The sequence below is a fragment of the Emydura macquarii genome, unplaced genomic scaffold, assembly GCF_026122565.2.
Source record: "Emydura macquarii macquarii isolate MOO-44397 ecotype Brisbane River unplaced genomic scaffold, CSIRO-AGI_Emac_v2 contig_1363, whole genome shotgun sequence".
Lineage (NCBI taxonomy): Eukaryota > Metazoa > Chordata > Testudines > Chelidae > Emydura > Emydura macquarii.
This window is the reverse complement of record NW_027131500.1, coordinates 17224135-17289624: the sequence shown is the minus strand read 5'-3', so window position 1 is coordinate 17289624 and position 65490 is coordinate 17224135. Positions and strand designations below refer to the sequence as shown.

The 65490-nt window shown below is 40.4% G+C and overlaps 1 long non-coding RNA gene across 1 annotated transcript; it reads right to left on the bottom strand.

The window, feature by feature from the left end:
* Positions 1-24891: 24891 nt before the first annotated feature.
* LOC137155602 (uncharacterized) lies at positions 24892-58407 on the bottom strand. Its single transcript, XR_010920568.1, has 3 exons — positions 58011-58407; positions 48590-48747; positions 24892-25134 (listed from the first exon to the last, which is right to left on the bottom strand). It is a non-coding gene; the product is annotated as an uncharacterized lncRNA (long non-coding RNA).
* Positions 58408-65490: the final 7083 nt, after the last annotated feature.

Here is a 65490-nt window from a genome sequence, read left to right as displayed (position 1 = left end):
ATAAGGAAATGATCACTTCCTGCAAGGTATTCAGCCCCCTTAACTACTAGTGAAGTCAATTTCACAAAGTTGTCCTGTTTTTCATGTCTAGTTACCCCAGTGGGAAGTGATGCTAAGCAGGACCGGGCCCCTGATTAGGAATTTAATACAGAACTTTTGTGCAATCCCCCCCACACAACCCCATCTCAAGCCAGTTTTGTTTGACAGTTTCCCAGCATTAGTCAAACACTATTTATAGCATTACTGAAAGCGAGACAGTAAAACACTTCCTTGTCATTGTTAGCTGTAGAATCTCAAAACCAAAAATAACCCAGAGAAATGCAGATCCCTAGAAACAGAAAAAAAGTTGCTAGACCAGAGACTGTCATTTTTCTTCACTTTAAAGTACCCTTGTTAGCCCAAGGGTATTTTCAGTAAGCAACTGCTAAATTAGATTACCCACTTGAGTGCATAATTACAGCAAAAGTAACATTTCAGTTTAAACACAACATTTTTCATTATTCAGGATAGTCCTGGAAAGGCAATAAATATACATTTACAGCTTCCAATAAAGAGAGACATACTCAGTCACTGACTAGACTATAGTATGTACAGGTAAATTATTGTTGGTATCAAACAACATAGTGCTCAATTTCATTTGCTATTAGAGATTACATCCTCAAGTAATCATCCAAAATACCACCGTAAAGTTATTGTGAACTACAGGGACAGAGCCTTGACTACTACAAAGGAGCATCTGTAGATAGAATGAAGGGTGGAGGATGCAAGGGTGCACTTCAAAGCTCTCCTTTGCTCTCCCCTCCTTGATCTTGAGGCTGTTCTGTGTAAGGTTGATCCCAGGCATAATTTATGGCATCCTGAAGGCTACTCAATGCCAAAACAGTAGCTGGGGATTGGTGGGATACAGGAAAGTTTAGGCCATGTTCCCTTATGGTCAAGCCACAGGTGTGATGGAGAGCACAGGACTTTCTATGCCTGCTGTTTGGCCCCAGAGTAATCCTCTACTATATGTGATCTTCCCCTGGAGAGTTACACAAGCACTATGTCCAGTGAAGTAGCCTTGTGGTTCAAGAGGAACCAGACTAGGATTTAAATCTGGGTTCAGTTCTTGGCTCTGCCATCATCTTCCTATGACCCTGAATGTGCTATTTGGGGGGGGGGGGGGGGGGAACTGGTAGGGGACTGATGAAAAAGCATGTGATGTGAAGGACTAGGTCTTGTTCCTTTGAAGTCAATGGGAAAAGAAGCAGAACATCATTTAGCATAAAGTTTTACTGTTCTTTTTCCAAGAAAGTAAAAAGTTTTTAGTAAAGATGTCCATATTAACGTTTCAGTCAAGGAGGATAGATGTTTTGTCTTATAATCAGTATAACTACAGCAGTATAATTACACTGGCATAGTTATGCAGGTAAAATTTCCCCCTGTAAACAAGCCCTTAATCAATTCAGTTTGTCAAAATACAAAGCCATTTCTCAAAATAACCTCCCTTGGTTTTTTTTATCTGTTCTTAGCATCCCTAATTATTTCCTGTTTCTGTCCCACTGCAGAATATTCATACTCCCAAACATTATTCCCTCCATTGATCTTTCCCCTGTTTTTGTTTCTTGCCCTCACTGCAGTAAAATTTCATGAGACATATGCAAAGCTCAGATGCATGAGCTTTTCTGACAAGGCTGCCCCAAAAATGTGTCATTTGAGATGGTGTGCATTGCAATGGGCGTACCTGACCTGAGACAAACTCGGTTCATTGTAGGATCTCAGGCCACCAAATCAAAGAAAATAAGTACTAGAAAGAAACAGAGGAGATTTAGTATTTAAATTTCAGATTAATGAGGTACCCAACCATTCAAACCTACTCCCCTCCATAGGCTTCAGAGCCTAAGCTGCAACTTCAAAGCCCTGTCTACCCATCTGTTTTTAAGAGTACTAACGCAAGTCCGGCTAGCTCAAGTATGTCAGTCTGGGTTGGGAGGCTCGCTCTATAGACGTACATCGTACCCCTATAGTAACTCTCTAATTGCTTGTATAGCGCTGAAAACTGAAGGGCCTCCAGGAAACATAAGGGTGATAGTATTTTCTCTCCACCAATGGCCAGTAGCAGATACTTCAGAGAAGGTGCAAAACAAATCCAAAAAATCCAGTGCTAGGCAGTTATGGAATAATCTACCCAAACAGGAAAGTTTCTTCCTGGTGCCTGCCACATGCCCTGCTCCCCAATCCCTCCCACTAACTTAAATCATGAGAGTTTTTGGAGGAGCATTTACAGTAGCATCCGAACCTAGGTTTTTATGGGTTTAATTTGTTTTTAAACCTTATTATTATAGTTAAGGATGTTTTCTTTATCATTCAGTGTTCAGTGCTTTTTTAAATACAGCTCAATACATGGGGTAGTGAATTCCAGAGGATATCACTGAGTCCAAGATAAAAGGAGATAATTGTGCAAAATGTGAAAATGTATCATTTTTAAATGGGTTACTTTGCAATTTTATTTAGCGTCCCCTTTGTTCTTGTATTATGAGACACGGTGAATAAAAATCACAATCTATCTTCTTTATCCTATTCATTATTTATTACTATTACCATGATCATCTTTATTTTTCTCCTCTCGAAACAGACTTGTCTTTTCATTTTTAAATATGAATTAATCAATCTTCATTACATCCTGTGGAAAGTGAAGCATTTTACCTCGTTTACAAGAGGGTTAAACACAGAGGTTAAGTGACTTGCACAAGGCTACATCACAGAGTTAGTGGCAGAACAAAGGAATCCTGACTCTGTGACTTCTGTTCTGATAACTTTTCAACAGTCTCTCTCCTGGGAAAAGTACAAATTTAAATTAGGGGGAAAGTAATTATCTATTCAGTAACTTGTAAAACAGTTGCCATGTCATGATCTAATTGCTATGTTAAAAAGTGGTTCATAGTGCTGCTTCTAAAGAGAGTATAATTCAGGGCATGATGGTGATTGAAACTATATGTTCATATTTCCATTACTACTATGAGTATATTATAATTTTATAACAAAATTAATACATTTTAGACACCAGTTCTGAATTCTTTACCACTCAGTCCCTCCCCTGATTTCACTAGTTGTTTTGTCTATAAAAGCACATAATAGGACCCTTAATTTGTAGTTTCCTGTTTGCACATAGAACACCATGCACCTTCACATATATGGCCAGATTTCTATAAAACTGTCAAGTTTGCCACATACACAAATGGCCAGCTAGATAAATCAGTTGGGTGTGCAGTTACATGACTACACACAACTGCAACTGTATGTTCACACACTTTTATAAACAATCTGGTCCATAGCACTGGAAAATTAAACAGTTTAATCACAACTAGTACAATTTATCAAAATAATTCCAAGAGCCAAATAAAAAACCCACAAATAAACAATCCAATAACATCAGAGGGGAAAAAACACAAAACAAAAAGTTCTTGAGCCTTCACCTGCAGGATGCTATAGTCAATTGATGTACCCTAGTGAAAATTGTGTGGAAGAAAATTCCGGCATTCTAAGCCATCGGGATATGCATTTAGGGACAGACCATGAAAAGCTGTTACCTGTGCATGGTAGAGCTGTAAACAAAGGACTAGATTCACAAGGAGAACTTAAGTGTTTCGGTGCTGAGCATTGCAGAGCCTCACTTTTAAGCACCCTGCTGCCTAGTAGAATTCACAAGCCCAAGTTAGGCAACTAGGCTCCCTACACAATGCATGGGGAGTTAGGCACCTAAAAAAGGGATTGTTGGCAAAAGCCAACAAACTGAGCAGGGAAATGTTTACATTAGCCAGTAGGAAATGCTTATGAGAGCAGTATGACCTAACCCCCATCCCTCTGTGGCAGTTAGATGCCTAACTCCAGGTTGGAGGGAGATCCCTGTCGCCACTCGAGATTCACAGCTGTGAACCCTCTTCTGGAGTTAGGTCCCTAAGCCAGGCCAGCACTTTCAAAAGTAAAAAAGTCACTGGGGTCATGCTGCCCTTATACCCAAAAGCCCAGTGGTTAGAACACTCACCCAATGTACGGGAAAATGCAGGTTCACATCTGATTCAGAGTGGGAACCTTAACCCAAGTCTCCCAGTGGAGAGCATGCTATGCTGGGTCTCAATATCTCCTTTTGAAGCTAATCAACTTTGTACAAAATACTTAAAATAAGTCATTGAACCAGAGAGACCCACTCTGTAGCCCAGCAGTTATGGCACTCACCTGGCAGAGTGGGGTTCAAGTCTCTACTCTGAATCAGACAGCAGGAGAATTTGAAACTGGATCTCCCACCTCCTGGGTGCATGCACTAAACACTGGGCTATTGGGAGTGTTGGCACCTAGTTCTCCTAGCTCTTTCTTGGGGCGTGTAGATGTGCTTCAGATATACTTTCTGAATAGGGCCCCACAGGTGAGATAGGCAGAGGAATGCCTAGTTTGTGTATGCTGCTGGCACGTAGGTATGGGTTTGGCACCATGCTCCTTGGTAGTGTCATGACTTAGGTGGCTTTGTGCATGCCCACTAGCAGAAAGACAGGGGACTTTAATGGCAGAACTATTAGAGTCTAGGGACTTTGGGCACCTGCAGGGCTAGATGGCAGCCGAGAGGTAATTTTGTGCATAGCAGCAATGCCTAAATGTTGGACTTAGGAACCCAAGGCCCACTTGTGAAACTAGCCTGAAGAGTCTCTCCCTTGGGCAGCCTCCATAAGAGCCTGTCACAGCTGCAGTGCTCTCTGCTCAGGGGAGCTGTACAATCCAAAGGGGGCAAGGAAGAAGGGGTGGTTGTCACTGCTGGGAGCAGGCTGTACCAACTGTGCAGTCCCATTGCTCACCAGGCCACTCAGGAAGGAATCATGCCAGAACATCCTGGGGTATGCTGCTCCATAGTGCCTCTCTGATTGAGCAAGGGCTGCATGCCACAATTTAGCCTTTAATATACTTGCAGTATCTTGGCATCATTCTGCTTTTCCCGTTCCCATTGCGAGTAATGTAGCTCTGCCCACAGAAGAAAATTAAAATACATTAAAAGAGCTTAGTTACCCTACAGGACTGCTTGCTTTCACCCATCCCATATACACACTGTGTCTCTGATCCTGCCTCCATTTTAATAGATATATATTAAAAAACAAAAAAAAACTGTCCGGAAGACATTAGTTAAGCCTTCAATAGTCTAGACAGACTGCTGTGCAAACTGAATGAAATGTGAATATAAAGTTACAAAATAAGTAATTTTGTAAGTACATTGGGCCCTAAAAGTCATCCATTTACACAATTATCATGTTACATACCCTAAGCAATGTAATGTTCAGTCACCTTTTATATCCTAAACTCCCCATTTTAAACTCTTTCTACACTAAACAGTATTTTTTTTATTAAGCAAACATGGCTGACCACACATTTAACCTAAAAAAAAAAAAAAAAAAAAGGATAAAATCTTCAAACTACTGAATGGGCCCAGCTGATTACTAATTGATGAATGTGCCACATAGGGCAGCAGTTCACCTGAGAGACTGTTGATATTATTAACTATGAGAAATATGAACTCCAATGTACCAGCACGATTGACTAATAGTCTTGCTATTTAGTGAAGTGCTCTGCATTAGCATTTATAAAGTGCAAGATGCTTTTCGGGTAATGAAAATTGCAAAGAAGCAAACTTACACAACATTCCAACTAGTTTTTAAGACTATTCAGGATGACAAAAGATGTGCTTGTGAAACAAAACGTAAGGAAAACTTAGAAGGTCTGGTGAAGGAAGAGTGGATGGACACTAATAATGTGGTGTTTTTTTTCCAAAATAAAATAAAAATACACTCCCTAAACATTTTAAGTAGAATGTTTCAGGGTAAAATTTTCAAAAACACCAGTGACTTAGGAGTGTATAACCCATTTTCAAAAAAAAAAAAAAAAAAAAAAAAAATCAATGAAAATTTTGGCTCCTAAGTCATTGGAGTTTTTGAAAAAATTATCCTTAGTCATTCAATGGTACATTTTGCTCCTCTCTGTGCCACAAAGTGAAGGTGAGCAAATGCAAAGAATTCCTAGTCAAGTGTTTTAATGTGTCATTTTCTCCGAATGGAAACTCAGCTTTTACTTTAATTCTCTCATGCTTCATGTTTCTACACAGAATATGATGATGATATAGCATTTAATAATTCGTTGGTATTTGCACCAGGCACTGATCATTAAAAAAAACAAAAAGACTCACTAACACTGGGTACAAGGGAATTCAGCTGTGTAAGTCTCATTAACTTTAATGGAACCTGACTGCATAATTCCCTGTACAGTGTGCTACAAACTTATCCTAGTTCTAGCCTCTCAATTGACCTCAGCATTGTCTTTCTATGACCTGGATATGATCATTTTCTGATAACCATTGTCTCTGCACTGTCTTGCATTAAGCACTTTGAAGTCTACTCACTATGTACTTTTTTTTTTTTTTTTTAACTAAGTGAATTACAAATCGGTACTCAGTTAAAGCCAAGTCTGACTATTTCATAGGCTTTGAACATCTGAATCAAATTAATGCCATATTTAACTACATCTGACTGCAATACTGATAATAGAAAGCATTACAGTGCCACAGGGCATCCTGCAGTCTTGAGATATACAGTTTAGTTCATGTCCTTCTTTCTCCAAATTGACAAGTCCTCAGTTTCAACCCATAGACTAAACTCCTCATAAATGAGAACTCTGTTCAGGAGAAAGTCGGCTGCTTCCCACAAGGGGGGAAGCCTGCATCAGTTGTTATAGGGCACAATTTTTGTCCAAGCTTTTCAAGATCAGTCATTAATACAGGCTAGATGGGAATGTAAACATCTGGTTCTGTGAGTACCTCTCACACTTAAGTTGTATGCATCTAAGAAGAATTCTTGCCTGCCAGTAGATATTCATCCACAGAAATTTCAACCAGATTCATTAGGTCCAGAAATTGCCTGGGTTCTTGTTGCAGAATGGCAGAATAAAAATGGTTTCTGAAAATACTTCATTTATCTAGAATTATTTTCCCCCCACCTATAGTCGACTGCAATAGAGTGGGGGGAGGAAGGGTAGCTTATTAAAAGTATTGGAACGGATTCTCTACAGCTTTGTCATTTACACCTGTGATAAATGGGTGTAATATTGCCATCAATGTGGTAGGGCTTTACACCCATTTTGCACAAGGTGATCTTGTGATTAACAGTATTGCCAACCTCAAGCACTCAGAAATCAAGAGTCAAGTCCCCCCAAAAATCATAGAATGGCTTTAAAAACCACCAGGTTATTTAAAATGGTAAATTTGGAGGGGGAAGTTATTTGCCTTAGGTTTGTGCCTTTAGGGTACATTTAGGCCACATTTTCCAGTTTCTCTTTGCAGCCAGAGAGGCTAGAAATGGACTTTTGTTTTTTAATGAAAGCTGCGATAGTCATGCAATCCCCTGACTTCAGGAGCTGGAGCTTTAAGAAAAATTCCAAATGTACAGTCATATTAGTTATGCTGAAATTAATCCTCCTTGACTCCCTAAAATAGGAAGTTGGGTACAGTGAGAGTGGGATCTGGGGAGGACATGGATAGACCCACAATTTTATCTGGAATTTCAGTTTTTGTTACTAAAAAATGCATCTTTCTAGCAGGTTTGACTGGGAGGATGGGAGGGGGAAGAGAATCTTTGAAATGTGAAGCAAGTGTAATGGATACAGAAAACTCTCTCTGAGTTTACAGAGAGTTTGGAACAATGGCCTTGAGGTGTGAATAAGGGTGTCTACATTTGAGCTGGGAGGTGTGATTCCCAGTGTGTGTTGATATACACGTCCTAAATGTGCTCAAGCTTGTGCACCGAAAATATTATTGAAGCTGGGGTAGCATCTCAGGCTAGCTGAGCAAGTACTTACCAACCCAGACTCTTGCTATTTCTAGGATGTACCTCCCCAGACCTACACTGCTATTTTTAGCATATGAGTTTGAGCAGAACTAGTGTGGGTATGTCTACAGAAGCTGGGAATCACACCTCCCAGCTCAAATGTAGATGTACCCTTTTGCTAACTCAGACGCCAACAAGGTCAACATTGTTAATTATTTTACTACTTCTCAAAGCATGTCTGAAAGGAGAGAATGGATCATGTAACTAAGGGCTGGTCTACACGGTGGCAGTAGAAGGGAGATACGCAAGCTAAATTACGTAGCTTGCATATCTCCCATTGACATACCACGGTGTCTTCACGTCGATATTGCCTTCTGCCGTTTGGAGACGTGGACTTATCGAGTCAACCAGAGAGTGCTCCCTGATCGACTGAGCTGATCTACACAGGCCAGCTCAACTGATGCCACTGCATCGATGCCTGCCACCACTGCAGTGTAAACATACCCTTAGATCTACCTCAGTGTTTGGCATGAAGTGTTAGTTGGAGCAAGAAGGGGTACAGATTTTATAAATGAAGATGTGTAGCCTTTAACACATGACAGGGTTGGAACAAGGGCAGTTTTGGGGAAAAATACTGCCCAAGAGAATTCTTCACGGAAAAACAAAATTCCTTTCAATCAGCCATTTTTAAGTGTCTATCTTCAACACACTGTATTCCATGGATGTGGAGAGGGAGAGTCATAAGATCAGTCAGAACATAGCAGTTGAGCAAAAGGATAGAGATATTGTAACCAGTTCCCAAGGTAACTGCATCTTTGACCCCTTTGCAGTCTTCTTGAAGGCACTCCACTTAGGTGATGGCTAGGGGCCTGACACCTCTCTCAGAGCGGGAGCCTATGATCCACTCTGTCCAGATGGAAGATTTATGCTGCAGACGCCTACAGTTCACTGTGACTATCTCATGTCTGACTTTAGTTCAGCAACTTTCATCCTGTGCTCTCAGGGCAAAGTAGTATTTATTCAGAACAAAAGCATTACAGAGAAAAATATATCTTAAAGAAACAAGTTTCTATGCATGCCTGGTCTACAAGGGATCACTATCTTCCACATGGAGACCCTGGCAGATTTCAAAGTACTTCATGCCCTTTCCATAGTGTCTGTCACTCTTGGTCACAAGTTCATATGTCATTTCTTGGAAAGAGTGTGTGACCCTTTTCCCAGAACAAGGTGATCTCTTTATACACTTCGTTTAGACTTCCTGGAAAACAAAGAACTAAGTCAAATCCATATATGCTATTTCTCCCAAGGAGTGAACCTTCCACAGACTTGTTGCTAAGGGATAATTAATGCAACTCGCTAATGCAGGCAACTTTAGTACCTACAATGAGCTAATAATCATTAATTATAATTATTGATTATTAATACAATCATTAGCCAGCCCATAAGATACATATAACACTTATAAAGTTGATATAATAGCATCACATTGTCACACCAATAAAATTCCACTTTAGCAACAGAACAGTAAATAAAAGTTCTTATGGGAAGCATTTCAGTTTACCTTTCATCTCTGATGTTTGGAGACTATCATTTGGCATGTAAAGACTGTGATACAGACCAACTATGAAAGACAACCAGAAACCTGTATCCATTTTTAAAAGTCCTATCTAAGCCCTAAAAAATAGCTAAGTGATGCTCATCTGCAACTCAGATTGATTTCATTGTGGTGACAAAGATAGTTCATCATGGAGGAGCAACCGAAGTTTCGGCAGGAGCAGCTACTGTAGGAGAGAGAATCCTGAAGAGTAAAGGAAGAAATTAAAATACATACAAAAAGGACCCCACGTGTAGGTATATAGATAGAGGATAGGTTGAACAAAGAGGAACAAGGACTTTTGCACCATGAGAGGGTGAGAAGGATACATAATGAATTCCCCCTTCTACACCTGTACTGGTGCAGTCTACTGTTGTTCTGTTGCTCCCATTGGATAAAGGGAGGAATGGACCCTGCTTATACATGTCCTTTGTTTTTGTCGTTCTATTCCTGTCTTGATATTGGGTCACTTTCCCTGCTGCCCCCAGCTCACACTGGGAGCAGCAGGGAGTAAGACATTGTCATGAAACCAGTTGCAGCTCACTGGATTCTCAGCCATGCTACAATTTAGAGAAACCTGAGTACTGCTCTGAACTGTGCCAGCTGATTATAGGACTGCCCTAAACCAACTCCTGGGCTGAGAATCTGGCTCTTCGAGATCTTAAGCTTATGCCAACAGGGGATGTTGGAGTGGGCCTCTTGCTACCTAACTTCTACCAGGGGTAGATGGTCAAAGACAAGAGAGCCAGAACTGGCTCCCTGTGCCTGTCACTGTTCACCGCCTCTGAGCTCAGGTCTTGGTCAAGTTACGTTTTTTATCTCATGTGTCACCAACCCTGATGACTTAAAGCAGATGCATACTGTTTCTTTACCTTTTATTCCTTATATCATTACCAAAAGAATCACACTGCATTTTCAAAGATCTGTCTTTGGTCTCTCTCACTCACTCACTCACTCACTCACTCACTCACTCACTCACTCACACACACACTTTTGAAATACAGCACCAACCTTCCACCTCTTCTTCCCTTTTCTATCCAGAAGGACTTTATAGCTATTTATAACTGTCAATTCCTTAAAAAGTGGTTTTCTAAAGGAAGTACCTACATCTTCACAGTGCAGTCGAGTTGTATTTCATTAGCACTGATTTTTTTAAATGGCTACTTTGCTTTAAAACTCATCTTAATAATTACATGTTACTTCACTTTCACATCACTTTCTCTTTCTTGGACTACAGGAAGAAACAGACATTTTAACCATGCATAACAAATTTATTACAGTAAGTTGCCTCCATCTGACTCAAAAATTTATGAAACATAAGGACTGAACTGAAAGGCTGCCTGACTGTTTAGGTTTAGAGCTGGATTTTGGATGGGGTGATTCAAACATGCAGTCTATTAGAATGATCTGTAAGCATCTGTGTATTAAGTCTTCCTTAGAACAAAGTATTCTCTTCGAATTCTCATTTTAAATATTAGCTTCTGTGTATTACGGTTTTCTGGTTGTCTTTTGGAATTTTAAAGAGTTGGGAGGGTATTACTTTCTAAAATCTATTAATTCCCTGAAATCTCCAACCATCAGTCCCTATTTGCCTAATGCAGTCAGTTACCATTACAAATATTAAAGGCAACGGTGATGATCAAAATATCTGGACATTCAAAAATTGTACTTTTACATCAAGCTTCAGGTCTGTGTAAACAAAATAGGTCAATCTCCCCTCATTAATGAGCCTGAGGAACATTAGTACTAGAAAATGTCGCAAGTCCTGCGAGGAGCCTTCATGGCTCATTGGATTCTCGTAAGTCATTTTATCTTCAGGGGAGTGTATAAGACAACTCTAGCAAGACAAGGTTCGGCTAAAAAATTTGCATAAAATGAAATGAACTATTTAAAATTAAATTGTTTAGTTGACTTAATGGTTGCCAAAAATCCCACTAGGATAACATGAGCCATCTCTTCTATTGCCTTTTGAAAGTCACTCATGCCTGCAGCTGAAACAAGGTGGGTGAGGTAATATCTTTTATTGGATCAACTTCTGTTGGTGAGAGACAGACAGACTTGAAGAAGAGCTCTGTTTAGCTCGAAAGTTTGATTCTCTCCCCAGCATAAATTGGTCCAGTTAGAGATTACCTCACCCACCTTGTCTCGCTAATATCATGGGACCAACACAGCTACAACACTACTGCATGCAGCTATATAGTCAGTGAGGCATGCACAAGATGGGTTTTGCAGCTTATTAGAGCAACTTTACATCTCTTCAGAATTAAATACTAGTCTTGCCACATTCAGCCAGTTTGTATCTTCCCATAAATGCAACTGCCTGGTGCTACTTACTAAACAGTTCTTGAATGGCACATTCTCAGTTGGGTACATTTCAAAAAGAGAAAGCTCATTGCTGAGAGTTAGATTAATACAACTAATGTTTAGAAACTGGCTGAAATAAAAAGAAATCAGGGATTTCAGCTCTTTGAACATTAATATTTCAGATAAACGTACCTCCACAACAGGGAAAAGGCTGTTGACGCAGTATGGGGATTTGTGTGTCAAATTGTGATGTCCATCTTTGGTGAAGCCCATTTTGTTTCAGGCTCTCAGCTTTGTACTGTAACCTTCATTTTTGAGTGTGTCCTTTGTGTTGTATGCAACATCCTTTGTGGATTCTTTAGATCATTCATTTTGTATCAGGGACTTGACACCTTATAGAAACATTATATCTGAGAAGCTGATAGAGCCATCAGTGATGAAAGACTCCCCTACCAGAATAATGAATTTTCTATGGCTAGGGCTGTTAAGAACATAAGAATGACCATACTGGGTCAGAGCAATGGTCCATCTAGCCCAGTATCCTGTCTTCCAACAGTGGCCAGTGCCAGGTGCTTCAGAGGGAATGAACAGAACAGGCAAACATCCAGTGATCTATCTCCTGTTGTCCACTCTCAGCTTCTGGCAATCAGAGATTAGGGACACTCTGAGCATTGGGTTGCATCCCTGACCATCTTGGTTAATAGCCACTGATGGAGCTGTCCTCCATGAACTTACCTAGTTCTTTTTTTTAACTTTGTTATACTTTTGGCCTTCACAACATCCTCTGGAAAAGAGTTCCACAGGTTGACTGTGCGTCGTGTGAAGTAGTTCTTCCATGGGTGACCCCTGGTTCTTGTGATATGTGAAGCAGTAAATGACACTTCCTCATTCACTTTCTCCACAGCAATCACAATTTTATAGACCTCTACCATATCCCCTCTTAGTCATCTCTTTTTCAAGATGAGAAGTCCCAGTCTTTACTCTCTTCTCATATTGAAGCTGCCCATTCACTTTGAATAACTCTTTACACAGAAGTAGATTCAGAAAGGGGGACTAGAGCCTGAACTTCCCCAGCTGAAGCACATGGGTTTAAAGGGCCAAATACTTTTTAAAAAAGAGAGGTACTTCTCTCAGCAAAAGGCCAGACAACATACACAGGCAAAAAGACCAGGCTAAAGAAGGCCACCTAGCCCAAGGATGCTGACCAAATGCAGGACTCATAGAAGGGGTGAAATCAGAGTTGGGGGATTGAGATCAGGACTATTTGTTATTTTCCCCACGATCTGTAGCTGTCAAGAATGCTTTTAAGTGTAGAGTGTCTGTAATTAACCAATATCTTTGCTAAGCCTACATTTATTGCTTGCCTTCCATGTTATCCCTGAAGGGGTTAATTGAGAAGCTCAGAGAAAGGGAACTGTGACGGAGCATGTATACCCAGTTGGGACACTGGTTTCAAAGTCTAAGGTGGCTAGACTGAAGGTCCCACTGCCCAAGAAGGGTATCGGACAAAGGGTCTGCATCTAGGAGTATGCTTGAGAGACCCAGAGCTAGAAAGAGTGAACAAGAGTCACTACCCAGGAGAACTTAGAAGCACATGAACCAGCGATCAAGTCCGCTCACAGAGTCCTATCCAGATAGTGGATGGGGCCAGGTTGTGACAAATGAAGTTACAAGTGTTTCAGCTAAATGAAAGCTTGCAATATTTTTTCTGCTTTCTTCTGGGTCAAAAATCCTGCAACTCTCTTCCAATGTTTCCATGGGGTAAAATGGTCCAAGGCATGTTCATTATTTATATTGTTCCTTACAGTGTTACAGTGCTGGCTCGGATGGGCATATCGTGAAATGGTAGCGGTAGATGCTCAGCTGTGCAAAGGTATAACATCAACTGGAGTTAGTTGACACGAGAGCATGCACCACACCCAAACAGCTCAGACTTGAGGGAGGGATACAACAAGTGAAGAAATGGAACTACTTTCACCTGTAGAAAAATAGTCTGCTTTTAGGTCACCGACTTGGCAGCATGGGAAAAGCTGCAATTAAAATACCTGGCACATGTTTCAATCCTGAACTTCAATCTTTAGACTTAGGCTACATCTATACTATGAGCTAGGGCATGATTCCCAGCTCACATACTCACACAAGCTCTCATTAAGCTAGCATACTAAAAATAGTAGTGTAGCTGTAGTAGTTTGGGCAGTAGTGGCACAGACTTGTCACCCCAAGTACAAGACATCTGGATCCTTGAATACGTAGTCTACACTACTATTTTTAGCATGCTAACTCATGCATGAGCATGTCTATGAAAGCTGGGAAATTACTCCCTTAGTTCCAAGTATAGACATTACTTTAATGTCCCTTCTAATACCTTCCCTGGAGGAAAAGATACTCATTACAAAAAACAGTTGGCTCATTTCTAGTACAGAAGTCTACACTGCAATTAAAAACCCACAACTGGCCCATGTCAGCTGTCTGGGGCTCATGGAACTTTTTAATTGCAATATAGACATTCAGGATCCGGCTGGAGCCTGGGCTCGGGGACCCCACAAAGAGAGGAACTGGAACCTGAACCTCTACACAGCAATTAAACAGCTCCTTATACCTGGAGAATCTCACCATCAGAGATATACCACCTTCCTCTCTGGATCTCAAGCATAGGGGCAGCAGCTATGTGGCATGGAGAGATAACTGCTGGACAGATTCTAAAGGAAAAAGGTCTGAGCTGCAAAGCTGAAGTCTAGATCTGATCTGGGCCTAGACCTCCCAGGTCTGAGGTTTGAATTCAGCTTATTATAAACACCAGCTGTAAAAGTCAGATCTGAATTCTAATTTCACAGGAGTTTGGTTTCAGGCATTTTGGTCTGACTGGCCTGTGCTTCACTGCTTGGGGGAGGGAGAAGGAGGGGAACAGGGCACGCTTTTTCTCCTTCACATTGCCATCCAGTAACTTGCAGCTCACACGTTGATTTTACTATGCCGAAGACTGCACAGCATTATCCTTATATAATATTTTGTTGTTGATCTTTGATTTCCTCTTCAGATGAAAATCTAAACAGGAGGTACATTTGGCTGAACTCATTTGTGTGAAATAAGACCCAAATTTTCGACCAAAACTTTAAATAAATTATTTCTGAGATTCAATAAGTTGAAGTGATTTCCCCTCCCCCCACCCCTTGTGTGTGTATGTGCAAGTCTACAGAGCCAAGAGGTTAATACTGAATAGAAAATAATCAAGCCATGGAATCTTTTAGAGCTTTTTCATAACCTGATTTTAAATTAATAAACACTTGAAAAACATGCCTCTTCTTTAGAATTGTGGTTAAACTTAGCAGCATACAATGTATAATACAATACAAAATATCAGGGTAACTTTGCAGGAAGTTTAAGGATCCTGTCCTTTTTTTTTTTTTTTTCCTGAGTTTGTGCTGAAAGCAAAGATTCAGAAGTTGCCCTACTTAAACTCACTTCACATAAGGGTAGCCTACTTGCATCTGATTACATCTCCAAACTAGCACACACAAAACAAGCACTGCAAAAAAAGGACTGAATAGGAAAATGATCTTCTTGCCTAGAAAATTATTCCTATATCTTGCACAGTTTTAGGACAGCAATTTTACCATTTGACACAGAACACAAAATGAAAGTAAAAGCCTATATATTATATATGAGGGAGCTTATGTGGATTTTCTTCTTCTCTTCAATTAATGCAATTTTAGCTGTGCTTTGCTCATGGAGAAAAAGGAAACGTGATGGTCCAGATCCAATTTATACCAACTGGGGAATTGAGGAATGCTCAAACTAGATACTAAGAAACTTGTAGAGGCAGAAACTCTAAAAATTATCACAAGCTTTATGAAACACTTCACCGTAGTGGAGTTTGCCCCATCATAGCCATTGCAGCTCAAGAAGCCCTTAAAAATATCTAAATAATCTCCTATAAAACAGATCTGCACTTTCCTGGCTAGTGAAACTACAACTAGGAGGCCTACACACTCAGATTGGTACAAAAGCCTCAGGGTCCTATTCAGGTCATCAATCACCTTATAATGATCAGGAAGCATTAATGGCAGCGATGCAGCTAATGAAATTTTACCCCTTCCTCATGGATGAAGGTTTGTCCACAGTGATCTACTGATTTGTCACCTCCACACTACACTACTGCAACTCACTGGACCTAGGACTGAAGCTGGATGCAATGCAGAGGCTCCAGCTGATGCAGTGTGCAGCTGTTTGCATTCTCAATGGGACAAGCCAGATCCATATGCTCCAATCCCTTCACTGGCTCCCAGCCTACTTCCATTGTCAGTTCAAGGTCTTGATCCTATTCATCTAAGCCATCAATGGATCAGGACCAAGCAAAATCCAATGACTATGGCTCTAGCATGAGCCAGCAAGGTCAGAAAATACTGGGGAAGAAGGGAGGTTAAACCAAATAACCCAAAACTTTTCAGCTAAAAGCCTAGTTCAATATTTTACTTACCAAAAAAAACAACAACCCCCCCGCCCAAACCTCTCCCCCAAAATTTTGCTTTCTGACAGAAAGAAAAAAAAAACCCTTTTGTTTGTTTGTTTTAGGAAAGTAGACACTTAACATGAATATTTTTCTTTAGTTTTGGATGGAAAGTTTTCTACCAGCCCTAATAAAGACAGCTTGCAAAGCCCAGGAGGTAAAACATTCCTGGGAAAGGGAATTCAGATGAACATTCAAAGACCAAATCCAGAGTCTGACCACCTTCAAAATAACCTGGAAGATCCTTCTCTTTTATAAATTTACATCAGAATATTTAAAAATGATTTAAAAATAGATTTAAAAATTTAAAAATAGATATATCCCCAAAGCAGTCTCTTTTAACCAGGGAGTGGAATGAAAGGAAGGAAATTCTGTGAAGTCTTCTAGGGCTTCACCATGAAGAGGTAATTTTCCTGCAGAAAAATACTCCCCCAAAACAGATACCACAATGATGATTGCTATAGGAAATCTATCGGTATTTGACCATCACACATTCCTTTATGTTTCTTTTGAGTCCTTGATGTTCAGGAAAAAATCCTATGTCTAATGTATGATATTGATTCCAAGTTTTCAAAGAAAGACTAAAAGAACAAAGGAAGGAGATGTTAGTATTCCAAATGGATTTTTGTTGTTTACTGATAAAGCAAGGTGTATTCTTGTTAGCTAATTGGCTACATATAGTGAGTATAGACCCCGACTAAATTTTAGTGCTTGAGAGAGCACCTGTAATAAATACAATATAGCACCACCATCAACCAGTGCATAGGAACAGAAGCTTTTGTCTAAATCAAGCTCCCTCCTAGCAAGCATCAAACTTTAGAGAAGAGACCAAATTTCTGATACATCCATCCATAGTCATTCACTGGGCTGCTGTGTGATTATTCACAGCAGACTAAACTAGAGAAATGAAAATTCAGTATTAACACAGCTTAGCCAAATCAATCGCCAATGCCATTGCTCTGAAAACGCTGACCAAGGCACTTAGGGCCAGATTTGTAAAGCTTGTTAGGTGCCTAAAAGATGCAAATAGGTGCCGAGGTGCTTTTGAAAATTCCACTAGGCACCGATTTGCATCTTTAGGCACCTACGAGCTTTGAAAATGTGGCGCCCTTATCTGGTTCCCATATAGAATTATGGTTTTTTACTTTTTAAGTCAGATTTGTTTAAAAAAAAAAAAAAAAAAGGTTAGTTCTGACTTCCCTATAGAGTGCTCTGAGGGGAGAGGACATGATGGTGCCTTCACCAGGTAGGGCTTCATCCTACAAGGTGCTGAGTACTCTATCCCAGGATTAGTAAAGCACAAGCTCAACTTTAAGCACTTGAATATTTCCTTTGAAGTGGGATGCGACTGATGCTTCAAGTTAAACTGGTGGTTCATGGCAGTGTGCTGAGCATCATGCAAGACCAAGCCCTAGTGCACTTCTGCAGGAGGCAGCCATCGTCTGGTGGCTTAAGTCCCCAGAATGCAAGTGTTTTTTTACTAAACTAGACACCCCAAAGGGGGGTTTCCTAGATGGAGGCATAGATTTAAAGGCCAGAAGGGGCCATTATAATCATCTTGTCTGACCTTCTGCATAACGCAGGCCATAGACTTTCACCCAGTGATTCTTTCAGTAAGCTCAATCAGGCAATGGCCCCTGCCCACACTGCACCACAGGTAGCCTTAAGATGCAGCACCAGCTCTTCCAGTTAAAAATTGCATCCACTCGTCTGTGCCTCTGAATGAACGAAGCCAAACTCTGTTCTCAGTTATACCAGCATGCAGCAGGGGGACTCCAGTGAAGTCAGGCAGTTATTTCAGATAGAATTGCAGCATTAACACAGCAGAATTTGGTCCAATGCCTATAGCTATTGCCACTTTCCTTCTTCCAGCACAACTCAAGCTCCTTGAGCAACAGAGCCTGAAATGTTTACATGATGGATGTTAGATCATGCCAGCTACAAGCCAGCAGAACAAGCTATACACACACATTTTATTTGTTTCCTTTTTTATTTGTTCTCTCTATCTCACTCTCCAGCACTGTATCACACTGAAATTGAATGGTTCCAGCCAATCAGATTGCAGAGGCACACTCCCATATCTGACTCAATGTGTGGGAGGTTTTAGTCACCAGGCAGTATTCAGATTGCTACTCTCAGATTGGTTTTAGCATTCATATTTCAACCTTTATGCTATTCCCAATTGCCTCAATTTAGCCCCCAGTTAGAACAAGCAAACATTTTAGAGACAATTACAGTATGGATGATTGATTGCATACTACTACGTATACTTTTTATTCTTTTCTCAAGGTATAGTTACATATGATTTGGGCAACAATTAAAAAGAAAAACAAAGAAAACCCTATTTCTCATATATTGAGGTATTAAAGTTGCTATTGTCAAAACTGCTTAAAGGATTAATTTTAAGGAAGAATTAGATGACCAAGTCTCATATATGGCTTTGAAAAGCTCATCCTAGGAAGCTGAATCATCAGTGTTGTCCTGGTAGGACTATATTTTCTGGTCTCTTTGGTGGGGTCATAGTCCATAGATAGAGACAAGTTTCTGTTCAGCCACATTTCACTAACCAAGGACACAATTTTTACAAACTGGCCTATTGCTTAGCTTGCAGCATCAGCTGGTTTAACTGGGGGTAGTAAGTGGCACCCCACAAAATATGGAGACAGGAGTCTGTCCACTGTACCCCAATGCAGTGCCCTCTGGAACAATCATGCCCAAATATGAGCAGATCCAGATATAACTTATTTATCTGAAAAATAAGCTGTTTAAAATGAATCAAAGAAAAGCAAATCATAGAAGATTAGGGTTGGAAGGGACCTGAGGAGATCATTTAATTCAACCCCCTGCTCAAAGAAGGACCAGCCCCAGCTAAATCATCCCAGCCAGGGCTTTGTCAAGCTGCACCTTAAAAACCTCTAAGGATGGAGATTCCACCACCTCCCTATGTAACCCATTCCAGTGCTTCACCACCCTCCTAGTGAAAAAGATTCTCCTAATAACCAACCTAGATCTCTCCCACTGCAACTTGAGACCATTTCTCCTAGTTCTGTCATCTACTACCTCTGAGAACAGCCTAGCTCCATCCTCCCTGGAACCTCCTTTCAGGTAATTAAAGGGTGCTATCAAATCCCCCCTCATTCTTCTCTTCTGCAGACTAGTTCCCTCAGCCTCTCCTCATAAATCATGTGCTCCAGCCCCATAATAATTTTTGTTGCCCTTCTCTGGACTCTCTCCAATTTGTTCACATCCTTTTTGTAGTGGGGGACCCAAAAATGGACACAGTACTCCAAATGTGGCCTCACTAGTGCTGAATAGAGGGGAATCTGGAAGCCATTTTTAATCAGAAAGCAAATATGTATGAAGCTGGCATAACTTCAATATGGCCAGGTAGATTTTGTTCACATCTTCCATACACATGCTACATTCAACTTTAAGGTTGAGACCAGGCATGAGAAATGTCAGCCAACAAGCCTCATCGAGTAGTTCATCCCAGTCTCCAGACCTGCCAGCGGGGGTGTGGGGGGGAAGAAAGCAAAGGGGCCCAGCAATTTTCAAAGTGCCCTGACCATGGGCGATGGGTGAAGCTTGCTCTCAGGGAGGTTAACTCCCCGTTCCACCTCTTCTGCCCGTGGCCCTGCCCACAGTCCACCTCTGCTCCAGCCCAAGCCCCACCCCCCCCCCGCTCAGCCAACTTGCTACCTGTATCCCCTCCCCCTCCCGATGGGTCCCCCTCTCTTTTCACCTGCCCTTCCCTGCTTGGCCTCTCTGCCACTGGTCCCTGCTTCCCGTGCAGCCCCTCCGCTGTTGCTTGCTGCCTGGGGGAAGGAGGTCTGGACGAGAGGAGGGGGAGTGATGCCATAGCGAGTGGGCTGAGCAGGGAAGGGGGCAGGGGCAGAAGACGTGGGATGGGAGCTAGCCTCCCTGAGCGGAAACTTCACCCGCTGCCCATGGTCATAAACCTCACCCATCCCTTTCAAAGGGGGCGGGGGCCATTGACTGTTCTGCCCTGGGGCCTGGAATTGATGTCGGTGGGCCTGCCAGTCTCTCACAGGACATACACCAAATGTGGATCCTTCTAGTCTGTGATAGAAGTGAATTGCCACAACTGTTTGCTCCTTCCAACCTCCTTAGTTCTCTAGGCCCTTTCCCAAAAGAGGTTTCTGCTCATATTTTCTCATCCTACATCATCTCTCTGGGAAAAAAAATCTGATCTTAGTCTCCATCCCTCAGTCTCTGTAGATGTCACTTCCCTTTTGCACATGCTATGCCAAAAACAAAGGGCCCAATCCTCAATTGAGGTAAATTGGCATAACTCCATTGATTATAATGGAGCTACACCAATTTACACTCTCTGCCTTTAGCAGGCATATTTGTATACTGCTTTTATGTGTCATCTCTCCACAATTCTACCTTGTGATGTTCCCCGCCTCCCTCCTTATTTCTGCTCACAAAGCTTCTCAAGTGTCTCATGGGAAACTTCTAGCTATCTGTAAATAAGGCTGGTAACCTAGCAACATCAAGTGAACATATTTTCCCTGCTGAACATCACTGGGCACAATCAGACCAGCTCATTCTATTTTGTGAATCGTTAAACACTGTCTCCTAGGGATAGGTACGTATATTTCACCTATGTTTGCATCAGTTTCAATGTGAAACAATTTCACTGATTCTTTTAGCTCCTTGGGGAGGAAGTGTGGCTTTCCCACAAGCCCAGAGCAAAGGGCAGCTTGCTATTGCATTGCTAGAGGAGCAGCCCAGGGTGCAGATTTTTACTTCTGGGTTCCCTTTGCTCCAAGGAGAAGTGCCCTGAGCCACCTCTATGCCTAGTATAGTATAAATGCCCTGGCACATTGACACAGCTATGTGGCCAGTGCATGGAAGGGGGGAGGCATACTAAGATAGGGCTCTACCCATTCCCTGCCCTATCCCACCCACAGGCATAGAGCAGGTATGGTAGGTCTGAGGAGACTACATCTCCTCCAAGCTGCTGCTACCCACAGCATTAGGTAGCCTGTGCAGGGATGTAAGGATGTATGTGAAAGGGTCTACTCCCCACAGCTGCCACCTTGTGGTCAGGTAAGGGAGCTGCAGGTGCTCTTCTAACTTCGCACCCCATGTTGACAGATGTCCCTGTCCTACAGTGGTCTGCCCCTTTCTGTGACTCAGCCCTCAAGATGGCCACAAGTTGTTTCCTTCCTTTCTGGAATTTGGGAGCAAGCCTCCCAGCTTGAGTTGGCAGTCTGAAGGACTGAAAATACAAGCAGTTAGGGACGGAGACCACACAGAAAGGGAAGAACAAGAAATAAGGTAGAACTTAGAGCTAGACAAGAGTGAAAAAAAGAGGGAGAGAAAGAACAAAAATGGAGCAGGGCCTATAGGTCAACAGAGTAAAAATATATTAAATGTGGAAGAAAGCCAGTGGGGACAGACTCGGGCTAGCAGGGTTCACACTAGTCCTCCTTGGGCTTCAGAACCTGCACTCCAGTCAAACTGCTGCCTACACAGCTGTTTTTAGAGCATTGGCATGAGCCCTGCTAGCCTGCATCTGTGGACCCAGACTAGGAGAGTCATTCCAAAATGTTGCACAGAGATACCCAAAGCATCCCCCAAAGGCTAGTTACACTTCACCAAGCCAGAGTCCCAGAATCAGGAGTCTCTGGGATATGGGGGTCTTCCTAGTCCTGGGTCTCTAGTAGTAGGTATAGGCTTCTCACCATCATCTCTATCAGGGGGTAGGTTGAGGATACCCTCTCCCGCAGAATCCAATCCACATCCCAAAGGTAGGTGGCTGAGTCCTGCACCCAGGATCACTTCTTACCAGCCTCCACACACAAAAGTAACCAACAAAGAGGTAACAACATAAATCAAAGACTAAGTCTCTAACCTTTCAAATGCCCAGCATCCTTTGCCCTCAATAGGCAGGAGCCCCAGCAATTAGGCTTCATATTGCTCTTTTCGCAGATCTTCACAGTATAGATCTCTTCACCTCCACTAGCTGCTTGCAAGTGAGCTACTCTGGTCCCCTTTTAAGCTCCTCCTCCATCTTGTACATGCATTTCAGGTGGGGCGGGGTGGAGACCACAGGCTCCTTAGCCCCTTCTTCTGCAGTGTGTGAGTTTGTACACCTCATCCCAACGTGCCTCATTTCTATTCATTCCACTGTGCAGCAGCACAAACTGGGCCATAGATGCTTTCTGTGCAGATCACCTCTTTCATACCGGAATGATATCTAAGCAAAGTTCTCCAACTGTACCATGTTAGATGCAGCCTATTGGCTTGCCATCCTTTGAATGGTTTTATTGTATGTGGGAACAGAAATTTTACTAAACTTTCCAGTTGCTGCATCACTGTACCTCACACAGGGAATTCTTTGTCCTGCATTTTTGGTTCATCTTTTTTAGACTGAACAAGTTTGGGTGATGAATGAGTGATTCCAGCATAATGTTATCACAAGATAGAGTCTGTAATTCCAAGTACAAAAATAGCTCTGGCATCTTTCTCCTCCTCTCCCCCTCTTACTGATTAGTAGGTAGGCAGCAAGAAATCAGCCTTTGTTTAGTCTTTGCAAGCTTGAGCAGTTTGCATTTAGGAAAGTGGTATGGCTTTTTCTCCATTTAATACAGCAACAAAAATAAGAGATTAGTCAAGGGGGTGAACCTCAGAAAACCCACCCAGTATCCAATCAGGTTTAAAAGAATGGAAAAGCTAATGGAGACATTTTGAAACAGCTCTAGCTTTAGTTATATATTAATATAACTTTGCCACACAATTTTAAGAAAGTCCAAATTCTGCTTTCAGTTTTTCACCACTATAAACATTGGTCCATGATCTGAGTCAAGGAACCATGTTTAAACTCCTTGTAGACTCAATTCTGACTGACCAGTTTGGATGGGTCAGACCTAGGACAGAGAATGATTTATATTCCCAGCTATAGCATTGTTTGGCCCTGTCTGCACTGTTTAAAGAAGTCTGAGTCTGCTTCCTTAACTTGGTGCACAGCCCAGTGTGGATGGGAGTCAGCACGATAGATTATACAAATGAAAAACAAATGCTTTCATTCTCTAAGTTCTTATTCCAGGTCCTGAGAGCTAAAAATGTTTGTGCCAGAAATAAATGTATTTGTCTGTCACTCTTTGCTGTCCAAAGCTACCAAAGTTTTCTGTTCAGTAAAATAATTGTTTGCCACACTGGAACAAAGACCTGAACAACAGAGTGATGGGACATCCCTGTTTACAGGGATTGTTCAAATTTGTTCAAATCAGTGTGATGACCTTGCTGGTTTTGTGGATACCCAAGTTCTGATCCAGTTTCAGTGAAATCATAGAATGTCTGGTCACCCCAGGGGCCATCCACCTCTTCCCTCCATCAGTGCTATTATCTGTTTTGCAAAGCATTACCAACACTGGCCATCTCTCCTCCCAACAGCTACCTTTCATGCTGTCAGCCACCATCCGGCTGGTAGCTGGACGTCATGCCTGCTTCTGGCTACAGCTAAGAGAAGCTAAGATGAGAGCTATGATAGGAGTGAGCTATGATAGGAGTGCTATGGCAATGGTAGCTCTTTGCCCAGTGGGAAGGTGACTTGGGGGCCTGTGAAGAGTTCCATTACAAGGGAATGAAGAGAGGAGATGTGGAATAGGATGAAAGCCGATGCCTGGAGAGGACTGATGGGGGGGGGGGTGTGAAAGGGTGTGGGGGGTGTGGAATAAAGACCTGGCAAGAGATTGGGATGGGAGGGAGCTCTGGTGGGAAGTGAAGCAGACAAAGGCAGACAAAAGGACTGAAGATACAAGCAGGCAGAGACAGAGGCCACAGACAGAAAGAGGTAGAAATAAGGTAGAACTTAGAGCTAGACAAGAGTGGAAAATGAGAGAGAGAAAGAACAAAAATGGAGCAGGGCCTATAGATCAACAGAGTAAAAATATATTAAAGGTGGAAGAAAGCCAGGGGGAAGCAGAAATGTAAAGAAACTAAAATGTAGTGAATGGTGTGTGGCAGGAGGGAGGAAATGAGGAACAGGAGAAAGTGGTAACATGGCCAGATATTTGTTCTGTCCGTGCAAATGCAGCGATTTGCAATCATACCTGTTGCCGTCTCCTTTTAAAGTCAGTCTTTCCAATTCCAAACACTGAATATTCACTGCCCTGAAAACGTGGGGGAGCTGTATCTTCTAAAATCCACTGCGCATCCTCCTTAAACCAGCCTCCTTAAGAGCCATCTGCTCTGCAGAGGAGTAATTCCTTTAGAAACAGGGAAGTGTCACGACATCTAATGAGGGCTGTTATTTTCTTTCTGTAACTGCAGAGAGCTGGATATCATTTCCATATAAACTCCAAAAGATATGGTTAGGAATACAGAGTGGGGGAGGTCTAAATACAATGGAACCTGTTTGCGCTTTTACAAAAAATTCCATGTGCGAAACACAGAATGACCTAAATTAGATTCACTTTGTCTCTGCATCCACAATGTGATGTGCTGAGGCTGAAAAACCAAGTTTCACAGGATTCCAGTATGAGGAGTGGGTGGAACTCAGTGGGCGTTTTGTTCAATAGTATCTTAAGCCTAACCTATTAATACTTATAATGAAAATTATTCAAGGAAAATGCAATCATCTGACAAGGAAAAATCAGATAGATTCAGTTTTGGGACTACAGAGCATGCCTGAACACATGTTTATTCAGATGTTCTCAGGGCTATATAAAACTTTAATGCTCAAGATAAAGGAGGATTCAGAAGCACAATAATGAATTGTCATTGTTCTGCCATCTTCTGCTCCCCTTTTTCATACTAGGAAACATTCATTATTTTCTGGAATGTCCTTTACAAAGCACCTTCCTTCTTCAATACTGCAGTGCCCTCTAGTGCTCCAAATGAGATGTTCTGGCTTCCATCATCTGTAATCAAGAGAGAGAGACACCATTTTACACTGTACAGTGAGACAACAGCATCTGAAATCTTCACAGCAATTCTCTCTCTTTTAAATAAAAGCCTTCCCTCTGTGTTTCAGAGCATTAAAACGAATGTGTTAGCTAGATGTAGGAAATCCCTTACCGATTTTTGCCCCAGATATTGTTACAATCAAAGAGACTGCCCTCCGAGATGAACCTTGGTTGTAGACTTAGCCCAGTGACTTCTGGGACAGAATCCTGAGAGATCAGTTATTGCTGTGTGAAAGCTTATGCCCCACAGACATGATCAATAAAGTTCACAGTTCAGTGCCTCACTACTGACTCTCATTGTCTTGATTTAACAGCTTCCTCAGTAACATGGGACAACATCACCATAGCAGTGCCAATGCCCTCTGCTTGCAACAGCCTTTTTTCTCAGACACCATTTCCTAGTATATACCTTCCACAAGATAAAAAAAATGTTGTTGCGTCATTCCTCATTCATCATTCTCATACTTGCAAAAACCAACTGACAAAACATGTATCCTGTTAGAATTGCAAATGGTTTCACAGACACCATAGCCAGGGATGATAGTTTGTCATGTGATTGTCATGATTCTGCATGATTTTAAGGTGAAATCATGATTAAGGGCCTGCTTCTCTGGCATCTACTCCAAGTCTCCCTTGTTGTACTTCCCTGAACGCCTGCCTCCAACTGTATTTCCGGCACTGTTTTTATTACACCCTAGCAGGAGTTCCATGAGCAGTAGCCAATCAACACAAGAGCTTGCCTGAGTACAGTGGAAAAGAAGCTCTCTGCCAGGGGACAGAAACTACAGAAGCCCAGGAAGCCTGGTCTACAATTAGATGCAAAGGTTACGGGTGGTATTTTCAAAGGGGGATTCAGTGCCTAACTCCCATTAAAATTAAACAGTAACTGTGCACCTAACTCCCTTCGATATTACAGTAAATGAATGTATAAAACAATAACTCAGCACTTTCACGCTTTATGGTCTCATCAACATTTCCCCATCTGCGAAGGTGCCAGACAAGTTCAAGGGTGGAAACAAAGGCCAGGGAAAGACAGAAGAGCAGATGGCGTAGAGAAAGCTGCACGAGTCTGGCTCCACTCTAACTTCCCACTGCAAACAGGCTACTGTAGTTAAAGTGGTGGGCAGTTTTTAGAAACCCCTTATGCCTCCCTTTTTCTGTGGTGGTCCCTAATATGGGTTACCAGAGAAACAGCTACAAGGTTATAGGCTCAGGAAGCAGCTCTCTTGCGTTTCATACAGCTGTTTTAACAGCAAACAGTTCATCTGTACTTGTGCATGCCCTGGCCCCACAGAGCTGACAGCATTCTGGGGAGTGAGGGAACAATCCAGGGCAGCAAAAACAAAAAGGGGGAGGAGGGGAGAGAGAAAAGCATAAGATATAAAAATAAGAGAAAATACCTGAAGAGTGAAAGGATACAGAAGAAGGAACAGTAAGAGGGTCCCACCCAAAAATCATTTTTCCACTATAAAAATTGTAATGTTCAGTATTCCTCAGTATACTACTGCCAGATTTGTGGCAGGTCTAGCGGTAGCACAATGGATTACATAGTAAGATTATATCTACTCCCAAGGTTGAAGGAATTCATTGGTTATTGGCATCTCAAGAGCTGGAGATCTGGTTAAACCAAGCACTGCATTTAGATCAGGCAGCAGCAATAGTCAGGAAAGTATATTATTATCCTGCCAGACAGGTGTGGAGCGGTGCGGTGCGGTGCGGAGCAGTGCAGCCTTATTCTTTGGAGATGGATCTTGCTTCCATCATCTGTGTCATTGTCACTTCATGGTTAGACCACTGCATTGTGCTCTACAAGAGGTTAAATCATAACTAAATTCGAAAGCTGGCAGTGGTGGAGAAAGCATCCACCTTGGTTAGCAGTGCATGAGACAAAGAGCACCAGACACATGCTCCAGAACATGCACTGGATACCTGTGAGTTTCCAGATGGATTTTAAGGCATTGGCATGGACATATAAAGCCCAAAGGGAGCTGGGAAAAGCCTACCTCCCTTCTCACAAGAGAACAATTGCAATCAGGAGAGGTACTGACACTAGATTCTTCTCTGGATAACAGAGGGAATTGCTAGTAGTTCATTCTCCATAAAGATAGCCCAGCTGTATTAACTTTCAGGACATGCTGCAGGGCATATTTGTTTCACCTGATCTTTGAGGAAAGCTGAGATTTGAAAAGGAGTGAGGGTGTGGGCATTACAATGTAATTGTAAGCAGCTGCTGGGGAAATGGGCGGGTGGGTGGTGTTAACTGACTAAACTGTATTTTGTTTGCAATTTTAAACAATTGGCAAGGTGTTTGCCCATTTTTTACTGTTTATAAATCAAAAGGAAATAAATAAACATTTAGCTAAATCCTTGAAGTAAACAGATGGAGCAGAAACATAATATTCACAATACACTTGTGTCAAACAGTGATGCATAGTTGCTTTAAAGTATGTAGATTCCTATGTAATAATTTTAACTCAGTTTTACTTCATCTCAGTATGCTCCAGATCAATTTGAAGCCAGGATCCTGCCCAGAATCAAAACACAAGATTCAAACACTTCTCAATCATGCATTGGATTCAGTTTCAGAATTTGCACAATCCCATTTGTTCATTCAAAATTACATTACAGATACATTTGCAGGTAAAATATCCTGCCTGGTTATGTGATGACCTGTCAATTATTCGTATATACATACCATGTTTATCTTCAAGGTTTGTTATTAATTGAAACTAATTAAAGTTAGTAGTCCTTGTATGTTACAAAAGAGAACTTTACTGGTATTCACAAATGAATGCAGAAATGAAGATCCATAAACAGCAATTAATGGCTAACTATGAACAGATGTTCGTGTACTATAACCTTGGAAAAAATGTTAGCTGCATTAACACCACAGTGTAATGGGGTAAAGTGGATTTTACTTAAACAAATGACATTTTACGTAGTGAGATAAGTTACTTTAGCCACTCTGCCCTCGCTGCATAACTATCATTTTTCATTATTCCCATTATTTTTCCTCCACCTCGGACATGCGTTACAACATTAATGTACAAATTGCACCATCGTGCAAAGTTGTTCCATATTATGGACAGCCAGTGCAGAGCTGTCCTAGTGTGAAGTAGGAACATGCTAGGGTTATGACTCTTCCGGGGTGCAATATCTTCTGCTAGCTGGTGCCTAGGCAGGGTGGGGCCCAGACAGCCACCTCATCTTAGGGCCCCAGGGTGTCCTTTGAGGGATCTGTCCTGCATTCTTTAGGAAGAGAGGAATTACAATTGTGCCTAGCTGTTGTGCACAGGTACAAGGATGGGGTTCTTTGTGTCCTCTTTCTGGGAACAATCTGAGCTTAGTGTACAACTACGCTGCAAAAAAATTTGCCAGTCGCAGCAAGTCTCAGAGTCCCGGTCCACAGACTCAGGCTAACGGAGCTCACTTTATGGCACAAAAAATGTTAGCACAGAGATTTTTGCTCAGGTTGGTGTTCAGGCTCTGAAACCTGGGAAGGGGGAGCAAGGAGTCTAAGAACCTGAGTTCCAGCCCAAGCAGAGACATCTGTGTTGCTGGTTTTAGAGCTGTAGCCCAAACCCACTTCTGAGCTGTGAAACTCAGTACCACAGTGATTGTGGTTGGGGTTTTGTTTTTTTTTTTTTTCAGTGTAAACAAACCCATAATAGTGACCCTTAAGAAAACCTTCCCCATGATACTTCTTTTCTATTGAGCGTAGCAATTATTTTTGAGTGCCCAAAAGTGTGAGTCACTTCACAGGAAGGTTCTTGTCCCAAATTGTTTACAATCCACACCCACTGATCTGATGTGACAAATATGCTGTCCCAGTATATTTGTCAAGGGCAGTCCTCAGGGCCTCGTCAGATATGACTCAAAACCAACAGAAGTGTTTTTCAAGGGACTGCTCTGTTAGAGGAACTCTGAGGAGCTTGGAAAGGTTATGGGAATATAATTTCCATTTCAAATGTAAAGAATGCGGGAGTTTGAATTTATGGCCTTGGTTTCTAGTTTTACACCATAGAAATCATATCTGGATCTAATGAAAATAATATATCATTGCTGGTTCTTTTTTACAAGCTCCAGCAAAAACTGTTTAGCCATATTCAAGAATGAGATGAGGGAAAAATACACTGCTTTGCCTATGTTAAAATAATTCCTACAACCATTAATTAAGCAACTCTAACACTTGCATGCTTTGGAGCAAGAACTTAAAATTTGGCAGGAAACTTGGCCTGGTGTCAGGAATGTGCCTGACATTTGATGGTTCCATGAAAAACTGCCCAAACTTGGCCAAATTAGAAGTCTGGAAAACTTTAGTTCACACATGCGCAGTAGAGACAAGTTAAAGTTTGGCAGCTAAATTCTCCAAAGATTCCTTCTGCACTGAGTATGGTCCATCCCCTCACAGACTGGATGTATGTTTCCACAGAATGACTGAATATACACCATCCGGGAGGTGCAGGAACTGAGCAGGACTTTCCCAGCAATTCCTCCTGCCAAGATCTATTGTGGCACCAGAACTGAGAGTGGGCAGACTGTCTCTCTGGTGCTTTCAGCAATTCCCCTGGTGGAGCCCAGGCAGCATGGAGGAAAAGGAGCAAATGGTGTGATTGGAATGTGGAGGGGTGGCGAATGGGAAAGTGGAAAGGGGAAAAGATGCAGAGCAGGAATCTGGGCAGGGGCACAGGGAATAAGGAGGATAGAAACCAGGGTGGGGGAGAATTTAGAGCCAGGAGACAGAGGACAGGAATGGAGGAGGGTAGAAGATGGGAGATAGGAACAAGAGGGACAGGAGCTGGTGGTGGGAAGGGATAGGCACAGAAGGAGCTGGGAGGAATGAGTAGTGGGAGTGGGGGAATGGGGTAAGAGTTGGGAAGGGGAGATTTTGTTCCCTTCTGCTCCTAAGAAGCTGGTGGAAGGTAGGGGCACTCGGGTCTATAACCATGAGTGCGTACTCACCTACAGAATCTGAAACAGAGCCCATTTTTCACTTTCAGTGATACTTGGGCCCTTAAGTCAAGGGCCTAAGTCATTTTTGAAAGTGTGACATTTTGAAAACTTTAGCCTAGATCTTATAACTATAAGATAACTTGTAACTTTCACAGACTAAGGTCAGTACAATTGGATATCAGGAACACTGATATTCATTGGATTTACAAAGGAGATGAGCAGAAATTTTAAAATATATTATTTCGAAATTTATAAAGTGCCTGAAATTAGGGAAACGAAAGGAATGAAAGTTGGCAGATATACACTGAGTCAATACATGGTATTGTTCTGTATTTGTTTATATTCATTTTTAAGCTTTTTAGAGAAGTAGTTAAAAGTAGCTGCTGTTATGTGATCTTCAGATAATTAAAGTTCTGATATTCAGACTGATGCTTACTTGTGGAGTGAGCATCAATTATATTTTTACCATTAAAGTTGGCCATAATTGTAAATATTTTTGTAAATTTTAGTCTTTTCATATTTCATATTTTATTTTAGGCAAGAAGACTACTTACATATTCCCAAATCTTGTTTACACTCATATATCATTTAAGCCTTTTTCCACTAATTACATTCGAATTTTATTTTCAGCAAATGTCCAGAATGATTTTCCCAGTTTATACCAAAAAGTGCTTGTCATTCTTATTGCCTTGGATTAAATAAAAAATACCAGACAGGATCTGCAGATTTCTTGAGATTTCACACTGAGAGGAACAAAGCAGCCTAGCACTGACCGGGAAACAAGCAGACCCCTGAGTTTATCTGGAGACCCATTCAGTCATTATCCACTCATGCAGCATCCAGGGCAGGACTGTGTTCTGATATGTCTCTAATTATCATTCACTAATGATATAGCATTTGATACAGCACTGATGAAACTCACATTTAGTGGAAACAAACAAAAAACATTTAGACACTAGAGGGCAGCAAACATCTTAAAACTGAGCTCTGTCTGCTGTCTGTCTCAAATCTGATATGGGTTCTGCAGAATTCTCTAACTGTGGAGTCTCTGGGACTTCCATGGTTCAGCTGTTGGAGAACTATCTTGCCAAAAAAGCCAATATTTTCTCAGCCTGCTTCTACAGAGCTTAGAATCTGAGTTTTGCCACCATGGCTGAGTAATGCAAAATGATAACTCCCCCCTCCCACCTGCCCCCCATCCTATTTTACCCACTCATAATTAGTCACTGCACCAATACAACACAGTAAAGTAGAACTGAGTTTGAAGGTTGTTTTTAATCACTTTTACTTGTAAGCACATACAGGCATTTTTTAATACATACAGGCTATTTGACTGTAATTTTAGGAACAGGCTTTTACAGTTATGTGTTCGGTATCATTATGCTTATTTAGTAACCTCTTTTCCTAATGCAGTTGCACTGTGAGTAAACAACAGGCATATTTTTCACTTGAAAAACATAAATATTATCATTAAATGTAATTTTCCTGATAATGTTTATAGCTTTATTAACGTACAACTTTTATTTCAAGCTAACAGATTCTTCTGAAGTCACGAAGAGGGAGTTAACCAAGAGCTTCCTACAAATTCTGGAACGCCAGATGTTTCCTATAGATTTGTGTTTCCTTTAATTAAACAATATGGAAAATGTTGTTACAGATCACTCTTTCACTAGAGAGACATTTTGGGCTCAGTTGTCAAAGGCCACTTTTGGACACATGGAGCTGAGAATTAGGTAGTTATTGTATATTCACAAGGCATATGGTCAAATGAGCCCAGGGCCTAATCCAAGACCCATAGAAATGAATGGGAGCCTTTTCATTTGCTTCACTTGGGGTTGGATTAGAGCCTTGGTGCATAAGCGGTTGCACTGAAAATTGGGCATGCATGCACACAAGCTGCCAAATTCCATGGGAAGCTTTTGAGTTCTGTGTACATGCAAATTAACCCCAAGGGAGGGAGTTGCATAGCCTTCTGCAGCCTGTTGTAACTTTGGTCAAAGTATGTTTGTGTAGACAGCTCAGGCCCACGTTGCCCACATCTCATTGATGAACATGAACAAGAGAGGAAACTGTCACGACTCTTTGAAAAGTCATGGAAGATTAGAAATATTCCAGAGGACTGGAAAAGGGCATATACAATGCTCATCTATAAAAAGGGAAATAAGGACAACCCAGGGAATTACAGACCAGACAGCTTACCTTCATTACCAGGAAGATAATGGGGCAAATAATTAAGCAATCAAATTGCAAACAACCTGGGCCTAGAAGATAATAAGGTGATAAGTAACAGTCAGCATGGATTTGTCAAGAACAAATCATGTCAAACCAACCTGATAGCTTTCTTTGACATTGTAACAAACCTTGTGATGGGGGGAAGTGGTAGATGTGGTACATCTTGTCTTTAGTAAGGCTTTTGATACTTTCTTACATGACCTTCTCATAAACAAACTAGGGAAATATAACCTAGATGGAACTACTATAAGGTGGGAGTATAACTGGCTGGAAAACCGTTCCCAGAGAGTAGTTATCAGTGGTTCACAGTCAAGATGAAAGGGCATATCAAGTGGGGTCCCACAGGGATCCGTTCTGGCTCCAGGTCTGTTCAATATCTTCATCAATGATTTAGATAATGGCAAAGAGAGCACACTTACAAAGTTTGTGGACAATACCAAGCTGGGAGGGGTTGCAAGTGCTTTGGAGGATAGAATTAAAATTCAAAATGATTTGGAGAAATGGTCTGAAGTAAATGGGATGAAATACAATAAGGACAAATGCAAAGTACTCCACTTAGGAGAGACCAGTTGGAGCAATACAAAATGGGAAATGACTGAATAGGAAGGAGTACTGTGGAAAGGGATCTGGGGGTCATAGAGGATCACAAGCTAAATATGAGTCAATGGTGTAACACTGTTGCAAAAAAAACCCATCATTCTGGGATGTATTAGCCGGAGTGTTGTAAGCAAGACACAAGAAGTAATTCTTCCACTCTACTCCGCGCTGATAAGGCCTCAGCTGGAATATTGTGTCCAGTTCTGGGCGCCACATTTCAGAAAAGATGTGGCCAAATTAGAGAAAGTCCAGAGGAGAGCATCAACAATGATTAAAGATCTAGAAAACATGACCTGTGAGGAAAGATTGAAAAAACAGGGTTTGTTTAGTCTGGAGCAGAGAAGACTGAGATGGGACAAGATAACAGTTTCAAGTACTTAAAAGGTTGTTATAAGGAAGAGGGGAAAAAGTTGTTCTCCTCAAGTTCTGAAGATCAGACAAGAAGCAAAGAGCTTAAACTGCAACAAAGGAGGATTAGGTTGGACATTAGGAAAAACTTCCTAACTGTCAGGGGGGTTAAGATCTGTAATAAATAGTTTAGGAAGGTTGTGAAATCTCCATCATTGCAGATTTTCAAGAGCAGGTTAGACAAACACCTGTCAGGCATAGTCTAGAAAATACTTAGTCCTGCCATAAGTGCAGGGGACTGGACTAGATGACATCTCGAGGTTTTTTCCAGTTTTACGATTCTATGATTGTCAGTCAGCAGATGTCTCTCTCATGATAACCCTTATCATTCTCATTAAGTCCACATTATATCCCATCCATTCTAGAAAGTTGAAAAACTTCAAGAATAGATGGAAAGACCTGAAGAATGGACAGCTGCAGTATCTGTACCACCTCCAGGAACAGTTTGTGGAAATAACCCCCCCACACACACACACCACCACCACCACCCTCCCAGTATCCCTTAGCATAAGCTTAGAGTTACTCAGGAGGATGGACAACACACAGGCAACAAAGTGAGGCCAAGTGTGCAAATAATCAACCTTAAATGCTCACCCAGGGCAGTGGTGAAAGATCATGGCTGAGTAAAAGTAGCAAGAGTAGCAGCCTCTGAGCCAGGAGGTTAGGTAAATACAGTGGCACACGTGATTTTCCCTCTGCACTAGAAAAAGCTCACTGTCTTCTGACAACTCTAGTGCAACTAAATCCAGGGTAAGAGAGCATGTGCTGTGACTGACAGATCAGACTATGCACTCTTGCTCTGCTCTCCACAGAGTGCAGCATTCAGACAAGCACTCATTTAGTCACCTATAAATAGAAGCAGAGTAACTCTAGCAAATGTATCTAGGGGCCTTACAAAGGCAGCCCTTGTCAGAACATACAGACAGAACTTGCCAAACATGAGACATCCAGGCATTTTACAACAGTAGTAATCATGGTAAGTTTTTGATGAACTACATCCCCCCCACCTATTCCATCTTTCAGGCTAGTATGAGCATTAGACACTGCTGCAACTTCAGTGGAAACACCTTCACATGACAACAGTGATAATCCAGAGAACAAAGAGGAGCATTCCTCACCCTTTGCCATTCAGGTCCAGATCTCCCTATCCCATCCTGCTTTATTGCCCACTCTCTGTTCCTGTCTCCTCCCCCCACCCCTTTGGTACCTGCCTCTTCTGCTTCTGACTTCCTCTGCCCTTCTATTACTGCTGCCAGAGTCCACTATTTACATGCAGAAAACAGGGGAGCAGCAACAATTAACATCAGGGGAGGCAGAGAGGAATTTGGGAGTACTTCATAAAGGTCCGTTGGAATGAAAAACGAACTAGGAAATCAGGTGTTTTTTAAATTTGAGTTAGGCTCCTTTCTGGGTTACAATACGACTAGTTACCATGATTATAGCGTGATAGATTATTAACCTGTGTCCACCTGTTACATGGGATTTCAAATCACGTTAGCTAAAAGTACCATTTTCTAGCCTATTCCTTGTGCAGACAGACTTCTACAGAGAACAATATGGGTAGCAACTGGTAAATATTTAAGTAATTATTTCAGTCTAGATCAGTGTTTCTCAATTAGTGTTCCGTGGAACCTTGGGGTTCCACGAGATGAATTTCAGGGTTCCGCGAAAAATTGAAACCGCGCCACCGAAAGCTGCTGAAATCGCACCTCCGAAAACAGCTGACAGCGCATGCCGCCAAACAGCTGACAGTGCGTGCCGCCGAACAGCTGACAGCACACGCCGCTGAAAAGGGGAAGATGTCCCGGATTTTTCAGCGGAGGGTATCGCATGGCCCCACAGAAGTTAAAAAGGGTTCCACGGCCAAATTTAATTGAGAAACACTGGTCTAGATTCAGAAGTGATATTGTTCAGTATGATTATAAATCTTCCAGATCTTTTTTCTTTTTTCCAAGTTTGTAAGAGTGGTGTTGTGAGTCATTGCTAGAAGAATCACCCACTTTAAGAGCAATTGGAAGAGTTTTGTTTGACATATTTTTTAATTCACTTCAAATCCATTGGAGCCGCCCAGCATGTTTCTAGAGTGATGATCGGCAATTACTTGTATAATTTCTCTTCAGTCAATGCCAAAATGACAATCTTGCCTGTCACTTCAGCACCGAGCTATGCTTTTTGTGTGGGGTGAGGTAAGGAAAAAAACATTATATTAAGATAAGTTTGGTTCATTGCAGAGTTAAATAAATAAAGATTTACATAAAACTTTAAAAAAAATATTTGCTATTTCTTCATTATTGATTACTTGCACCATGGATTTGTTTGCAAGGGAGCAGCCCTGGCCACCACTGCCAAACTTACAAAGAAGCTAGCAATACTGATTTTTTCCCATAAGTACAGTGATAGATTTAAAAAATCTAACCTACTTTATTTTATGTATTTCACAAATGCATCTTCAAATCAATCCATGTTCTGATTGTATTTTATTGGGAAATAGTGGCTGACACTATCGAAAAGAACATTATCCCTATTCCCTTACAAGGAAATAAGGTGAAGGGCAGAAAGAGGACTCCAGACTTTTCTCTAGACTGGTGACAAAAAATAATCACAGGCATTGTGTGGTCACAAATGAGCAAAATTACCTGAAAGTAACAGGCATTGCCATAGGTTCCCCATGTGTCAGGAGAGCTATGCAATTCATGTGGTCTTTTTCTGCTAGAACTCCTCCTTCCTGCTATTCAGCTATAGAAAAAGAAGGGGAGACAACTCCTGCCCTAATTTCCCCCTTTCCAACAACTTGGATCCTGCAAATTTTAAGGCCAACTTAAGCTCTTTTTGCTTTCCTGTTGACGTGACATTTTGAAATGGTTTTTACTGGCAAAAAATTATGCTGCCATATATGAAACTGGCAGTGCATACAAAACTAGTTTTGTTACTCCACTGAAAAACAGTTTAGTATAGCTGGTTTAACTTTTTTATCACTAAAATGCTTTTCAATGAAAAATGACTTTTCAAACAAAATAAATTTTTACAGAAAATTTGCATTTGGTCAAAAAAAAATTAATTTTTCAGTGAAAAACTAGAAACCAAAAACCAAACATTTTTCACTGAAAAATGCAATTTAACATTCATTCCACACTTTTCCCCTGACAGCTAGACCTCAAAAATACTAATATCTCTGAATTAAAGGGGTAATTTATAACTCCAAGTCACTTCTCAGTACGGTCTTGATTACAGTGAGATCTATTAGACATATGATTGAAGTATAATAATGTTGGGACAGATGGCAAAACAGTACTGGCTCCTGGATATCACTACTATATCATTCAATTTCTTGAGTAGCTCTCAAGGATCTCTGAACTGCCTTCTTGTGTATTCAAGACAAAAAAAATGGAGGCTCTCAATTTAAAATGTCCAACTCGTTCTACATGGGATGAATATACACTTATGCCAAAGAGAGTTCCATGCATGTTGGGTGAGATGATTTTAGAATCACAGACAAGTTTGCAGAGCTGAGAGGATAACTTGCTTAGTGATATAGTGTGATATACAGTGTAGTACCATATGTCATATAATAGAATCATAGAAGATTAGAGTTGGAAGGAATCGCAGGAGGTCATCTAGTCCAACCCCCTGCTGAAATCAGGACCAACCCCAGCTAAATCATCCCAACCAGAGCTTTGTCAAGCTGGGCCTTAAAAACCTCTAAGGATGGAGATTCCACCACCTCCCTAGGTAACCTTTTCCAGTGCCTCATCACCCTCCTAGTGAAAATGTTTTTCCTAATATCCAACCTAGACTTCCCCCACTGCAACTTGAGATCATTGCTCCCTGTTCTGTCATCTGCCAAGCAAACGTATTATTTCCTGACTTAGCATTCTATATAGTGGATCATTGAATATTTAACTGTCAAATTAGAATGCAATGTAGGCTATTATAAATATGCCACAGCATTATCTATATACAGTACATGTGAACTTTTAACAGATATCTGATCTTATTAGAATAGGGATTTCATATTAGCCATAGAAAGAGTTTAAAGCATGAACTGAAAGATTATTTCCACTAAGTATTTCACAGGAAAAGTGGCTTTTGGATTTATTCCTTACTTGTTCTACCACAGAATCCCTACAGATTTTCTTCCCTATTAATCCACATTCAAATGTAGATGTGAGGTAGCCAAGACAAAAGCTTTGCCAAGGGCAAAGAAAACAAGAATAGCTGAAAGCTCACAGCACTCCATTGCCAAAGTTTACATTTTAAATGCCTTACTTTATGTGGAAAACACTCAAGGGGAAAATGTGACATTGATGCAGACTTTAATTGTCCAAGCTATTTTGGGCATAACCCTGATGGCTGAGTTTCCTTAAAGGAGGAGGGATGTGACTGGAGATAGTGCTGCTTCCTTTTCCTTAGACTTAGCAGGTTCCTTACTCACATGGGACAAGCTGTTTATGATATTAAATGCATAATAATAACTGTTTTTATTAGGAAATGGACTGCCGGAGAATTGTGTCACTACATCCCCTCCCCACCCCCAAGCTGGATCAGAACTGCAGACTGAGTGCCTCACATTTCCTCATTAACTCTGGAAAATTCCCATAATGAATACCGTAATTTGAGCCTTTTCTTATTGCTTAACAATTGCTGGAAGAATTTCAGTTTACTGCATTGCAAGGATTTCCAAATAAAGGAGCAAATGGTGTTTGTCTTGGAAACCAGGCATATCAATGTTAAAACTAGATAACACACATAACATAAAGAAGGTGGATGTCCACCTTCGATCCTCACTCTTACATTTTAATTGCATCATAAATCCTAGTATAGCCTTAAGGACCAGAATGGTTGAATAACACCTGCATTTGCATAGTCACTTTTCAGAGGAAAATCACATTTTAAGTGAAGATATTTATCTGACTCTTCTCCAATCTCTCTGAACCATCCAAATCAGAAAACTTTGGGCTGGAAATCTTGTGAGAATAGTCCTGCTTAGAAAGTAGTGTTTCTGACTGGGCCAGAAATATCACAAGAACACTCTTTATTGGGGTATTTTAAGCATGTCATTTTACACTCTCAGCTGCAACTAGGAAGTGTGGACATATCCCAGTATGGTAATGTCTTTGGAGATTAAACAAATGTCTTAAGATCATGGCCATCCAACATTTCAGTCCATCTATATTTTAGACCATGTTTAGGTTTGGTATTACACAGTTACACAATTCAATTTTAATCTAGATTATTTCCTCAAATGGCAAAAATTTGAAGCAGTGTGTTACCAAATACTCCTAAATCACTGTGAGGATTCCCAAATGATCCATCACCTGTCTACAGTATCTTAGGCTTTTATATGATACCTTTTGTGTTGTCTAAACATAGCACAAAATGACGAAACCAATAATATCATTACCATAGTGAGATATGACTCTTGAAAGGACAATACTGTTTGCTAGTGTTTCCACAGCAAATAAACATTTCCAGATCTGTCTTCTTATGGAAAGTACCTTCATCCGTTTACAACAATTAAATAAATGATATGCCAACAATACATGGCATTCAGTGAATAACATAGGCAGAGGACAACTTTGCTAATTTAAATTTTCTTTCACCTGTGTATGCCTGCAGAAGTTTCCTCAGCCCATTGGGCTAGACAGAGGTTAGGTGCAGAGGTTATGCCCTATGTTATGAGTGTTCTTCCCCCTTGGATTTGGCTGAAAAGAATATCATGCATCTGACAGTCATCCAAACTTATCTGTCTCCAAGGGGCCCAGTAAAGCTCATGTTTTGAGTGCACAAAAAGAAGAGTTTTGTGATCTGTTAGCCTTTAATATTTAGATAATTGACTATATTGTTTCTCTGTTAAATGGATTTGTACAACAAGTAAGGCTACTACCACTACCAAAGAGAATTTGGGAAAGTTTATTTTAAGGTAATTTTGGGGGAAGATCCTACCTCCCACTTAAAACTATAGGAATATTTTCCACTGATTGTCCTTGGCATGTTTGTTACTCAAGAAGAACTGAATCCCACTTTCATTTACTTTTTCAGAATAATTAGATCAGGGATGTTTCCACACTGGAGAGTTTGTAGATCATTGTTCAAGTGGCTCAAAGTTTGGGGTCACTTTTAGGTTTTGGTGTACTCTTCAAATATCAGATGGAAGCCTTGGCCAAAAATGCCTTTCACCTACTTTAGGTAAAGCATTTTTTCTATTTCTTACTGATTTGGAGCCTTCTACAATCATCCAAACCCTTGTGACATAGACTAGATTATTGCTAGAATCTTCTCATGAAGACAGCTCACATGAACCCGCAGGTTAGTCACAATGAGCACATGACACAAGTTCTTAGATCCCTATTCATTTCCATGTAGGTGCAATTCTATCTGTGACTTTCACTGATGGTATAAAGCCCTATATCAGTGATGGCAAACTGTTATTGTGCCACATAAAATTACAAAAGAAATAATCATTACCAACAGACATGACAAGATGCAGAGGCAGCTGTGCAACAGTCACAGGGACTTCTGTTCTTCAGTTCTGGGGGGGGAGGGAAACTCTTAATTCTAAGCTAGTATATTATATCTTTCATACTACGCTCATCAGTTGATTCCTGATGTCAGACCCGAGTAAATTTACTGTTTAAAACAGTTGTTTTCATGGGCACAATGGGCCAAGGGGAATCAACATAACTATGGCTATTTTTTAAAGAATAAAGAGACTAAAGAATCAAGCAGCATGTTCCAACCTTGCTACATAAAGTTTTGGGCATGGATTGATTATTATTTTTAATCCTGTCATACTCAATACTTTGTAGCTGGGTATTTAAGTTCAACTATCTCTGTTTTTCAGCTAGCGTTGTCCTGGAACTTAACCATCACCATCATTATCCATGAAAATAGTTCAATTCTTAATATGCTTCCTCAATAAAGGGGAAATGTTTTTGCTTTCCAGTTTCCAAGTCTTTCTTGAATATTCCCACTTTCAACATAGGATAAGATTCTGTATACAGAACTTGGAGCTCTGGCAGGAAGACTTTTATGACACCTTTACACCTACTATCCAAATTGGTTTTTATACTACATTTACACCTACTATATTATGGGGCCGTTGCAGGAGATGGAGTAGCCTCTCACCTAAAAAAGGAAGGTCTGAGAGCTAATCCAATATATGGAACCCCCTACAGACTGCTAATGGGCTGCTCCATAGCTACAGCAAATGACAATCCCTGTAGCTGGCATAGACTCCTGGGATTCTCTTCTGGTCTCAGTCCTCTCCCACGTTTGCTTTCTCTCCCTGCAACATGCTCCTACAGCTACATGCACCTACATCCAGACATGTGAGGGGATTTCTAAGTGCTACTGTAATAGATCAATATTAATAATAACAAAGTACGCTACTTCACCAGTGATACCTGATGTGTAAGGGGCTTGGTTTTCACTTTTTATTTTGTTTTAAATTTCCCAGAATTTATTTATGTTTAATTACAAAAATTTTTAAAACATGTGAAAAATTGGTGCACTTTCTTTTTCTGCTTTTTATAAAATTTGTAAACAAACAAAACAAAAAACAAAACAAAATCCTCTTGTGTTCTGAAACACAGCCAGATAGTTTTAGCCCATTTTAGCATGACAAGTAGTTTTATTTGCTTTGAATGATGCTAATTAATGTAAAAGTTACAGAGCTGCCATCTCTCCTTCTGGAGCAGGCCCAGAAGCAGAAGAGTTGGGGAAGGGAGCATGAGGAGAGGGCATCCTCCTCATCTCCACCTTATCCAAAATTTGTGTGGAAAAATTGGTAAAAAACGAATAATGGCTTTAGTAAAACCTGGGCATTTTTCAGTAAAAACTGGTAAAAACTGAAAATGAAAGGCCCAACTGTTGTGTAGGTTAAACCACCATTTAAATCACAATTGAATTTGGCCCATTATCATTTAAACTGTTTCCAAGGCAATAGTTCTGCCCTTAAAGTGTGTCATGAAATCCTTGTAAACACACTGATAAAAGGATAAGTAATCTTCAAAGATTTGTGCCCATCATCATTGCTCAGCTGACAGGTGGGAATCAAAGAGAATCTTCAAAGACTGGTAGCCTTCAAGATATATAGGGAAGTTTTTTCCCCACATAACTTGTCATTGCTTACCTGTCAACAATAATTAGTATTCTACCTTCCTAGCTCACTCTCTGTTTATTAGGTCCATCCCTCCTGCAAAGCTTTCCTTCTCTGACCAATCCATCAGTATATGTCCCAGTGGTTGAAGGAGGCTTCCTTATTAGATGTAAATCAAAGCTGCTCAGCATCTCAGAATATGATGCTGAGCTTCGCAGTTTTACAGGAAGGAAGTCTCTTGAGCAGCGGTTCTCAACCAGTGGGACGCGTACCACCAGTGGTACTTCGAAGAAGAGTGAGTGGTACGCGAGCCATACCGTGCCACCGGAAGTGCCCACGCACCCACCCTCGCGAAACCCTGCCACCGAAAAGGGGCAAACGGCGGAAGGGTTTCAGCGGAGGGTATTATTCCTCCCATGTAACCCCGCCGCCGCCGAAAGTACCCCGCCACCGCGAAACCCCGCCGCCGCCAAAAGTCCCCCCACCCTTTTTCCCCCCGAGTGGTACTCGACCTGACTATACCTGACCTGAGTGGTACTCGGGAAAAAAAGGTTGAGAACTGCTGATCTTGAGGCTTATCCATGCTATAGAAGGAAAAAATACATTTTGTTCAGTTTAGATTCTTTTCATAATAAGTACTGTAGAAAGATTTTAAATATAACATTTTTTTTCCATTTTAAGGCTTTCAAGTAATTTCCCTTTGATTACAGAATGTAAAAATGATCATATTTTTAAAAGGTTTAGATGACGGGGGAAAAAGATCAACAAAATACTTGTAATCCAAATAAAAGTAATCTACCTATTCTTTCTAGGTCTCTTTATTTCTATGTAAGTTTTGAAAATGCTTTCACTGTGTTTTCCTAGTTTGTGGTGGAATGAATGATAACCTTTCTGTACATCCGGAATAGGTAATAGTGGCCTACCTGGAAAAGTCTAGTTTTCCAAATAATCATATGGCTTTTTCTATATTCAGCAGTCAATATTCACATGTACAATGGCTCTGATATTAGCATCAGTGCTAGTCACAGAGTGTGTTTCCTGCCTCTTCTAATGTGTCTCACTCAGTAGATAAGATTAAGAAACACTACTATGTCACTGGGAATTATTACAGTGGTCTTCACACAGAGAAAAGGGAAGTGTTATTCATTAGATTTGTTAGCTGGTAGACTGTGGCCCTACCCAGATTTCTAGGTGTAGTTATTTGCTTGTTTATTAATTATATTACAATATATTTTATCTGTCTGTCTTTCTTTTCTGTGCAACCAGGATTCCCAATTCCTAGATCATTTTATATACCATTAATATAAATTATTCTGAATTTTTTTCTGGCACTAATATTTATCCCCCTACAGAACAATAAAGAATGAGAAATGACTGATATATAGATTTAATTTAAAAGCTCTACCAGATTCATTTCTCAGACACATTTGAGTACCCAATTTTACTGCAGGAAAGTAAGTTATGTAAAGACTCATGGCAAAAATGATCAGCAAGATTTCAACCCCTGACTTTCAGGGCCACAACAGAACTCCCCATCATTTAAGCTAAATTTGTTAGCTGGTAGCTATAGCAGGCTGCTATCCTCCATGTAGACTAGTTACTAGAAGAGGATACAACACACACTGCAAGCATGTGTTAATGTTACCTTCTTGCCTGGCATAAGCACATAAATGAAGTTGTTAGAGGTTAAGTTATGGGTTCAGCTTGAAGGATTCCATGAAAAGTATGGGAACGGAAGATAGACATAAAGGGCAAAATTTTTGAAAAGCACCTAAGTGAAATAGACACTTCAGTCTCATTTACATAAGTGACTTGGGTACTTATTAGCCTGTTTATTTGCATTCATGCCCTCCTTTCTTCATCCCTTCTGAATCACTATTGGCACTACCACAATCCTCCCTTTATTACAACATTGTTGTCATTTTCTGTGCCAACTCCATGCGTTCTGAGGACTCCCCGTACAGGAGAGGCATTCCGCAGGGGATTCACCTTACACTGGTGAAAGAATTGTGCGATACCACAGAATCAAGTCCTTTGTCTTCAGACTTGTCGGTAAAGCATCTTGAACACTTTTGGCACTATATAAAAAATAAACTAAAACCGGAAGCAGTATACCATCTGCACATTTCCTGCTCTTCTGTTTTGAACACAGATGGTTTATTGTCATAGTTCAGGGCAACCACAACTGTACTGCCCTTCTCTGGTACAGCAAAGGCACCCAATCTCAAGCTGCTGGTTCCCTTGGCATTGCCTTTCTTGGGTGGAGACATGCATCTCTCTCCTTTCTGACCAGGGTATCTCCATGTGGCACTGGCAGCATAGATGCACTGTTGGTTGTCTTACATAAGGGCAATCTTAACTCCACAGAGCAGGATGCCATGCTTCAGGCCAGCTCAGTGCATGGGGTGAAAGAGTGCATATTTCCACTCATTTCAGAGACCCTGGCCCAAAGCTCACTGAATCAGTGGGCATCCTTCCATTGACTGATGGTCTTTGGATCAAGTTCAAAAGGAGCAGCATGTGATGCCATCTAGTGCTTGTTGCTATTATTTGATTTAATGCCTACTCCATTTGACCATGCAGTTTGCTTTGTCATGCTAGATGGCTGTAGGTGTCAGTGAATGAAATGCACCATGGCATGATTCTGTTTGCCAGCCACTTTTTGTGCAACACTGCTTACATACCACAGAATGACTTCTTATTCCTTCCCCCTCCTCCACCCCCCCCCCCCTTTATCACCACCTGTGCTAGCATGGAGTAGTGTTTACCCTTGAATTTTGCTGCATGGCTTAATACAGTCTGCTCCACTTGAATATGTGTGCAGTGTTTTTGTAGCCAGGTAGATCCCAGGATAATAGAGAGACAAGATGGGAGAAGTGACATCTTTTATTGGACCAATGTCTGCTGATGAGAGAGAGAACCTTTCATGCTTATAGCTCAAATGTTTGTTTCTCTCACCAACAGAAGGTGGTCCAATAAAAGATATTACCTCACCCACCTTGCCCCACTTAAATATGAATAGTTAGACACCAGATAAAATAAATACAAAAATGTGCTTGAGAAAAGGTCAAACCTGTACCCTCTGGACCTAGAAGAATAAAATAAAGATTTTTTGTAAAACCATCTGGTCAAGATTCTGCCACACACAATACTTATGTCCCTCACCTCTTTATTTAGCAGAGGAACAAAATACTGCTCCAATAAACAAATGTTAAATCTACACTGTTTGCACTATCTAGCTATATTCTTCCAGACTTTATTTGTGATAAAAAGAAAAGTGGAGGCAGATAGCCATTACAGTAATTTGTCTTTTACAAAAAATACTCCTCTGCATTCTCTCATTTTCAGATCTCCCTGCTGTTTTACATTAATGTGTGGAAATAACTTGTGTTTTCAATTATTCTGACTGATTTTTTAATAAAACATGAGTAGCTATCTTGAGATAGGAAAGTGACTGCACCCAACAAAGTACCTCTGTAGGTCTCAGCCTCCCTGCAATATGGATCGCAGCACATGCTGTGATCCTGAATTTGGGAAATTTTTCACCGTACAAAAAGAATATATGTAATCTTGTGTGAGATCTAGGAATGCTCATTTTTCTTTCTCTTTGTAGATTTATGAACCCTTGTTACATGTAAGAGATGTCTCTAGTTACACAAGGGAAAATAAAGTTGGATGGTTTGTGAGAAAAAAAAGCATTTTTTCTTAGATTTTTTTTTAAAGTGCTCCACACTTTTTTGATATAAGGAATGTGACCTCTGTGTGAAAACAGCCCATATTTTTTATAAGTACAGCCCTTTGACTCGAACTGTCAGCAACATGAATATTACACATATTTCAGTGGAAAACAAGAACAACAAAAGAATTACTGAATTTGACACAGACATTTCAATGAAAAAAAAAAATCCTCCATTAAAAAAGGGGAATCAGAGGTGAAGTCACAAATGTTACATTGTTTTCTGTTCTGCCATGTCAGCTATCTGCCCTGTTGACCCAACTGCAGCTTTTTGCCCTCTGACATTTAGCAAACGGTTCCAAAGCTAACACAATATCTGGAAGGACTCCAATCAGCCATCTTCAGGAGATACTCAGTACTGTTAAGGAACGAGATACACTCAGAAAATATGACTCCCCCAATGTAGAAATAAAATCATTTATAAGCAACTTGATAATGAAAACTTTAAAAACCTGATAAATCCAGGAACATATATCTGAATATTTATTTGTTGACATTCAAATAAAGCACCTTTATATAGATATATACTTTATTTAACAGTTAATTTAAGATTCAATCCTGCTTCCCTATATATGGGCTTATACCACTGATAGTACAAGATGCATGGTACTGTGCATCAGACCAAAGGATCAAGTCCTAATTGGCCTACGTCAATTGCATATATTTAGTTATGAAAAGCTGTAAGTAAATGTCCTCAGAAGGCGTCAGCTAAAAGATGCCTGTGCCTATAACTTTATCACAAGACTGTGGAATCACTGATACATTTGCATACTTCAACTATGAAGCCCCTTTTTCCCTGTCAGTTATTTCAGTGCAACTTCAGAATTGACCTGTGTTATCTTTTTAGTTCATCAATGGTATTTCTATTCCATATCTGATACTAAGTGTAAATCACGATCATCACACAATATATAGTTATGAATTGCATTTCAACATTTTTTAGGCATTTTTCATGAAATTGGCAGTTTGGTGTGCCTATCCAGCAGGAAATATAGCATTTTTTCAGTTACACAAAAATAACAGCCAAAAATAGGTTCCAGATTTTGACCTTAGTTTCTCATCTCTATATTGTAGCATAAAGAAAGTGGAGGCTTTGGTAAAATACTAATTTTCGTTGGAAGTAAGCAGTAGCAACATGTGGTGCAGAATTATTCTGGATTCCAATGCTGCTCTTGACGCATACATGGAAATCGGTGCTGTGTGTGATGAACACTAGGAGAAATATTTTACACACACGGCCAAGTCCTTTCATCCAATACATAGCCCAAATATCTCCAGTCAGAGAGAGATGGGAAAGAATTCTTTTCTTTTTCTCTGTAGTTCTGAGAGCCTAATACTCCCCATGAGGATCTTCATAGCAACTACAACTGGTCAAAGATTTTCAAATGAAAATATTTCTCACTGAAAAATGGTCTCTTTTCCAAACTGGAAATTGTCACTATTATTCTTCTGATTTTTTTTGATTTTTTTCAGTGAAACTGGAAAATGAAAAAATGTTGCTATTTTCTCAGTTTCCATTTTTGGTTTTATTTCCCCCACCTTTTTTCTTCTTTCTCGTCAGTGGTGAAATTGAAAGAAAAAAGGGAAAGGGAGGAAAGGTAAGAAAATTTTAAAAATTCCAAATAAATGAAAAATATTAAATACATGGAAAAAAATCTTTCCTTTTCAAAGCCTTCAAAATGAAAACATCTTTGACTCTTTTTATTTTTGAGGGGGTGTTTGTCTCCACCTTTTATCATTCTAGCCGCAACTAAACTCAATGCCAAACTCCCCAACATGGCCTGCTTGTGCAGTGGAGACCACAGCTGGACTTCTAAACCCCTGCTACACTTTTGTGCAGCAGAACCGTACCAGTTGTCAGCTGAAGGCCGACAGCATTATTTTCCAGCGTGAGTCACTTTTTTAACTCAAGGAGCAATTGCAATCTCTAGCGTTATTGCTCCTTTTTAAAATGTCTTTAGGCTGAAGCCTCTGTTACCTTGAGTTTTAGTTAACAGGGTTAGGTTATTTTGGTTAACAGGGTTAGGTGACCCTCCCAAAGCTGGTCTTCCTGGAAATAGTGGCAATATTCTTGGATAATTAAGTAAATGTTTGCTCAATTTCTGTCCCCTGAGCTCACTTTAAACTAAACATTTAAACTTCATACCACCATTGAGCTCTCCAGCATGTCTCCTAATTGTGCTGAAAAGACTATTTTAAGTCACAGGGGCATACCCATCCTGCCTCAGCTAATGGTTAACTGCAAAATCAATTGGTCAAACAGGATGACAAAAAGGGCAACACTATTTTATGTCATGTGACCTTGCCTAAGCTGTATTTATATATCTGGTCATGAATTTCCTAAGTATAGTACAATTCCTCAATGGGGGTCATGCCAAATTGTAATGGCCCCATTGTAGCAGTAGGTTTACCAGAGTCTCCTAGAATTACTCATAGTGTTTCATACTTTGTGGCCCCATATTAATACAATGTAATAATAATTTGTGGTCATTTATTTTAAAAAGCCTGCTAGCATAAGTCACAAGGGAATAATTTAGATTGTTTATCAAACACTGGCAAAATTTCAAGCATTCATATAGCCCTGTATTCACCATGAGACCTATAATCTTACAGTAATGACAATAGATATTTTAAAACTTTTCTTTAAACATACCACAGGTACTGCAGCACAACACAGCGTCACATGACACTGGTAGGGAAGATGACACAGGTCATCTCTACACAGTTAAGTTCCAATAATTTCTACAGCTTTTTCTTTAAATTCAATTCATGTTACTACACAAATTAGTGGCATACAATGATGCTATAGGTCACAGGGGTAGCACTGTCATGGAAACAGTACTCAAGATCTCCCCCAATCCGAGTAGGTTTAGAAGTGAATTGATGCTGAAAATACCCATGGGAGAAAATAACACAAGTCCTGTAGGGAATTAAGTTAAAATTCTAAGGCCAATGATCTAGCGAACTCAGCATTAAAGTGGAATATCTTTCTGATTAGAATAGACTGTCATAACTGCATTATAGGACAGAATATCATCATTAAATGTAGCACCTGCAGCAGAATTTTTCACAGAATTGAGGAGGATATTTCACACATTAATCCTTAACAGTGTAATTCAATAAAATCCAGTAGAGAAAGTTACGCTGAATACCACATTTGAATGTAACCGAGAAGGTTATGTCATACAAATCACCTGTTGTGATCTGCAATCTAGGAACAGGGCTGCAGGGAGACCCAAGTCTGTAGAATTAATGCTTCATAAAAAGATCATGTGATTTAATTCTCCCATGCCATAAGTCCAAGCCTACCTCCACATGTCTCTGGAAATTGGTTATAAGGAAAAATATTAACACAAGTACTAATAATGCAAGAACCCCCAACCTACCTTGCAATGAGCCTGCACAAAGTCAATGTCTTCAGATGTTGTTAGACTTTCCACATATATTGGCCAGCTGGGGCATGAAAGGGTCCAACTTAGTTTCAGAAAGGAAGATGTAGCAAAAGACTCCACTTAAAACAATATTCTCTTTCTCCCACACCCAGCTGGAAAAGGGAGTGAAAAACGAAGGCCAAAATTATCCTCAGGTTCACACTGTACATCATGACTTTGATCTTCAGCTTTTCCTATATATAAACCACACTATTAATCAACAAGCACTATCCAAACATGCAGGAAGAGCAAACTATCAAATCCAAGAACTACCTCAGAGATGAATTTTGCCTCAAGGATTTAATTTTTGAAGAAATACATTTTCAGTTCAAATGCATTTCAAAACCATGTTCAGCAGGAAAAAAATTAAAAACATTTAAACTGAGCTGGTATTGCATTCCACTGCACTTACGTCCCAACACTAGCTGCAACAATGAGGAGCCATATGTCAGGATGATATCATCTTTTTAAAACGAAGCCATTTGAACAATGCCTTCTAAAAATAATGGTGTTCAGAATTTGAATTCCTTTTCAATAATATTCTAAGGGTCCTGCCTTAATTTGATAACTCCAGGAGGCAATAAAACACAAAAGAAAAAAAACTTACTTTATCTGCTAAGCTTAATAGAGATTCTAAAGATTTTCATGGACTCAATAAAAATAGATCAAAGAATTTAGAATTTGTATAGACAAATGTTAAACTAACAAAAAATCAAAAGCAGCAACACAAATAATCTGATGGGCACACTCAAAGGAATGAGAAAGTCAAAGACCGGAGATCAGAGTGGATTGGCATATGTTGTTTCTTTGATCTTTACTTTCAAGTGATGTTGCAACACATGATAGCGGTTTGCAAACTTTCTTTTCACTCTGATTTAGACTGACATTAACACGTGTGCTCACAATTTGGTTTAATGATCTTTAAAATGTAGTCGTGTTTTTCTAATCCCCAAAATTACTTTTACAGAGGAAAATGTCTACAAAAGGTGCTAGGTGGTGGAAAAATCAGGTTCCAAAATTGCCTAGTAACACAGATAGTGACAAAGTGAAATAAAGAAACATGTTAAAATAGAAAAAATACCATTGGCTCTAACTAGTGGAATGAGTGAAGTATCCATATCTCTGATTCTATATAACAAATAATTTTTTATCACATATCAGAAAGAGAGAGAAAGATCTTTAATATTGTGTTAAATTCTACCTTCACTTGAACCCATAAAAACTATTGATAACCCATTGCAGTCAGTGAAGTCTACATAGGTGTAAGGGAAAAATCTGATCCATATTTTTATTTCTGTAACTTCAAGAAGTGAAGAGATAAAGAGTATAACCTAATGTCTGTTTTGTGTATAAATCACTCACTTCATATATTGTACCCAGTGCACTTTTTATACAAATACGCCTCCTGTGATTTTAGCTGGGAAAAAGTCAGTGATGAGTGATATCCAATCTCTTTCTAAAAGCATCATAAATTTTTATCTTACTGGTCCCAACTTTATATCCTCAGAACAAATCCCAAGAGCATCAGACAGACTTGTTCTCAAGCTGAAATTAGTGTTCCCAATCATTCCTCCAAAGTATCACCAAAAGGTTTTCATGCTATTGTTCTTGGAGACGAATCAACAGGAGTTTCATGACAATGATAACAGAAATAACTAACTGATGGTAAAGTATTTCAGAAGAATAGGAATCACATGGTAAGAATAATATTGGATTATGAGTAATGAGTTGCTCTAAAAATATATTTGTTAACAAAAAAATCCTCCAAATACTCATGACAACTAACACACTGCTCTCCATTCTGCAATAGCAGATTTCATCAATGCAAAATGTGACAATGTATACAGTTTGTGGAAATCTGGAATAATTCCTTTGAAATTAATGGATTTATGGCAGACCTACAAATCTGTAACAGAGTATGCCTATTCTAAGCGCTCTAGCTCTTCGGTGTAGACACTATCTATGCCAGTGGTCGGGGTTTCCTGTCAGCATAGGCAATCCACCACCCTGACAGGTGGTACTTAGGTCTACTGAAAAATTCTTCCATCAACCTAGTGTTGTCTACACCAAGGTTAGGTTGGCTTAACTGTGCTGCTCAGAAGTGTGGATCAGAAGTAATGTGGTTAAGCGGACTTAATTTTCTAGTGTAGATCAGGCCTTAGAGCTAAACTTAGCTCATGAGGTATGTTAACAAATGGTTTTATTTTAAGTAGACACGGCAAGAAATGATTTTCTCATCTTGAGAGATATTTTGAGATTTTGAAACATTTTTTCATCTCAAACTGGGACAAAAAGTTGAAATCTCGAACCAAAAATTAGGCATCATTATCCCCATTTTACAAATGAGGAAAGTGATGTAGACAAGTAAAGTGACTTGTCCAAAGTAGCACAGCAAATCAGTGGTAGAGCTGGGAATGGAACCCAGTTCTCCTGACTCCCATCTATCTTGGCTACTGCTGGAAGATAATCAGCCAGTGATAATTGGACATCTATTCAGCTTTCTAGATGTGAATATGCATAACACGTGGTGGAAACACACCATCAGTTGGTGGAGTAGACATAATCTTTGCCCTATCTTTAGGTTGCTTCCCCCAACCTACCAGTATCAGCCCTGTGTTCTCTAGGTTGAGCATCAGTCACTTCACTGTTACTCATGCACCAATCTCCACCAGACTCTGGGAAAAACACTCCAGAGAGAAACATACAAGTGGATGTCATCAGCATATTGAAGACAGCACAAGCCATATGTAGTGTGTATATATGTTGGAATCTAAACACATATGTCCATTGCATAACATTTTAGAGGTCAGAATATTTATTCATTCCATTACCAAGGTGAATAACTTCAAAAATAAGTATGTTAACTTCTCAAAAATCTTTGCAGTAGGTCTCTCCAAGGGCTCTTGAGTTAAGCAAATTTGAAGTTTCTAGGCTAATCTATTCATGAGATATACAATAAATAAGTGCTAGAATCTTTTCAAAAAGTGAAATGCATCTATTGCCTTAATACTGGTTACTTAGTAATAGTTATATGAGTCACCTCAGATTAAGCCAAAAATTATCCCTTAAGCATTGACCACCCATCAAAGTACATAGAATCAGTTTAAAGGAATGCAAAGAGTGTGCCAATATCATCCTAATAATGATAACCTAGTTACAACTTTAACTATGGCGACATAGCTACAGTCACAAAGCAATGGTTCTAATGAATGGAGGGGAGGGTTATGATTGTTTTGGAAATATATTGACCAGGCCAATATATATTGACCAGGCCAATTGCACCTACCGATTGGTCCCTGGAGAGGAGAACATGGGGATGGGGTACGTAAATGATTGTTTTAGGTTGAGAAAGGCAGAAGGAAGGGTTGACTAAATCAGAGGAAGATTGCATGTGTATGGGTATTGGAATCCATCTAAGCAATTACTAATTATCTCAAAATTTGTAGAACTGTTTTTTGTTTTTTTTTGTTTTTTTTTGCTTTCTACCATCTTGACATTGCAACTATTGAAAGTGATGGTATCAGGCTGCCGCAGTGGGAGTTGTCAAAGCCTATTAGTTTGCAACAAACCAAATGTTGTGCTCATGAAAACACAAATAACAGGATTTTGTGTTCACAAATGTGCAAACCATTATGAATGTCTGGCTTGTGATTTGCACACAAGCCAGACTGGATTTACAAGGAGGTTTGCAGGATGCTCTGTGAACCAAATTCTGGAGAAGCAGCAGCTACTGCCAGTTAGTAACAAACTATTCCCTTTACATTTATCAACAAGATTTCATCCTTTATTCATCTTTTATAAGACTGTGACATGTTGTGAGACAGTTTCATTTTCTGCTCCTTAAAGTTTTAAAAATCTAAACCTTTTCACTATCATAAGAGAGCCCTGTGAATAATAGCACTGTTGTTTCTGAGTTAACTGCCAATTTGTTTATGGCTTAGCAGGTATTTCAAGCCTTCCCATTCACTGGAAGGAAGGCAGCACCTTCCTCCAATTAGAAAGGTCTGTATTGAAATTTAATTGAATCATTTCTATGTTCAGCTCTGTCCTCTTCACTTTTATCAAAGGCAAACACATAGTCAAGCACTTCAAACAGCTCTGCACAGTTCAGACCGAGCGATTTGTTATTTTTTAAGAACTGATTTATATTGACTAATCACCTAATTCCTTCGGCTATCAGTCCCCCTACTCTTGTCACCTGTCATTACACCATACACCGATACTTTCCTTGAGGAAACAACACAGCACACCAAACAATAAACTGGATAAAATTGATGTTTTAAAGCCTCTGTATCTTTATTGTAGAATGATAGCAGTAAGAGATGGCTAACACTAAATAGATCATTCATCTCATCTGTGATGGAGTTGGAGCTGCCCTGTGATAATTTATGGACACTCTATGTTACCCTGTTATTGGTGTGTTTTCCATATGACTATATTTGTTTAACTCTACAGAGGTCTCTCTAGAAAAATAAATGGGAAGTTGAAGAATGGCTCAATATAGTCACCTCTCTGCAAAACACTTAAGGGTTAAGGAACAATGCCAGAACTATCAGTTTCTGGAAGCTGTCTTCAGCCAAGCTACAGAACTGGTTTGAACCAGGAAAGGAAAAGGCCAGTGGACACAGGAGATCAAACAAACTCTGATTAAAAGGGGGCAGTAGTTGTTCAGGGAAACCAGGCTGAGGCACTGGAGCCTGAATGGAGGTACCTGAAGAACTTAGGCCTGCCTGGATTACCATCTAGGGATGGCAAGACTTTTGGTAAGATAGACATGCATATAGAATGCTCGTTGTAAAATCATTTTTCTCTAAATGCTTTGTTCCTATGGCAAAAGAAACAATATCTTGGTTTCAGAAAGCTGCTTTATCACTATATTCCACTGGTCACAGATTCCTGAAGGGGAGGAACTACTGGTGCCCACACTCAGCCAGATCTGCTAGTTAAGAAAGGTGAGTACACAGAGTACTGTTGCCCAGATCATGGGCTAAGAGTGACAGAATTCCAAAATTCCATCCCAAGATAGGTAAAAGCAAAGGCCTGACACCTGAGGGTCCACTCAGAGAGACCAGAAAGGGGGCAGAAGTGTAGTTAGCCCTAGAACAATGACACCATCTCTCTGCCAATAAAAGATTGTTTCCTTCGTTTTAGTGTTTTGTGCATCCTAGTTTTATTGTGCCAACTACTGGGGTGTACCACTTTCCTTGGGAGACTTTTCTGTAGCCTAATACGGTTCAGAAAATTTATCCCAATATTCAGCCTAGTTTTTCCCTCCTCTTAGTTTTATCGTAGTTCTCTTAGTTTTCTCCAATTTATGTCCCTGTGTTCCATATGAAATATTGTACTGCTCTCCTTTGGTGTTTACACCCTTCAGATGTTTGGAGACTGTTATATCTCCCTTAACCCCACACTTAGGCCTGGTCTGCACTAGAGAGTTTTGTCAACAAAACAAACAAAAAAAAACCAATGTTAGCATGCACTCTACAGTCACATCCCCACCAACAAAACTGCCCTGTTTTTCCGACAAAACCAAACCTTCTCTACCAGAGGCGTAGGGATTTTGTTGGCAGAGCTAGGGAGACACAGTATCAGTGTAGACACTGTGTCCCCTTAGAACGGTGAAGAGGCTGTCATACTTGTCAATTGTCAATTGTCCGCTAGAACAGTGAAATTGAAAAGTGAGGGGTGCGATAGCCTGATCCTAGCTCTGATCAGGACAGAGTAAGCCACCCGGCTCCTGGCTCAGAGCTGGGACCAGGAGGGATGCTGGCAAGCTGCCGGCAGCTGTCACCAAGCTCCCACCTGTGAGTCAGGGTGTGGGCAAGCCACGGGAGGTTACCCGCTCCGGCTGCAAGCCAGGGCACAGACTGCTGCTGCTGCCCAACTCCAAGCTGGGGTACAGGCTGCTGCCATCCCGCTGTAAGCCCGAGACATGCAGCAGCTGTGCCCTGGCTGTGAGCCGGGGCATGAAAGGTTGCCCCCTGGTTCCAAGTTAGGGTGTGGGCAGCTGCAGCCCAGCTGCAAGCCTGGGACTTGGGCACACTGTGGGTGCCTGCAGTCCAGAAAGCCCAGAAATGGGCTGCTGGAGCCCACTTCTGGCTCAGAGCCGGGACCGGGAAGGAGACTGGGCTGCAGCTGGCTCCCGGGAGTGCGGGTGCGAAGAAGTCCCCACGTGCTGCCCTGGCTTCCGGGAGTAGGGGTGGCGGGGGCAGCCCACAGGGAGCCTGGGATGGTTCTCTAAGCTCCCCCCACCCTGCCCCTTAGGGTGGTGGAAGCGCTCCTGGTGAGGATGCACTCCACTGACCCAAGGAGAGCAGTGTGGACATGAGCCATATAGTGGTGGCTGAAAGTCGACATACATTTGTCAACTTATTTTTCAAGTGTAGACAAGGCCTCAGTCATCACTTAGCCAAGTAATACATATTATTTGTCTCTTTTAATCTTCCATCTTAACCTAATCACTCCAGCCCATTTATCAGTTTTGTTGGTTTTCTCTGAATTTCTTTCAGTTGGTCAGTATCTTTATGCTAATTATATAGAACATAATCCAATATTTGAAGTATAGTTGAATTAGATTCATAAGGAGAGACACAATTACCTGCCGGTTTCATGACACGATGCATTTACATAAAAAAAAAAATTCATGTTGGCCTTTCGAAGCAGCCGGATCATATTGAAAACCTAAGTGTAATTTGGTGTCCTCCATCACATTTAGATCTATTGCAGCATTAATGATTCACAGATTTTCCTGCCTGTTGAGTGAATGGATGAAATTCTGGCTCCACTGTAGTCAATGGCAAAACTCCCTTTGACTTTAGTGGGGCCAGGATTTGACCCTATATATTTCAGATGATTTCTTCCTAAATCCATTGGTCCGCATTTTTCTACATTGAAGCATTTTATGATGTCTCAACCACGTTTCTAATCTGTCCAGGTTCTTTTGTTTTTCTTCCTCGTCCCCACAAGTATTTGCATTTCCTCCCAATTTAGTGTCATTTTAAAGTTTCATGAGTGTTAATTTTGATGGTTGTCTGGATCAATAATGAAGACGTTAAATAAAACCGCAGCACTGAGGATTACAATGAAATTATTTAATATCAAAACAACTATAAAGGGATCTGCATTCATATATGCAATCTTCTGTATTTATATCAGGATCTAGGAGAGTGCAAAATTCATGCAAGCGAGACATAATTTACTTTATGCACCAGTGCATCAATTAAAAAGAATCTCAAGAATGTTTTACTGCATTTTACCTACAATTTATAAAGTACCTATTAAAATGGGAAAGGGGCTGTATCTGGTGTTACATAGCTTAGAGTCTGTGCAAAAAATTGTTCTTTTTGCAAAGCTCCAATGCTCATAACACAATGGCTCCTCCATGAAGATAAATTTTGTACAAATAATAACTATAGCTATAACTTTTCTAGGTTGACTTGAATCATTATTGTGGCTCTAAACATTATACAGTACAAAGTGAAATTGGATATTCAGTAAGGTCAGCAGCTAGCGTGGGGATGAGAGACAGAATGAAAATTTTTTATTTTAGGCATCATTTCTCCAAATGAATATTAGCAGGAGGAAATGAGGATGGAGTAAATGAGAGTTTTTGTTTATTGTGTCCTCTGGCTCAAAATGAACCCAGAGAGTGGGAAAATGCAGCTGGGAGAGAAGCAAAAAGGAGAATAGTATTTTTAGAGCTGACATCTCTCGCCAACCCAGCATCCCAGCAACAGCATGGCAAAACAGAATCACGGCTGAAGTGAGCACATTGTAAAGTACTGGAAATTATTTTAATGGAGATTTTTAAGTAAGGTTTGACAGCTTTTCTTTTAATTGAAACAGGAAGAGATCTGGCTAAGCAAGCAAAGATTTTTCATTACTTAAATAGGGAGGTTCCCAAACAATCACTTTAAGTCATGTTAGTAGATTAAACATAAATAATAGCAGCTGCTTTTCCATCATGTTGCCACTAATGTCAGTGTTTCTCCCTGCCTCTGATTTTTTTTTTTTAAATATCAACAGCATCAGGACTGATGGAAGAACAGTACAATTAAATAGTATCCTCTGGCCTTTCTGAGTAGAACCAATATAGCTGTACCAGCATAACCCTCATCTTATTCTGGTTTAAAAGCACCTTTTTTGGTTTCGCTTATTTCATTTGGGAAGGGTTTTATGCCTGTATAACTATACTGATAAAACATTCCAGTTCTACAAAAACATGTAGACAAGATCCTAGATTTCCTGGGTTGATTTTTGCACATGCAATAACTATGGCATCAAGAATGTAGTGAATAAAGTGGTCCCTGACAAAAGTTGCCCAGTGAGCATTTTAAGTTTTCTGCTGAGACATCTCAAATTGCCATTTGGATGTCACGCTTTAATCAATTCACAATAAATACCGTTAATTAAAGTAATTAAATGATTTATATTGGCATAGTCTCCTCTCCACATGCCAGAATCGTTGTTGTTGCAGGCAGCTATAATTCCATGGACTTCAAAGGAATATAGCACCTGTTTAGCCTACAGTGAATTTGTGCCTATGAGAGGGAACCATCAGTACACTAATAAGTCCATGTGAACTGAGTACAGTATAAACCAGTCTGCCAATTCTCTTTAGTAAATTACCTTCTTTACAGTTCATTTTTAAATTTAATTTACTCCCAGTTTGCCTGAAATTAGGCTTCTTTTTAGGAAAGCTTTTTTTTCCACTTGTCTAGATGCAATAGGATTTTCCAGTCTCCTCTATTTATGACACAAGGGTAACTTTCAACAAATTCTGATCATAAAGGAATTAATTAGTCTTAATTTCCTTACAATTTCCATCCTTGTGAGCAAGCCATTACAGTGTTTCTATGCATAAGAAATCAGGAACAAACATTTCCTTTCTGGAAGTACAGGAAACAATGTTTGGAGAAGAATCAAATCAATTCTCCATGGAAAAAAGTGGTAGGAACATGAGAGAGACTTGTACTTTTTCCAGTTACAGAAAAAAAAAAACAACGAAACCCTCTTTCCCCACCACTCACACAGGAGAAAAATGAAGTTAACTATATTTACCTCCTCTGGCCTCTTTTCTAAAGTTTTATACAGTCATACAGTACATTGTGTAAATGAAATGAAGTCAAAACATAAAGCACTTTATTTTCTTATTGTGAAGTTCTTTTTTATGTTTGTCTGACATCAGAAAATTAGGTTTTCAGCTGAGCATGAAAAACCACAGCAGATCCTATGAGAGGCCACTCCCCATAGACACTTAGCCAGAGAAAGGCTCATCACTGCCACCTGCTCACAGCAGTAATGTTGTGGGGAACTTAACACAGGAAATAACATTAGCAGCAACAAAATGATATCTCCCACTATAGCTCAGCTGTACCTTGCAGACATCAACATCTCTCTCCTTTTCTTCCTTGATTATTGTTGTTTGTTTCACTCTGTATAAAAAGAAAAAAACTGTGTAGAAAAAACAAAGTTAGTAGAGATTGATTGATATATTGTTGCTCTTCATCTGTCACTATTTGAAACTGCATGCATGTAAATATGTTACATGCCTAATAACAGCTGCCTTCTGCAATTATATTTTACACTCCTGAATTCCGCTGTATTACATAGTAATTTTTATTTTATTATTACCTAAGGGCTTAATTGTGGAGCTACCACAATCCCCAATTAAGTGGTAGCATGGAGTTTTGCCGTCCCAGGGCCAGACCATTCACAATTTGGTTTCTGGTTTCCTGCTTGCTACAAAGGAGAAGTAATCTGTGCCAGACTTTATTTGGTGTGCAATGTTAATACTTCCCTCTCTGTGCCAGCTTAGTCATGTACCTCGTGCATTCGACGAGTAGAGACCGCATGATATCAGGATGTCCTGCTGCCCTTACAGGTCATGAAACTTCCATTAAAATCAGTGGACTATCTCTTCCTCTCCTGGGCAAAAACAAATGAAAAGAAAGTACGTACATCTCAAAACACTCAGCTTCCAATGAAATACAGTTTTAACTGCATCATCTTCCTGAATGTGTAGGCCCAGCAGTGGTTCACAAGAGCTAGAGGGTGCTATACTCTATACCCACAGATGGACTAGAGATCTCTGTGAAAATAAACCAGCAACCCTGCACACTTCCAGCCATCTACAGCTTCTCCACAAAGCTCCCAGGCTCTCTCCTCCTCCAATATGGGCAGCAGGGCTGGTTTGGTCATCCCACCCCCCCAAAACAATTAGAAATAGAAAAGGTCCAGGGAAGGGCAACAAGAATGGTCTTCCATAGAAAGAGGGATTGAAACCATTAGAACTTTATAGTTTAGGGTGAAGAGGACAAAATGACATTGTAGAAGAAGCATATCTGAGATAATGGGTGGTGTAGTGAAGGTCAGGTAGGAGTTCCTGTTTACCCTTCACATAATACAAGAACAAGGAAATTCTAAATTAAGTTAAAAGACAACACATTTAAAATGATTAAAAGTAATGCTTTATAGGGCCTGATCCTGAAAATATTTAAGCAGGTGAAAAACTTTAAAATCAAGTTATTCATGTGTTTAAGTGTGTGCAGGACTAGGTCTTTACACAACATATCGTTAACCTGGGAAAATCACAGCCATGAGACTGAGGCAGACGGCTTAATCTCATTCAGAAAAAGGATTACACACTTAGACTGAATACTAACACTATCATCCCCAACTACACTAATAAAGATAAAAATATATAGGGGATATGGCCCAAGAATTTGGCACGGTAAATATGAATACACAGAATCAGTATCATCAATAGGTAAGGGTTATTTTTATTCTCAGAAGATACAGTACTGTTGTTGCTTGCCAAGATACCTAGCCATCATCAAGTCTCAAGACAAGATGTGGCTGATTAACATGTGTCAAATATATATGAATGTGTGTCAAATGTTCCAAATTTTATATTTCATTAATTATTTATCATGTATAGCTATTTTTGTTTTGGTTTTTTTTTCATCCAGCTATAGAGCTGGGTAGATTGTCTGTCAAAAGAATGAAACAAATAATTGATTTGGTGAAGGCCATTATATATTCTGAATAATTTATCCAAAGACTATATTGTAGTACTTGTCTGGCTCTAGTCAAGACTATGCCATATGGCTGTTGTTGACTGCATTTGCAAATCCTCCTACGCACACATTAAGCTGTACCAAGCCATCACAAGAATGTTAACTTTAAAAATACTCCCCAGTTTCAAACAATGCTGCAGTTGTACTATCGACAAATTCTTCCTGGACTATATTGCTCTATAGAAATGATATTTTAATGATGATTTATCAAATGTATTACCCTGCTGTAGTGGTCCCTCACTCTCGAGTGGAGAGAGAGGCCACTCTGTTTGTACTCCACCCTGACCCCATGGCCCACCGGGGACATCAGTTGGTGGCTCCTCCACGGGCCATGCGCATGGGTGTGTACTTGGCGTGGTTCACCCCTCACCCTGACACTTGCTCCTATTGTGGCGTGAGGGAGACCCTGGCGCATATTTATCTCAAGTGCACCAGGTTGCAGCCCCTCTTCCGGCTCCTCCAGAACCTCCTGGTGAGGTTCTGGTTGCACTTCTCATCGCACCTGTTCATCTACGCACACCTCATCCATGGCGCCACAAAGTCGCAGGACCTCCTCGTCAACCTCCTCCTCGCCCTGGCCAAAATGGCCATCTACAAGACCAGGGAGAGGAGGTTGGCAGGGGGGCACTCTGTGACTGTGGGGCCTACTTCCGTTCCCTTGTGTGTTCACGCATCCGGGCAGAGTTCATCTGGGCAGCGTCCACTGGCTCCCTTGACACCTTCCGGGAGCTGTGAGCGCTGTCCAGGGTTCTCTGCTTGGTGTCCCTTTCTAGTTCCCTTCGTTTAAACCTGTGACCTCCACGCCCCTTCCTGGTTTTTTTCATTAGTTGTCCCCCATAATCAGTTGTATCCTGGGTTCAGTGACTCCTCCGCTTAGGCTGGAGGAGGGGCCTTTAGCAGTAACACTTCCCAGATTACAAATAGTACAGGCAGATAGTAATCAGTAGTCTATGGGGGGCTCTGGCACTCTGAGGGTGAATCTTTAGCCCACAGCCACCTGGCTGGGACAGACAGCAATTAACAGTCTAGGGCTCCACAGTCTTCCGGCTGGGGTAAGCCAACATAGCACAGGCCTTCCAGCCAAAGGGGGGCAATTCGGCTGCCATTCCAGGGATGGAGTCAGCAGCTGGGGGTTAAGGGACCTAGGCCCACCCTACTCCACCAGGTCCCAACCCAGGGGGCTAACAGTGGATGGTTCCACTGATTCACACTGACTTTGATTCACGCTGACTCTCTGGCAGCAAAACCCGACTAAAGTCTGGCTCCCCTGGACTACTTCCTACCACAGTCTGGGTGTAGGGCTCTGGGTGTAGGTTGGGGTAGTTGGCAGCTGTCAGTCCCCATAGCTCCTTGGGGCATTCATTTGGTGGCAGTCCCAGCAGTTCCTCGGGGTACCCATCTGCTTCCTCTGAATTCAGGGCGCAGCTCTACTCGGGGCCTAGTCTGGGATCCTGTGGGGATCCGAGCTCCCTGGAAGAGACATTTGCTCCCTCTGGTGCTTCAGCACCAACTGAGCTCCAGAGGGCTCTCCTTTTATACTTCTTGTCTCACCCCAGGATTTCCAGTGAGGGGGGCAGGGTTTAGCTTTGCCCACCAGGGGGAGTGTAGTGGTTCCTCACTCTCCAAGTCATGCTGCCTCACTATATCTACAAATCTAAATTTTACAGTTTGTTTTTGAAATAATTGCACTTCTGGCAATCAAGTTTAATAGGTACGTCCCATGATGTTTTATTTGTCAGAAAACTGAAAGCAACCATTTGTATAATAAACCAATAATCATTTGACTAATAAAACACAAATTGTGTTCTCAGTTTCAGTTGTGTAAATCCAGAGGGAATACTGCAAATTGATACAGTGTTTTTCCCTTTTTTAAATTAATTGTGTTTGCACCACTTCAGCATTCTCTATCTGTGAGTATTCTATCAAACAAATTTTCTAGCAAGAATGTTCTAAACAGTTAATATAGATTAACCATGTGGTTTGCTTAACTTCTCTTTTTCCATTCCACCCAATTTATAATACACAGCACACACACTTCACAGAATGGACTCTGTATGCCTTTGTGGGCGTTTTCTATTTTAACTTCTTCCATCTGTATGGTTATACTTACAAAACAAAGCACAAATTGCCACTTGTACTCTCTTCACAGTATACATAATTGTGTAGCTGTATGAAGGAAATTACATACTACCAGAAAGGTTAGCTCTCTTTTCCACTGGAAAAACATACTAACTGATCATTAGAGGAAAAAATATCACCAGGTTAATTTTATCTGACAGTGTGAAGATTTACCACTAGATAGTTTAATACTTTCTAATACAGTAGGATACTGAATCCAGTTATGAATAACTTTTTCAATATACTGCCCTGTTGGATAGAATTAAGGATTAATTTTTATTTTGTATACAGTGTATAATAACAGCTATAAGTACCAATGTGCGTGAAATCCTGGCCCCACTGAGATCAATTGCAAAACTACCATTGACTTCAGTGTAGTCTGAATTTCACCCTGTAGATTCTCTCTTATAAAAATATTAAATTAAAAAGATACAATTCTGTTGAGATTTACTATCTTTATTATGTAAGAACTGCTAAATGGTTTCATTGTTAAGAATGTTGAAGTTTATTGTTATGACGATTAAATTCCTTTTGTTAGGTACGACAAATAATGTGTGTCATCACCAAATTCTTTTTTGGAAAATACAAGTAAATCTGTTCAGTAGTTTAGGCCTTAGGTTAGCTCCTTCAAAACCTAAATCTGTAGTCTAACTCCCTGTCCCTCCCCCCACCCCCCAATCCCTTTAGTTAACAAAATGGTTTGGTTTAACAGCTTGGGTCCATGCAGTGGTTGACAAAATCCTATACTTAGGCTCCTGAAATACAGGCTACTTTTAATAATAATAAAGATATTAGCAATATTCATTGTAAGTGTTTGGCTTTTTGCTAAGGGAAGCCAACAAATGATTTATGGTCATTAACACAACTGATTGCTATAAATACTGAAGAAAATCATTTCACTGCCTGTAATATAACCTAGACCCTGATCCCCAGTCAGTGTCTCTCTCTCTGGTCCTCATACCCTAGAGGTTTCAGTCAACTGGCACTCAGTGTGTCCCATCACCCTGGTCTCACCTGAAAGCCTTAGCCAGTATCAGGGACCTGAAAGGGAAGACAACAGCAGCACCTCCCTGCACACCCTGTCCCCACGCCTCTTGGTGATATGCTAAGGTCTGCCCCAAAGGAACACCTCTGTGGAAAAAGATCTTTGAAAGCATGACAGCCCTACTGCAGAGATGAGATTGAGGATGAGGATGAGATAGATAAATAGATAGATATGGGAAATCCTCAAGCAAAACACTTTGGTACCTTCAGGGTAAAATATATTTTCCATCATCAATACAATAAATTAAAAAAAGAAAATTAGGAATTAAGGAGATTCCACTCTCTACCCTAGCTCCTTACTAAGTCAAAATATTGTACATGCCATTACAGAAATTGCTAAAAAAAATAACCTAGAAACATTTTCTCCTTGCCCTGTTAAACTTTTTAATAATACATCATTCGAAGTGAGTAGAGCTGGTTGGGAATTTTTGGACAAAATATTTTTTCATCGTCAACTGTTTTACCACTTTTTCCACTGAAATTTCCGTGCCTGCACACAGCTTCTGTAGCATTTTGTGGGCAAAAATGTATGGAGGAAGGCTCATTGTGCCCAACAGCCTTGATGACGGCATGTAATGTGAATTTTCAGCTTTGCAAGTTGACTAGTCAATGTCTTGATCAGTTCTGTCTGTGCCAGGTCTCACTTAATTACTAACAGACACTTTTAAACTCACAAACAAATATCTCCACTAAAAAAGAATCAATGCATTTCAGTGAAGTCCAGCTAACTCCTCTCCCTTTGCAAAAAATACACTTTTTGACAAAAATTCTACACATTTAAAAAACCCCTAAGTAATAACAAGTCTGGAAGTTAACAGTTGGGGTATCCATTCAGTCATCCCACTTCTACATAATCCATCATCACTCTTTATCATCCAATAATTCAACTCCCAACACGGATCTTTGTCCACATTTCACATGCCTCCTGCATCCCTTTCATCTTTCTCTTCTTGACACACCAGTCTACTGTCCCTTTCCATGAACTCCCTCCTGCCGTCTCCTCAAAGCACACCATTCTGAGATGGGGGAGTACAGACCAATGTACTCCCCAGACATTTATCCACAACCCAAGTCCCTCCTGGTTCCCATCCATTAATCTATTTCCCAAACACCCTTCCCCCCAAAGGATTCCTACTTTTAACCCTTCAGTAATTCACTCCAGTCTCATATCTCCCCACATGCACTCCCCACACACCTACAATACACACAAATCCCACTGGCTCAGCTCAGTAGCCCAGCTGGACTGGAGGAAAACCTGGAAACAGCAGGCAGTTCTATATTATAAATATTTATCTATATGAACACATTTATATTATCTATATTTTAAACTTTGCTCTGTATACATATTAGCAGTTCTCTATATTTCTGTAATTCCCAACTAAAATTAAAAGACACCTCTCAGTGAGCCAAAACAAACACAATACATTTGGTGCTTGATGAGCCAAAAAAGGCAGGAATACATTAAAAACCTGAAAAATGAGAAAAATTTTGAAACCCCATATCTTCTTTTCTGATTTTTCCCAAACTTCCCAGAAAAACTCTCTTTTATGGTGAGACCTGGCATATATAATATTTGAGGGATTAGTGTCTTTTTGGAGAATTTAGAGTGGTTGAAATTTGCTTATATCTGACATTAATTTCAAAATTAACTATTGAATGGCTACTGCTGATCCATTAAAAAAACAAACAAACAGTGGGAGTTTGTATTATATAGATGTTCTGCTTTACCTTACTTAGTTGTTGGACTCCAGTGAGCATATAAGGCCTTCCTCTTCTAAAAAAAAAAGTACATCTAGTAAATCCTGACCTTAATTATTATTATTACTAAATGTCCCCTTTGTGGTCTGATGATAATAGAGATAGCATAAGCATCCTCATCCTTCTCGACTAGGTTTTTGTTTAGTTGATAACTGAAGATATTTTTTGTTATGCAGAGAAAATGATAATAGAAAAATATGTCTCCTGTATTTACACAAAATTATTGTGTGGCCTGGACAATTTTCTCACTGCTTCTACAAGGTCTCACAATCTTAGCTGATTGTTGGCGCCTGCCTATAATATTTGTTTAATGGAATCTTTGCTGATCAGTTCTGTTAAGGCAAGAACAAAGATTGCAAGGAGGTTCTTCATTGGATTCATTTTGCAGTTGCTGATATGACTCACCAGACACCATTTCAAGAGCTCTGTGCAAACTTGAGAAATGGAAAATGATGTCTTACAGTCATTTAGACAAATAGGTTCATTCCTACGGGATATTCATTGGCACAGCTCCAAACAGCTGGATTTGCACAAAGGAGTCTTTTTCTGTAACAGATTCTGGTGTAATTTTGTCTCACTCCATAAAAATTGCTTCTTTTTTTTAAACAAAAATAAAAGTTCATCGGCTGAGCTTTGCCTGAGCTGATCCAGAGAAAAGATAAAGTTATTTGTGTTAAGAAACTTTATTAATTTAATTTAGTTCTAAAAATTCAGTAGACTAAGACTGAGTTAAAATTGTTTGGGAAGGCAAAGGATACAAATATGCACCATAACTTGTTCTATTACTTATCTTAGATCTTGCATTTATTGCACATTCAAAATTCCTATGGAGGTCTATGGGAGTTTTCAGTGTGCAAA